Genomic DNA, 60,948 nt, shown 5'->3' on the forward strand with positions numbered 1-60,948 from the left:
ACCAGTAGACATTTAGACATTATTCTAAACAGTAGGGGTAACGGGTAGACATTTCCCAGGCCAGCAGTGCCAACTTCACAGCAGTGGTGCTGCCACAGGAGCCCCAGTCCTTTCCCTTCACACAGCAGCACAAGGCTCATTCTGGTGATGGAAGGAGTAGTGGGTGGTCCTGCACCCCCACCTCTTCCTCAGGCCCCAGATACTGCCAGGGTGAACCTTGGAAATAGAGGATCCAACACCTGCTGAGAGGGCAGCTCATTCCCAATAGTCCCTCAGTAGCCCAGCATTACTATAGGAATAATGGAGCAGCCCTTTGTCCTTTTTTATCCCCTTTCACGTCTGTCCAGTTCTGTGTTTACCATTTCAGATGGAATTTAGTTTTGTCTCTTGTCCCTCAGACATCTGTGCCCAGGGAAAGGCAGGAATTGGCCAGCTTGCATCACTACAGCTCAGCCAGAGCCTGGTCTGAGCCAGTCCCTGCCCACTTCTCCTCCTTGTCCTTTGCAGACCAGCTGCAAACCCGAATCCAGCATGCAGATGGGGTGGATAACAGAGGGGTCTGAGTCTCAGTGTGCTCAAAACCCAGCCTGATGTGATGGTGTAGGCACAGTCACTCACAAGCCTGGAGCCAGGGACCTCCAAGACTGCAGAACACACCCCCAGGGGAGAGAGGTTGCTTGGAAAAGCTCTTTTCTTGCTGCTCAGCCCTGCTCTGCCCTTCTTGTAGGGCATCATTCCCCTTCCAACAGCAGAGACAGGTCCTGGGGCAGAGCCACCAGAGCAGCATGCTTCTACAGCTTGCACAGGAGACTGGCAGATACCTGCAACCACAGTCCCCAGCACTCCTCACACACCACCGGGAGCTCTGACATTAAAAAATCTCTTGTTTGTGGAAATGTAACTGCCTAGAGGGGAAAGATGCCACTGAAGCATTGTGAGGAGTAGCCGGTCAATAAAGCACTGTATGTTAGCAGGAGTGTAGGATGTGTTCGTACATTGATAAGCTCAATATTATCACTGTGCAGAGGCGCTGGACTGGGCAGGTTCTTGTTGTTATTTTTTCCTCTGACTGCTTTTCAGGCCCACTGGGATAAACGACGAAGGCCACCACTTAGATCTGTTTAGAAACACGTGTACCTACAAGAAGTGAAGGCAGTTGCTGTAAGAAGGTCACGCTGTCAGACAGCAGCCAGCAACTGTGCCTGCAGAACAGCCATCCGGCTCTCTGCAGACAGCAGAGCAGTGGCAGCAAAGCGAGGTCACTACGGCTTGCTCCCTAACCAACAGCAAAAAAGCCAGAGACTGAGGCAAGAAGACCAGAGGAGGCAGAAAGGGAAACGTTTCATTTCCCCATCCCCACCCCCATGTAATCCCACGAAGCCTAGAATCAATTTGTCCTGACTTCCACAAGCGTGGAAGGAGAATCAGAAATCCTATATCAATTTATTACAGCCCTGAAAGGGAAGAAATCAAGCAGATGGTAAAGAAACAGCATTTTTTTCTTCCTTTCACTAGCCCTAGAGTTATTGGGACATGCATACAAGGAAGCCTCCAGAGACCCCCCAGTCCTGCAGTTGACTTCCCCACTGAGCAGATTGCTTAGTTGCATTTACACTGCCTGACCCAGTTTTCATCTCCCTGTTTGAAGAGACAACAAAATCATACAGAAAACCAAGCGCAGCCCAGATGCATTCAGAAAGTCTTTGGACTGAGAACTACGATAAAAGGAAACTTGCAGAAAAGAGACTTCACTTTGCCCAGTATATAAAAGGGACTGGTATCGTATTGACTTTACCAGCGACTTAATCTCCCCCTGCCTTCCTCCCTACGCCACATCTTAACCTCACTAACTAGACTACAGCCACACGTGCCTGTTCTAGAGCTACTGTAACATCGTGCTTGGTGTAGGTCAAGGCAAGCTTTGTGTGAGGGAACGTGGTTTGCACTTCTGGTTGGGAAGGATGCTTAACCTGGAGATGTTCACCTGCAAGAACCCCAAAGCTGTCTGCCAAAAGGTGGAGTCGCCCAAAAGCTAAGGTCACTGACTTCAGTATTGGAAACCTGGGAATACCACCTCTTCACATATATCACAACCTTTGCTGTGACCAAAGATCCAGTCCCCAGGCCTCACATCATACTTTGTTTCTGATCTGATCATGGGAGGGGCTGCTCCCGGAGTTCTGCCTAATGAATGTCATAATACAGCCTTACGATTAATTTTTCATCCAAATGAGAATTAATGGACTTGGGCTTCAAATGAGGAACATTTTCCAGTTCTCTCAGGAGGAGAGCTCTGCTTCCCATGTGTGTGTGTGTGCACACGTGTGCACATGTGCTACCACAGGCATGTGACAGACCAAATCTTGCCTATTTGCAACTGAAGCATATTCATAGCTGGCAGTTTCCCACTCTGATAAATTCTCTCCCTCTATCTTGTGTGTGTTAACAAAACATGTCATAGTGTCTTATTTTCCCTTGAATTTTTTAAAAGTGAGAGCTGTAGAGTAATTTAATGTCCCTATTTACCACATTTTTATTGAATACAGGAATCAATAACAAACTACTGGTCAATAAAGAGCTGTTTATTGAAGACAAAAGCTTCTTGTAGGTGCTATAAAGGAAAAAATAGAGGAATAATTAATAAGTGTTTGACAGTGGCCACCGGGCTGTAACTAATAAGGGGAATGTATCATCTGTTAGGAGAAAGTTTTCATTTCACAGCTGCCTGGAAGACCTGGGGACATTTTTCTGGCTGCCTGCAAGAGCAGGGCATAGGTGGTTACCTCCTCAGATGGATGTTTTAGCCAAGCAAAGAAAACTCCTTTGCATATCTTAGAAATTGGTTATTGCTTGTGCAGAATTGCTGTCTCCAGTGAGTCAAGAAGTCAGTTTTATATTCCTACAGAGAAGGATTGAGATCCTTATGCCCTCGTCATCGTATGGCTGCACCTGTTGCTTCAGTGGTGTTTGGATCTGCCTCACTGGCACAGATCTTCTGGTCTTTACTGTGCAGCTAGAAAGCAGATGCTAACTGCAGCCCATGCTTCAGTGGTGTTAGTACCACCCAGCAGAGCAGGCTGACATAAGCCCAGCCCAATTTATTACAGGAGGGATTTTATTCTGCCCACACTGAGCTGGAGAAGACCCTGGTCACTCCCATCAAGCTGGCTTCAGCTCATGGGAATACAGCAAAAGGGAGAGGAAGAAAAATATCACAACAGGTACACGGCAAAATACTGCAGAGCTATATTTTTCAGGTGCCCCTCAGGTGCCTCAGCTGTTAGATTTTACTGCCCCATCAGCGAAGACAAGGATATCGATATTATCTATACATCCATCCTGATGAACTGCTAACCACTACAAAAGCACCTTGAGGGAGAAGGCATTTGAAATGCCCAAGAAATGAAATTTAGAACAGAAAAAAAGACAGAGCCATAAAGAAATGAGGTGGTTGCCTGTATGGGGTACGTGTCTGCAGAATACCAGCCTTCAAGTTGCTGCTTGCTGCTGCTGCTGTTTTTACAGAAGTGAGAGTGAACAAAGAACTGAGCTGTTCAGGTAGAAGAAATAATTAAGCCTGTAATCAGTTATATGTCTCCAGATGGAGGCTCATTAGTTTTTCAGGCAACATGCATTAAAATTCTGACAAGTTCATAGCAAAGTCCAAACAATTCATACACCTCCCTAGCATGTCTCTGGCCTGTAAGGTTCTCTTTTAACCCTCACAGTTGTAATGTGTTAGTTAAAGGTAATGGGAAGAATGCTCCAGCATTGAACCCAATCCATACACGGTGGTGATGTCAAGGCATCAGGATGTAAACCGGCTGGCATTTGGTAAATTTAGGGTTTAATCTATATGTAAATTTCCTGAACATACTTAGGTAAAAAATAATTCACAAAAATTTACGTTTACAATGTTGAGTGTGATTCTTTATGTCTTTAACTAATGTTCTCAGATCTGTAATGTGGTATTTCAGAGCACAGAGCTGACAGGTTGTTTGAACAGGATCAGGACTGAACATTTCCTCTTCTAAAACAACAAATACCTGAGAGATGTTGGTACATGAGTAACAGGCAGTAGTAAGACACAGAAGACATCTACTGAGTAAGACTCCTGTTAGTTAGGCATCTCCTGAACTGATGCAGGAAAAATATAAGGACAGCACTGACATCTAGCTTAACTTTTAAATGATGTGGCCTGCTGAACCTTTCAGTGTGCCTGCCCCATCCCCAGCTGGTGATTAATACTAGGTGGACAGTCCACTGCATCCCATATGTTACATGTGAAGGCTGGGTCATTTGGTAATAATTGTTCCACATACTGGGACTGACTCCCAAGGTGCTGTTGAGCAATGAATTAAAATCACTAAACATTTCCCAGCTGCTGCTAAACACTGTGTGGACTACACATATTAGAGTTGGAATTTTAATATCACATGACAGGTTGTAAGCAGTGGTTGAGTAAATTCTCCTTGAGTTGGCACAAAATTGCTTGGGTTTTGTTGGACTTTTGTTGTTTGGGTTCATCCCTCTCTAGGTGTGGGTTCTTCAAGTAGACACAGTTGATGTGTGTCCATCTGAAGTCTCTAGGCCAACCCAAGCCATGAAATGGTTCAACTTGTTAGATGCACACCTTTGCAGACAGATGAGGGACCAGTTCTCTGTGCAGTAAACACTTCCCAGCCTCCGAGGGGTCACCCAGCACCCAGCTAACTGCTGAGGTTTCCCACCCTGCCCTAGTGGAAGGAGTTGGGCAGCAGATCCTAATTCCCATATGTCTCTGTGTATGTTTCCCACCTACAGGTGGTAGGATTTTCCCCAAAGTCTGACGTTGCTTTCATATTCAGATGTTTCTGTATGTGGGGAAGGGACATACCTGTGCAGCACGTGCTGTGTGCACCACCCCAAACCCAGGATCCACTCCACACACACACGCATGAGTTGAGACCTCCAGAAGATTTGGCGAGGCCAAATAAACAAAAGCTATTTGTATCATAGACATCATTTTAAGGCCAGAAAAGGGTTTTAAACAAGGACATACATAGGTCACTACCTCCCCTAGTTCCTCCCACACAGAGAACAATAACCCTCTCAGACAGTCGGCTCTGACTGAAAGACTTCAAGCAACGGAGATTCATCATTCCATTAACTCTCACAATTTCTCATTTCCATGACAGCAAAACAGCAGTTTTCATGCAAGCCGAGAAACAGGCATGTTGAAAAGAAATGCTCATACATACAGAAGGAATGAATCACGAATGCTTGCACTTAGTACCCATTTAAATTTCTCACACTAATGTGCAGGTTATAAACAAGAGACCTAACAATTCTGAGATTTTTACCTAGATGCACGAATCTTCTCTTTAATATTAAAACCTCTATAACACATAAAATTCAAAAACATATATTTTTGCATATAACCAAGCCATTTGCATTCAGATGGTTTAATTGTCTAGTGCAGTAGGAGCCACATTTGCTAGCTGTATGTAATTTTCAGACTATTTTATTCTTATTATGTTTGTATAAAGACTGAAAGAAATGGATTATATGCACTTTAATGTCTTTGTCTTAAAAAGTAGGAATATTTACATGCAATATCTGATAAAAAAATTTACCAGTTGGTAGCACTGAATTGGGAAAATTTAAACATAATTTCAAGATAAAATATACAAAGAGTATATGTACTTAAGACCAAACCTGTTGCAAGCACAATCAATAAAAATATTCATTAAAAACCTTGGCTGTTCAGAGTTAATCGTTTTCTTAGAAGGCTCTCAAACACCTTACGGGGAAGACAATACACAATGAAGACATTTAATTAACCTTAACTCTGACCCCCATAGCAAGAGCTTACACGTATCTCGCAATCATTATTTCTTTCGTACCTGCTATGTACCTGTGGGAGCACACTTTCTCATCACAAGGATCTTTCAGTGCTTTTCTAAATTTCTCTAAATCAAGCATAAGGGACACTTAATGAAATCACATAAGGAAGCAGAGGGAATGGGATAAGATTAAAGATAAACATAGATGGAGATCATCTCCTCTGCCAGGGTGGGAAAATCTTCAAGATATGAGAAGATAATCTGTAGTAATGCAAATATAGCTGTTCCTCTGCCCTGGATGTACTGCAACAGATCAATGAACAGAAGGGAAGAGTTACGGGGAGAGAAAACCTTTATTTTACACACAAGAAATTACATGATTCTGGGAATGAGTAAGGCTGCCAGGCCACGTTCTTGCCTTGATTCCCTCTTTGTAATAAATAATAATCAGGGCTTTCCCATGGACACCCAAAAAGCAAGCTCTACTGAGGTAAGATGAAGGAAGGAAGAGACTAGCTCAAGCTCCTTCTTGGAAAACTTCCCAGATTTATGTTAAAACTCCTTGTAATCTCTCCCCTACTGACACCATATCTGTGATGAGAACCTCAGACTGAGGGTTGTTAGAGATTTATTCACTAAAAGCTTTTCAACTCACCTTCCAAATGCACAGCAAATTCACATGAGTGTCAAGAACTCCTGAAAAAAATACCACTTGGAAGAAAGCAAAGGCTGAAGATTTTAAGAGGTGAATGAGAAATGGCTCATTTACGCTCAGAATATCTCAATGTTCATGGGAGTCTATGAGAACACATGGGTTTAATGGAAAGGGAGAGGCACCCCACACTTCAGAGAAATTCCTGATATGGAAGGGGATGTAGCAAAAATGTCATCCCCTTGTCCTCACAAAGGAATACTCACAAAGGAAGACAGAGAGCTCTTAAAAAGGCAGATCTGCTGAAGACATGGGCTGACATGCAATAAGACTTCAGCTGTACTGAAGGAGCAAAAATACACTGTTGAAAGGAGTATTTGGAAGCTTTTTGGAGGAGAACTATCTCCCCCATGCCATAACAAAATAGCCTTCCTAAGACACCGCAGTTATGGGAAATAGTGCCATAAAAGGAATGCAGATCATTTAGGAGAGTCAAATTTGGTGTAATATGGATTACTTTCCCTTGACTTACAAAGGCAGCATACATTTACTGTACTAGACAGTAACTGAGAAACTGGCCCAACCCTTGAGTCAATGAAGAGGCTGCCACTGACTTCATTTGACTATAAATCCTGTCCCAAGAAAGATAGGTGAAATGTATGTACTTTCTACTACCAATGAATTATGGAACGGACGAGAGCTATTTTTCAGCCATGTCCACGTTGTTTGAATTCAGCCAAAACTGCAGTTCGTGACTGAAGGCAATCACCTCTGCAACACAGCTTCTGCGGAGGCAAGACATGGATCTTTTAAACAGCAGAGTACAGCAGCACTTTAGAGATGAGAGCAGCTCAAGAGCTCATTCATTGGCAAAGAGCATGTGCCATTATCTCTTTGACATACACATACCCCAGCCCATGATAGCCCAAAAACGTATGAACATATTTTAACATCTAGAAATCTCAGAACAAACATGAGTGCTTGGATAACCTTTGCCAGGCTGCCAAGGACCTGGAATTCAGCCTCAGCAGAGATGATGTGGTTCCTTCAATCACAAGCCCCTTGCCCTGTAAGATGCTAAGACAAAGTCAGCTCAACCCTGTTTCATTTATGAGAGCTGATGTGATAATAGGCCAAGGCCTTACAACCTGAGGGCAGTGGCCCTTTGCATCCATATATGAAGCAAAACAGCTGAACTCATTACTTGCTGGAGCGGACAGCATCTGTTCTATCATGTCATCGTGCAGACTGTCAAAATAAATGACTTGGAAAGATCAATACTGGTAAAAAAAAAAAATACCAGGGGAAAGGCAGACAGATGGCTTAGATAGGAAAAGTTGAACTCTTCATCAAGGCTCTGGTTTATGCTCATAGTTTGGTTGTTTCCTTAGACCTGACTTTTCAAAGACCTGCAGACTTGACTGCATAGAGAGTGCAGGTGAGCTTAGAAAACATGAAGAAATAGCCCAGACCTTGTCTGTGAGAGCCCTAATATTGCTTCTGTTGTTTCACTGGCAGAAACCGAGCCCTACATTTAGCTCCATTACCCAGGCTTTGACTGTGCTCACTAAGAGTAAGTCTGTTGGCACATCACAGCAGTCAGTCTGGTTTCTTTCTTGTAATCACAGACAAGAGGGCCAGGCAACAACCTTGGCCTGATTCACCTCCTCTTCAACACCCATCCAGGTATCCTGGCTGTGAGACCCAACCCAGTGTCTCCAAAGACTTTTTTATTGAACTGCAGAAGCATCTATGTGTCAGCAGATACAAATGGCTTTCTGATAAACACCCTCTCCCTACCCTTTGAAATCCATACACTGCTGAAAAGCTCGTCACTGATCTCACTCCCCTATTGAATACTATTGGAAAAGAGTAGGAGACATTTTGCTCTTGCAGCTTTTGCATTGAGCTCAACTACTAGTTCAATGCTACCACGAACTTTCACCTTCTTGCATCCAATATTTTGCCACCCAAAGCAGGAAAATCATGAGGAAGAAAAAAAAAAAGGATGTCATCATAGAAGAAAATTAGCATCCAGCAGCCCAATAACCCCTTCACTGCAGCCCATGCAGGGTGTTATAATTAAAGCCATAAAATATTCAGAATTGATTTTTGCATTTGGAAGATATGCTTACAACATAACTGATGATGGCTGCTGCTGTGAACCTGGGAGAAGAATTCTCCCCCAAAAAGCTGTTCTTGCTAGAAAACCTGCAGGCCTCATCCTGCCTCTGCCAGGGGGGAGGAAGGCCAGATAACCCAGGCAGCAAATACATCCTGTCCCTACCCAGCCCCAGTCCACGTCCTAGACAGTCACAGCTCAACACTTCAAGATCAGAGCCAGGCTCTTCTCCCGCAGAACCTCCTTGAGTGCATTTACACACAGATGTGCACCCAGGCCTGGTGGCATGCCCTGTAGCTGCAGGAACCAGCCCCTGCTGACCTGACCTGCCATAAATGAACCCAACAGCAAAGCAAGCGGCACCCACAGACCAGCAGATCAGTGAACAGTGCCCAAAATTCACAGAGCTCACAGACTAAGTCCTGGCTCCCAGGAGGCTGATGATTTACTCATGCACCTCATGGAACCATGAACTTTGCCAGCTCCTCCCGATAGTAAATATCAACACCACTTTGAACCTACTGTCTGTGATTTCTCTTAGACAGAAAGGCTGCCCTGACCTGGGATTTTGCTTTGGTGGTCTTTTTTCTGTTTGATAAGTGTGAAAACCTTCTCCAGTCTGTCACATTCCCTTTAAAAGCAGCACAATTTCCTAATTTAGAAAGTTTAATAAGAAGCGTGAGAAGTCAAGATGAAAAACCTTTTAAGCAGAGTTAATTTGCAATAATATTTTAAGCCCTACAATAAGCAGAAAGCATCCAGTCTTCCTCACGAAGTGGTAGCTACACTTTTATTGCATTTTTTCTCCTCCGTGTTCCCCCCCTGCTCCAGCCACCGCAGTAGCAGTTGTGCAAGTTGTCACCACCGTGCTGCAGGGCAGGGGGATGAAGCCAGTGTTTTCCTTGCAGAGCCACAGCAGGTACTTACTCGTGTGCACTGGCCTGCTTATGCAGAGAAGGGAGGGAGCTACACCAGCCGGCTGTGCTCCAGTCATAAAGAAAAGGCAATCTCTTTAGAAACGTTTTGGTGGGAGATCTCCGGGCTGATGCCTCCTGCCAAGTCTCCATCCGCCTCAGCACAGGAAGGATGGCAAGAAGCCCTACAGCCAGGACCAGCTCTGCTTCCCTAAGCCTGCTGCAGAGCAGCAAGTATCTGAGCCTATTTCAGGGAACAAAACCCATTACCAAAACCCTGGACATAAGTGTCAGCAGCTGCAAGAGTTTACTTTAAAAACCAGCAGTTCCTCCCACTACATTTCATGGTGAGAAGCAGGAATTCTTTTCCATGTGTAGCAAAGAGGGCAAATACAGCCCGAGGCCCACCCTGCAGCCAGCTGTGAGTTAGAACAAAGCTATTACCATAATTCAGCTAACATTTGCTACTTGTCCTTTCCAAAAAAAATCACCATCTTGTAGAGAACTTCAGATGAGTCCCCTCGATTTACAGCTAAAGTCATTAGGAGCTGCAAGAAATAATAATGACCTAAGAAATGTCTTGCTCCTGAACGCCAAAAACAATCTGAATAAAAAATTCATTGATCAATATTCTCCCATCATTTCTCACCAATTAAGCCTGTAAGTTAGTGTACCTGAAAAGATACGCCACAGCAAAGACTTTATGGGCTTAGCCTTGGCCGTTCACCTGTGAAAAATAAAATCTGCTTAATTTTTATGTGATAATAATTATGTAACTTATTTTTGGAAGTAAATAATTCTGCAAGGATGAGATGCACTACACAGAAGAGTGGGCTGGGCCCGTGTTTTGCCTGCTGATAAAGGCCAATTCTGCTGTCCCTTTGAATGCCTGCAGCACCAGCATTAACCTCTGCAAACATCTTGAGAGAGAAATGAAAAGAGACCTCCCAGCAAAGCTAAATTCCTCTGCCAGCTGACATTTGTTTCCTTTTATCTATACATTTGTCTAATTAAGAAGATATAGTGCTGTTTTAATTTTCATATAAACTCTTAACTTCAATGGGTATGCATTCTGCAAACCAAACAAGGATTTATTAAGATAATAAAGCAAGCACTTCATAAAAATTTAAATGCCTGCTACGAGCGTCTTTTTTTTGTGGAATTAAGAGGCCAAGGAAATCTCTTAAACTAGGGGAGGCATCTGCAGTAGTCGAACAGCCTTAGCAAACTCATGCCCAAGCACATGCATGAAGTCCCTGAGTGCAGGGGCAGCTTTCTATATCTTAGGCCATCCTCTGCCCACAACACTGAGACTTCAGCAGGATTGTAGCTGTGTGCCAGCCTTGCACCTTTTCAGGCTCAGGGGTGCACTGGTTCAAATTAATTGATTCATTTACAAGGACCTCGGCGCGGGGGGAAGCATATTAGTTTCCTTTGCTTGTGCTGCATCGTCTGTTTATAACAACGTAGTTAATCAAAGAAAGAGGAGATGAAGATCTTTTTTTGCCAGTGTGGCAGGAAAGACTGTGAAGCTTTAATTGACCCCTCGAGAGACAAAGTGAAAAGCTTGTAGAATGAGCTGAATTTTTAACACAAGGGCACATTTGCCTTTCAGTTCTGCTCTGGAGAGTAAAAGAAAGGGTTGTGCTCCCTGGTCCCAGCTGTCCCGGGTGTGGCTGCTGTGCCACCTCCTCACATGAACCCTTTCAGAAGCAGTGCAGGTATTAATACTTCAGAGTAATAGCTCACAGTAATCCCTTAAACCCCGTAATTGAAAAAAATGGTCACTGCTGACTAATGATTTTAGAGGCTGGGGTTTAATGGACTGAGTTCTGCATAAGATACATGGGGATTTTTAAGTGGTTGGTAGCTCTGCCCGACTTGTCTGGGCCATGCACAAAGGTGTTCCTGAAGGCTATGTGACCTGGGGCAACCAGAAAAATCTAGCCTAAGACCAAGACTGCAAGGGACCAAGGATACTGTCCCAGTTGCCACATCCTACCTCCACTCCCCACTTTGCAGCCAGTAGTGGATTTTACGTAGATTTAGCAGGCTCCGCAATGAAGAAAGCTCCCAGCTGGCTGGATGAGGAAGGACAGCATCCCTTGTGACTGAATGAAAATGTTCATTTTGGCTTTCTGTTGAAAGAAGGCTCATCTATTGAAGGAGGTTTCATAAAAGTACTTTCAAGCCCCTGCATTAGTCATGAGATGCCAGCATCCATACACAGCCTTTAGAAAGGTGGAGAAGGTGGAAAATATTCCCAGAAATACTCAAGCATGACCAAACACTCGTCTAGTGGCAAGGTTTGCTCAGGATAACTAGGATTTGTTTCTAATTCTGCACTGTGGGCTCTGTGTCCCCTTCCTCTCCTCCCTCCCTGTAAACCTGAAGCACAGAGGCAGTGGTTTCCTTAGCGGACCTGGCAGCCAGAAGGTTGCTGTGGGTCCCAGCCAACAACCAGTGCCTTAGCATGTGGTGTTTCCTGGAGCTGAGAAGCCTACTGCTCGTGAACACTCTGATGATTAATTCCTCCAGCCAAAACAAAGCATACGATCTGCTCGCAACCTGTGGTCACTCCCCAGATGTGGACACGTCTGTGGTAGCAATGAAGAAAAGCTTTTCAGGTAGGGGTGATCGCTTTGGTTACAGCAACTAAAAGCTATTACTTCTGCCAACAAAACTCATTTTGCCCTTGTTATACCGCTGCAGCTCCAACAATGGTGTCATAAATAACAAACATACCCAACCGTGTGGCAAGAAAATCTAAGCAACACTTTATCTGCTACTCATTTATCTTAAAATATTCTAGTCAGATTTCCTCTCTAGTGTAGCAAACATTATGTTTTCCTTCTACTTCTCAAACAACTGTGACATTCTCAACCACAGTGCAAGAAAGTTCTCTGCAAGCCCCCAGCATTATGCAGCCCCATCAGTAGCTTTGATTATTTAGTTGGCACATCTCCAGCTTGCCTGCGTGGCTCTAAGACTGTCAGTCCTGCGCACTGATTCATATTCCTACCAGTTAATACAGTTCAAGTGCCAAAGGCAAGCCAAAGGGCGAAGCCAAAAATAGGTAGTAGCATCAGCTGGGAAAAGTAACTGATTCACATAATGTCAGAGACCCCAAGATGACCTTTTGAGCCAGTATTTAATAGAAGGCATTGAAAATGAAGATTTCGTGCCTAAGGCCATATTGATAGCATCATGGAAACTACCATAAGCCAGCACTGTTCTTCTGCGAGTTGTTTTTTTAATGATTGCTAATCTTGTTTAAGACAAGAAAAACTGCAGTTTACTTGACTGTTCTGGGTCTACAGGGAGGTTTCATTTCATTCTCCCTTTCCTTCCTCTGAAGCACCAGATGCCAGACAAGATTAGACAGCAGTTTGAACTAGAATGAAGAAAAAAATAATCAAAAAACATTTGCATGACCTCAAAAACGCTCCTGGAACCAGACGTCCAGATCCTGGTCCTCATTTGAACCAGCTTTATATTCCATCAGTGTAACAATGCAGAGGAAGTTGACAGAAAGTTGTCAAAGATAACTTTTATGCCCTACATAGAAAGTTTTTGGGACAAATAACCAATGGTCCATGGATCATTTGTTAGTGAGCAAGGCAGAAACATATTTTCATTCTTTTCTGAAAATGCCCAGTTTTGACTTCCTTATCTTGTATGGAGGGGAAAGCTATCCCTGTTTTCTACTCATTTTGTGGGAATTGGTTTCTTTGGAAGTCTTTCCTCTGACTTTCCAAATCAAACTGTCATCTAGAAATCCTTCACCACCATACCAAAATGCAAAACTGAGTATTATTGCTGAAGGAAGCAAAAGCTCAACAAAAAAGGTACTTATCCCTTATAAGGGGATACCCCAGGGCATCCCACAGGAGTTATCCCTATCACCACTGGATGAATAGAGATTTTTACTGGTCCACAAAGCCCAGATCATACATATTCATGCCAAACATGTAGAGCTCTTGTCAAAAAGGCTTTAGCCAAACACAAGGCAGGATGTAGGTTACTCTTGAATCAATAGCTCCTGGTATGGTGATCTACAAAATGTCATAGCAACCAGTCCTGCAATGGGCTGAACTTCCTCTGAGGTAACATTTCTGAGGGGAAGTTATGCCAACAACTCAAACCACATCTTGGGATGCAGCCCAGAGCACGGAACCAGCCCCAGGAACTGCTGGCACCCTCCTCTTCAAGCTGCCAACTTCCTGGGTTAAGCTATATGAAGAAAAAAAGAAAAAAAAAATGCGGTGAAAAACCAGGAGGAAATTGGACTGAAAATGTTCTTTCCACTGGAGTTAAGCAGTATGTGAAAGCTGGAGCATTATGCTCAGGAGACAGCCACTGAGAAGCCAGGTTCTCTGCCTCCTGTGGGTTGCTGAGAGGGGATTAGCCCCAGAAATGACCTTCTGCCCTGCTGTCAGTCTTGCCAGCACCTTTAAAGAATAACTGCCTGTGCTGTGACCTTCACAGCACACCAGCTTGTTATACGAGACACATCTAGCCTAAACCATGTTCTCCCAGCACACCAAGAGTCTTGAGGGACCAGCACTCAAGAGATCCCCAGGCACAGGGAGAATAGCTGGGTGGGGAAACAGAAAGAATTTCTGGTACGTTTTTTACCAGTAGGGTTGAGTACAAAACCTGAACCTCTATTTTTCCAGTTGTGAAGATATCTGGAGATACCTGTGTCCTGTGTTCTTAGAAACACTTGTGTTCAAAAGATCTGAATGCTGGAGTGTCGCGGCCTGGACTGGAAATGCTTGTGCTGTAACTCACACAGTACAGAGTGGCAATGATGTAGCCTCAATCAGGGGATCCCAGATGTTCTCCAGCCACAGAGCATCACACCACGAGGCACAGTGTTGTGACTCCCACCATGACTTCGAGGAGTGCCCTGGGACTGCACTGCCCTACAGCATACAGCACCAACAGCCAGTAGATAAGATTTTCTCAAACTGTTGCACCCTGTGCTTTCTCCTTCATAAAGTCCACCCTTCACACTGTAATCAGCATCCAGATACCCCTCCTCTCCTTGGGACTCACATTGCCACCTCTTCACCCACACATCCATGCGCTTCTTGTGCTCTGCTGGGGATGAGGAGAAAGGGCAGGGGATCGTATGCCCCTTCAGGAAAGGCTGATTAGATTATTTCAGCCTGCTCCCCTTAAAAATGTATAGTTATGGACCAACAAATAGTACACCCAGGAGTGACATTCCCCACATAAACGATTACTTAAGGATTAGTCACGCAGCTGTACCCAGAGCATATGGCTGGCTTTACAGGAAGGATTGTTGTAGCATAGATGAATACAGATGACCAAAGCTGCCAGGACAGGGGCCCATCCTTCCACTTCAGCTGGCTAAAAAGTTTGTTTCAGGAGCTCTGTAGGGCTGTATTTGGTGCCTCCTAAAAGCTCCTGCAGCACGGCAGTTGGCAATCATGAAAGGCAGGAAATCCTTTGCAAAAACAAAGGAGAGGAGAACACAAAAAAGTGTCTGATTTCCTGATAAATCTTGATCACTGCAACAAAAGGTCCTCCCCCTCCAGCTGGCAGTTTCTGAAGGACAGTAGAAAGACAGGAACTTTCCACAGCATTTTTGACTGCAATATTCATACGGGAACCCCAGGAGTTTTTTTGCGCAGCCTGAGCACACAGCCACAGTGCAAACTCCCCTGCACAGGGCCCGTCCTTTCCAGCAAGCTGAGCCCAGCCAGTTTGTGTTCACCTTCAAACCCAGGAGCAGTACTTGCTTTGGGAAAGCTGCTCTGTGCAGTGCCCTAATCCAAAGTTTAGCCCTGGTAAGGGTGGAAAACATGCCCCAGGTGACTTCACCAGGATTTCAAATCAGTTGTCCTTTACATTAATAATTGTGGCTTTCAGCAGAGTGGCGTCCAGCTTGTAGGACTGTAGGATGTAACAGATGCGCTTTGGTTGCTCTAGTTTTTTCCAATTGCTAGTTTATCACCCTCGTAATTCTGTGAAGAAATATCCATAGGGAATATATATATTTTTGGGGGGTGGGGAGGGTGGCTGGACATGCCACACTCACCCCCTATGCTGTGGTACCAGCGCATGTACAGGCACATGAAGTCCCCCATGAAACGAGACCAGCCTCCTGCTCTCACCGGAAAACACACATCATCACTCCCTATCCATGTTTTCACGCCTGCGAAATCATGAACAAGACAATTACAGAGCAAGCCTTGTAGCAGCAAGCCTTAATTATCAAGGCACCTCTACCTTCATAATTTCAAATACTTGTCAGCAGGAAAAAAAAAAAAAAAAAAAAAAGGAAAATGTCGAGCAAACCACAGATGCACAGACAGACATGATTATTACATGATTATTATCTTCCCAACACCACCACCATGTTTTCCTCCTTTAGCCATGGCTCTTCTCCAGGCTCACTGGAAGCCAGCTTGCTTGCTGCCTCCTCGCCAAGCCTGTGGCTCTCTGTGTGCCTTGTGTCTCCTCTCCCCACTCTCCAGCTCAGTCAGCATCCCACAGCTGCTCAGAGGGGGCCCTTTGGTGGCAGGACACAGCCACGACCAGGCTCAGGCCCCAGCTGCCCATGGCCCTCCAGGGGCACAGTAAATGGCGGAGTTGGGACCAAGGCAAAAATATTGAGTGAAAGCAGTCCAAGGCTCAGCCAGAAATGCTCGCTCTAGGGATGGAAATCTGCAGCATGGAGAGGAGCAGGGGAGGAATAGGGTTAAGAAAAAATCCTGGTGCAGCTCTGCTCACCAGGAGCTCCTGTTGAAGCCACGTGGGGTGCCCCAGGAGGGGCTGTCGGTGCTGCTGCCCCGTGGCCTAGGCCCTCTCCTGCTCCTCAGGGAAAGGATCAGCAGGGCACGGCCCAAAGGCCAAGCACTGGCTGTACTCTGTTTTTTAAGGTTGGTGGATGGTTTTGTGTCAGCAGAGCCAGAGCTTTTATGAACAAGAAATGTTATTTCTTCCCAGGCTCCAGGAAATGAACCAAGAATCCTTTCCTGGGCACGGAGAGCAGGCATAGAGCCACACAACCCAGCTCCCACCCAGTTACAGGGAAAAGATGCAGAACAGGGAAAGGATGGATCATCTCATGGCAGTGGACAGAGGACAGACCAAAAGCTGTTTTCTGATGACTGCAGTTCAGCAGCTAGCACCCAATAAAATGAATTCAAATTCCTTTCTCACAAATCACCTACGGCTTGCTCCCACTCTGTGGATGGAAATAATGAAATGTCCTTGAGAAATTGAAATCCAGCCACTGTGTACATTTCAAGTGCCCCAAACTGCTAGATTGAAGATGTGGCTGATTCACCATCTCTAATGACCTCCCAAACCTAGGAAAAGGACAGATCAGAGAAGGTTTTTTCTAGGCTCCCCTGGACTCAGGGGAAACCATAGCAGCTCTGCTAAATGAAAAATAATATAATGCAGGTCCCAGTCCTCTATTCATGATCATTTAGCCAGGTGTGATGCTGTCAATAGCAGTGGCTATGCATTACTTTAACACAGGTGTAATTTAGCAAAGGGTCATGTCTGCTTTTTTCCCCTAAAGAGCCCTCACAAAAAGCAATCTGTCAGACCTTCCTATTCAGATCATTCCCAAGTTATGTTCTGCAATACAGTCATAGAGAAAAATGTAGAGTGCTTTCAGTTTAAAGTGAGATGATAAAAGAATATGCGATAGCCAGCAAGAAATTTCAAGGGGGGAGAGCAGTCCTTCCAACTCCTCTTGGGGTCTGACATTACAACTCCTCAGGCAAGTAACCTAATAACTTACTTCATTCATTCCTTTTAGTGGGAGGTAAACCCAAGTCCTAACTATTGCAGATCTCATGCCTGGCTTGGGGTCTCAGTTTTTCTAGCTCTAATGAGTAGGTATTTGCCATCTGAGAAGCTCATTTTTAGTAGAAGGGCAGCTAATGGGCATAGGTGGCCTTCTGAACAAGTGTCTCAGTCTGCTGCAGAATGCAGACATCTGTGTACAAGTGGGTTTCTTTGCAGGGCACCCTCTCACAGCTTTTGGTGCTGCCAGGAAACTTTCAGGGACCTTAACATGTTTTTCAGGTTCTGCACAACACGTTGCACAAAGCCACGAACTCTTTTCTGCATCCTACTCTGCGACAAGCAAACCATTTGATCCATACCCTTTCAGAGCCACCAGAAGGCTCCTATTAGCTTGGCTGAGTTTGAGTTAGGCCTAGAGGCAATTTCCTGAAGAATCAGCTATTTTTTGCCAGGGTCCAGCACATAAGGAGGTGAGGTAAACATTTGAGCTGGTAGGACTGAAGATGTACAAAGGGTAGAGGGATGTCCATAGCACTTACTGCCAGGCATCTTTGAGGAATTCCTCTCTTTTGCCCCACTGGAAGTGAAGGCAGCCAAGGACTCCCACCTCTCCAGCACAGACAGATGAATTAGTGCTTAGATTTGTGCCATTGGTAATATTCACGCACAGTTTGACAGGTTTGGAAATGAGAAGAATAAAATTCAACCCTGCCCAGTTTTGGCAGAGTGGCAGGGGGATACTCACCCTGTTCAGATTAACAGAGCTGTGAGCACATCAGGACATCCAGGCTATGTACAACCCATGGCAGGCAAAATTAGTGGGTGGTGCACAATATTAATTCTGCTCCTTATCCATGTGCACCAGGATGCTGTCTTTAATTAAATTAACATAAGCTCTCTCTTTGACATTCTGATTTAATATTATAGGCTTGGGGGTTTATCCCATTAAATGTGCAAAATGTGAATGCATCTCAGACTCATTTTTTCATTTGTTTCTCTGTAACCCACACAGTTTCAATTGTCTTAATGATCTAGTTTGCCTTTGCCAGCTGGGACGTATGCAGTGTTTGGTTCTTAAAAGGGGAGAACAAATCACTACAGTGGCTCCTCTACTGCAGGGCTGTGGGGAGCATCCCACTGAGATGGACAGCATGATGGCTGTCATCTTCCCAAAAGTCACCCTGAGCCTGGGGGACCATGCTAACTGAAGAGCAATTTATGCTGGGCTCCAATTCAATCCCTGCCCCATTCACCAGGGCAGAGCTTGTGTGGGTCCTTTGACCATTCCTGAGCAGATGAGGAGGGCTCTCTGGAAAGGCTGTTCTCCCTGGGCTGTTTTCTTTCTTTTAAAAGCACTTTTCGTGTTGTCAAGTGGTGTGAAAGTGTCATGGAGAGCCTTATTCAATACACAATGTACAGAGCAGGGAGGGGTCATGCTTTCTCACTCATAGAGGGAGACTCCCTTGCACACAAAGTCTCCAGGTGACACTGACCTGTTTTGTTAAACCTCATGACCAGTTCCCTGCCCACCATAACCGTGGGTCTCCTTCCTGGCCAGCTTTCTGCCACCAGGCAGCTGAGTCCCAGCCCCAAACCCATCCCAAACCCTTCATCAATACCAGCACTTTCAGCGCAAATGGTGCTCGCTCTCCATACACAAAAGGCTTGCTGCAAGGTAGTGAATACAAGGATTTTCCCCACTTGTTCTTTTTTCTGCCTGCTTGTCAGAAGCTGAGGAACCAGACTACAGTTTTGCAACACGTGGTCTGTGTGCTTGCATCCAGTCTTCGCATTTGCATGTTCCTGCCTGAATTAATCACTTAAATTAATGCTTGCTGATTTTCTCACGTCAATAAATGCACTGAATGCAAAACAATATCATCCTTACAGTGACTATTTCTAGCTCTACAGCTACAGATTAAAACAAAATTTGCTGATGTTTCAGAACCAGCAAAATCAGGCATCTGCAGTACAACTCTGATGCTAAGCAGACTGTTACTAATGATGGGATGGCTTGTATTAAACATTACATGGTTATTAAAACTACTTTTAAATGCTTGACCACAGCAGCATAAAGCTCACTTGCTTTGCTCTTTAAAGGTAATGGGAACCTGCTGTACTGCAGGGTCATTATCAGGTTGGTTGTGCTGCTGGTGCTTTTCTGGCACCAGCGGGTGTCTTCTCTTGATTCAGCATCTGAATCTTTTTTGGATTTTTACAATTATTCCACCTTAATCTGGGAACCCATCTTCTTCTTCTCCTGCTGTAGGTCTAACTGGACCCAGATCCGTCAGCCTACAGAGAGAGGGCAGGAGACAGCAGGCCAGGTTGATGAGAGTAGGGGTACTCCTGCACAAAACCATTCCCTGGGGACAGCCCCACTCTGACAGTGCCACATCTCCTGCTGGAGCATTGGCTTGGCCTGATCTCCATCGCTCTGTCTATACCATGGTCAGTGAGCTGGCCGGGCACCGTGCAGCCCCCTCCGAGCCAGAAGCAGAGTGTGCTGTGCTGACAGTGACTAAAATGCGACCCACGTGATTTTATAGCTTGGTCTGGTAGGGTTCAAGGTTTATTTTTACTAAGAGCTGACAGCTAAAGCAACATCAGCTGCCATGCACAAGTCCTGTCACCCACCCCCAGCTCAGGGCCCAGGCATGCAGGGTCACTCACAGAACCCAAACCCGGTTAAGAGAAGATAACCAGTGCTCTGAGAGCAAGAGGCAGCACACAAAACATCGTCTCTGATGATATTTAGCCATTAAAAACTGAGTCCTACCGAGCTGCCTTGTAGCTACACTGAGGCTTTAATATAAAGTGTGTTTGCAGCTTTTGGCGGAAAGACCCTGTGAGGAGGGGCGAGGGAGGGGGTCTCTCTGTCAGGCCGCTCCCTTTAGCAAAACCAACAGCGCTTTCAGGGGAGCATTTTGTAGGAGAGGTTATGTTTTAGCCTGGGCTTCGCAGGAAGTAGCTATCCCAAAACAAGGGCAGTCTGGCCTACTGCTTCCTGCCCAGTGCTGGGGCTCCAATTTCTCTCCACCGACCTCAAATCAAACAGCACGGACCAGAACACACACCTCGTGCATCTTTGCTGCTGCTCGTGTTTCTCAGAAACTGCACGATCACAGAGTCAGGATTTTTTTTTTTTAGCAAAATGTTTGACTTCAGTTTTGGTTTAGGGTTTCAGCCAGGTTTCATCAGGTTTATGCCCAAAAATATTCTAATGCCCTTTCAAAACTTGTCAGAATGCCTTATCCAACCATTTCTAACTGGAAAATTTGCAAATCTTTTTTTTTCTTAAGAAATTAATCCAATTGGCTATGTTTAATTAGAGTTGTCAGTATATTCACATCCTCTGAAAACAAAATGTTTGATGGATGTCATTTTTTCATCCCAATATTTTCCCAGGCTTCTTGCTAGTAAAACTGTTCATGGCTTTTATCATCTCATCCCAGAGAAGAGTTACCCTACAAAATATTTTCAAAAAGCAGGAAAAAAAAAAGCCTGTTTTTCCCTCATTTTGACCAACTGAAATTGCAGCGATCGCAGCAGCACTGTGCTCGCATGCCTCTCACAGGAGCTCAGGCTCCTGAAAGAGCAAGGGAATGCTAACTCCAGGGTTGACTTTACTTAATTAAACTGAAGGAATATTTTAGCAAATGACAAGGATTCTTCCCAGACCCCACCCTGATCAAGCTGTGCGTCGAAACATGCAATTTGGTGATTTTTTTTTTTTTTAAGCAAAATTACTGTCAGGCTTTGTGACCCAGCAGGAAGACAGGCTATTAACAAGTCAGATATTTATAGTGCGGATGTCAATAATTCGGACTATTTAATCACCGCTTACTTCGATTTGTCCACAGCTCAGGCAAAGGAGCAGGCTGTGCCAAGGGCAATGGAAGTGCACGGAGCTGGTCTCAGGTCTGGGATCTGGCTGTGGGTCACTGGAGCAAGCATCCATGGCAAATTTCCTATATGCATGTGTCCCAGCCTCCATGTTAGGCAATTGAGTCATGTACTTAATAAGCCTTATAATTAGATAATTACCTAACGGTGAGTTTCTGATGATCCATCCCAGCACAGACGCTAGTCTAAAAGGTGCTCAGAGGCAGATCTCTCCGGCACACCTCCCAGCACAGCTGTTCAATGACAAAATGGCCCCCAGATGTTTTTGCAGGACCCAGGTGCCTTCCAGCTGTGCCCTGCTGCTGTAATGGGAGGAGACAACGCGTTCAGGCTCCCACAGCTCACAGCACAGCCCTGCACCCCTAAGTTCCTTCGGGGGACTTCTCCCCACCTGCAGCACACAAAGGACTCCTGGATTACAAAAGCAGGGCAAAAATTCAGTAGTATTTTGCCAAACTCCTCTTCTAGCCTTCAGCAATCTGCAGTTTAACAGTCTAGAGGGATTTTTTTTTTCCCCCAGATTTGCCCTTCAGCTAGTTTTTGAATCTCTTTAAGCAGCCAGCACCCACAACCGCAGCAGAGGTCAGCTCTGCCTTGTGGGAAGCCCTCAAGACCTTCCCCTCTTTTGAGCATCCACCTGGAAAACATCATTAAGCATCTCCAATTTCTTGCATAAGAAGCACATAATGGACCCAACCTCTAATCAAGCCATGCTGGGTTATCCATCCTCCAGCCACGGCTGGATCCTGTACATCTGCTAATGCTCAGCAATGTGTGGTCTTAAAGGAGCTGTGGGTGAGGATGGGAAAGATTTGCTTTTTCTGACTAATGGCATGGCATATATTTTGCTTGCAAAAGGCCTCTCAGATATGAAGTTTCACAAATCTTATGGAAGGGTCTTTTCTGAGTGCCCAGAGATGGTGCACAAGCTAATCCTGTAGCACTGAGATGATAAAAGCACACCCTGAAGAAATGAATAATTGACGGCCAGCCCTAAATATTAATAGCATACAAGGGGGAGAAGACACTTTCCTCAACTTTGCACTTACCAAGCTGCCTGTTTGGATTTGAGCAGAGATATTCTCACAACCGCTCCAAGCTCCTTAAAGCCCCTCCTAGAAGTCTTTGGAGCTCCAAGCTAATGCTACCTTCGCCTGAAATCCCCCAGCTCATTTTCTATTCAAACCTCAAGAGGAACACGGCAGTGTTTATCAGAAGACATGATCCAAATGCAAATGGACACGGAGGACTCTTGCTGAGTCCCCTGTCACACACACAGCAGCATCTGCATGGGAGAGAGGATGCACAGAGCCAAGGGACTGGGTGCAGTGAGCTGGGACGCCTGGCCAGGGCTGCTTGACACGATGCTGGGGTGGTGTACGGGTTACTGAAGGCCCCAGTAGACCCCCTCCAGCTGGCTAATGCTCATTTTGGGAGTGTTTTACAACATGCTGCCCCAGCAGGGAACATATCCCAGCCTGATTTTTAAGCAGGAGCAGACCAGTGCAGCTCTGTGAGCTGCAGAGGCAGGGACAGGTTTTGTGCTCACCCCCATACACTGCCCCAGCGATGCTGCAGGAAAGAGCACGTAGCTGAGTGCCCACACGGGAGCATGCCTTCAGCCTCTGCAGTCTGTGATGCCAGAGCTGGAGCAAGCCACTGGCAGGTATCTGACAAATGATGAAGGATGCGATTGGATTTTTTTTTTCTCCAAACTAATCTGAGAGTGGAAGTGGGGCTCTGCAGACAGTGCATTGCGGGAGCGAGGCAACAAAACTCCCCTGCAGCATTCACCAACCCCAGGCCAGTACAAAAATAAGCAATGTATTAATTTAAAAGAGAGAGACAGAGAAAGAAATATTCTCTATTCTTTCGTATGACTTAGGCTGCTCTCTGCTGGCTCTGTGTGCTCTGCACATGTTCGTGGTCAGGATCACCAGCAGCATTATCAACAGTAACACTCACCCCCAGATCAAGCCCTGGGAGGGGAGACACAGAGTCCCCTCCTTATCTGCTACTGCTTTCATAGAGGAATTTAGACCTCTGTCTTTATAGTTTTCTGACCTAAGTTTCTGCACCCTGCTATCACCTCTCAATCCACATTTTACACCTTGCTAACCCAAACGGCCTGGTGCGACATTCCAACTGATTTCTAGGTTATCCCAGTAAAATCTGGAAAGGGCCTTAATGAGACAACACTCCCAATGTTAGGGAGCTAAAATACCCAAATAAAAAAACTTTCCTCTACACTTACTTGTGTTAAAGCATCTCTGTGAGGCTCCGTGACTTCTAGAGCTGACTTCTTTGCTAGTAGCAGTGTAGCAGCGCCTCTGGTGAGGAAACACAGGGTTGGGAGCAAAGTGCATTTGAACAGCAGGCCACATTTGGCTTGGTCAGCCTCAGGAAGCAGAAAAACAGTCATTTGCAGCCAGCACTGTTTTTGGGGATGGTTTTGAACTTTTTAGTGATGGGGGTGTGCCAGGTGCTGAGAAGCACTGCCCCAAGGGAACCCTGTGGGAGCTGCAGCCAGCCCAGCCCCAGCCAGGTGCACCAAATTTCTATGAACTGAGCCCAAACGTGCTCCCCCTCTGCCTAATGTTTTGCAGGTGTTTGACCATTTACATCAGATCAGCTTCAGCTTTTGAGGACTCAGTGGGGTTTGCTCAGCCTCCGTTTCCCTGTGTCAGCAAGCAGAAATGGTCTCAGCACTGGAGGGGTGACTCAAGTCCCTGTCCTCCAGCCAAGCCTACCACAAAGGGCTGTGGCTGGAGAGCTGTCACTTCCCCAGTGGACATGCCAGCCTCCAGCCAGCAAAACGTGATGGTTAAATGCCACCTCTGACCGTGGTTTTGCTGATGGCTCATCGCACAAGTTCCTCCTGGAGGAAGGACAAGAAGGAGCTTGTGGGCAGCGATCGAGGTACAGCTGCTCTTCAGCAGCTCATTTGGAAGCCCAGCCAAGGAGAAAGAGCAATTTGAGTAAATGAACAAATAGGTCTAAAATGGCCTCAAATAGCTTTTGGCTGTAAATTAGGAGACACCTAACAGAGCAATGTTCTTGAGTCACTTTGCACAAGGCACAAGCAGAGGAGAGAGCCCCCCATGCCTGCTGTTTACAACAGAGCCAGGTGAGCTCATGAAGGAGCTGCCCCAAATCCCTTCCTCCTCATGGAGCAATGCAGAGAAACCTTAAGAAACAAGTTTTTTATGGGGTCAGGCAGCATTATGTTCCTGTTTCTTTCCTATGCTAATCCTTATCAGACGGCTGATGCTTCACTGCGTCGCAGAAGCAACCATGTCCATGGGCATCCGCCACATCCCAAATTTAGAACACTTTTTAACAAGCTAGGAGAAGCAAAATAAACAGCACTTGATCTGCGAAGCTTCCCATTCTTGACAGCGTCCCCAGAGGTGGTGGAAAGCCGAGGAGATAGCTCCTTTCTTTAATTGGTACATTAAAATTCTTCCAAGCCGCTACACAACTGTTAATAGGCAACTTAATTAAGTACTAACCCAGTTCATATTTCCACCCTCCAGAGGCTGTTGTTTCTTTTTTTTTTTTTTCTTTTTTTCTTATTACAGCCAAAGCCATAGGGAGTTTTGTCCTTATCATGTAAAACAAGCTGAGGGCACTGACACCAGACAATTTATTTAACTCCTGATCTCAAGACACCTCTGCCAGATGCCCAGGCCAGCACTTTCTTCCCTAAAAAGAAGACTTGGAGAAATGATCTGTCTCCTTTTGCCACTCTACAGCAAGGGGTCCTGCTGTCCCCGTTTGAGCAGAAAACCTTCAAAGCAGATTAATTACTTCCCACAAGGCAGAAAAAAAAAAAAAAAAAGGGAGCAGACCCAGGACTCTGGGAACAAGGTGCGAATTGCTACAAGTCAGCAAAAATAAATGGCGAAAATCCTCAGCAGCAGCAGCAGTCGATTCACCCCTGCTGGGTGCCAAAAGGAGCCGCTGCCAGGCAGTGACAGCTCCTCTCCAGACATCGGGTGTGAGCACACAGGCGTGTTTTAGGCAGTCGTGTGACGTGTTTTAGGCAGTTGTGTGACTGAGTAGCCTCCTGCAGCCTTGCAAGAGCACCCCTCAAATGCAGAGAAGGGGCAAAGGAAAGAAGGTGCCATCTCCTGGTCCCGAGAACTTCAATACCTGGCTGCTCCAACCACCTGGCTCTTGTTGCTATCTGCTGAAGGGATCACAGGAGGGAGTCCCAACATCATTGTAGGGCAACTAATTCCCTGCGTGCAGCTTAAATGTCAGGCTGGTTTGATGGGGCTGCCAAGGAGGTCCTCAGCAATGGTGTTCTCAGTTTTCCTCTTCCTTCTAAGGCCAGGCTGGGGTAAATCAAAACCTGCTTCAACGGCTGCCGTGTAAAGTGATGGGTTTAATAGTCATGTGAACAAATAGTGGGGTTTCCATTACAGGTGAAATATGAGCCATTAAAAAAAAAAAGGAAAAAGAAAGAAAGAAAATGGGATTTCACTGCTGCCAGGCACACTTATGGTAATACCCACAGACAGAGGAAGGAGATGTGACTGCAGAGAAACCAACCAGTCTGCTAGGTTAGGGAGTGAAGGAGCATTTGTTGCTCGAGATGAATGAATATGAATCCTTCTGCTCAAGGAGAAATGGTCTGTTTGTCTCAGAAGCCTTGTACACCAGCAGGCACATTGCCAATGCGTGCGTCATGATTCGTGATTGAATGGTGAAGCTGATGGGGATTTTCCTCCCTGAAAAATAGGGTCTGTCTCCTGCTGTACCATTTTTATTCCAAGGGAAACAAAGGGTTTGATTGCCCCTAAACACAGTTGTAGTGCTAGAAATCTCCAGCTATACTAACGTTACCAAACAGCTGGGCAAGGGACAGTGAGGGAAGTGCTCTGGCAACACAAGTCAAGGCGGCCATATAGACACCAAATATTTTGCTGATGTACTGTCCCATGGGTAGAGACACAATCAGGAGGCCATGGTGACAAACTGCCCCGTTAGATCCTGGGTTGAATGGAAGGATTAAGCCAGACAGGTTGCCCCAGCAAGCACCCCTTTGACCGGGACTGCATGAGGAGCAGAAATGTGCCTCGTTGCATCATCCAAAAAGGGGAGACACCCAATGGGTTAAAAAACTGCAAAACCATATGCGTTAAAAACAGACCACTAAGCATATTGTTGAAAATGCCCATTCCTCCCCACACTGAAAAAAAAAAACAAACATAAAAAATAACAACAAAATGAAATAAAATGGTAATTTTCATGAGAAGCATAATCTTACAGTCATTTCTGTGGATGGCACATACAAAAAGAAAACCTAAACCCGACAGAAACTTGCTTTCCTTTCCTTTTTTTTTTTCCTTTTGCCAGCAGAAATGAAGACAGAGACCACCCAGGAAATGCAGACACTGAAGAAATAAATCAAAACCTGGGGAAAAAAAAAAAAAAGCCAAGTTTAATTTTCTGAGAAAGAAGTAAGGATCTCCTCAAAGATCTCCTCATTGGGACCAAGGCACTTCAGCAAACTCCCTGCAACAAAAGCCCACAGGGTCAAAGTGGCATGGGGGGATCTGCTGGGGCTCCCCAGGCTGGTCCCTAGAGGAGCTAAATCCAGATTGCCCCATCTCTGTCCCTGTGCGCTGGAGGGATTTTGGGATGGGAAAGCACCAGGAATTTCTGGGACGTGGGTGGGAACCACCCCACTTGGTGTATGACTGTGAAGAGGGAATCCAAGTGGGAAAAAGCCTAGTTGGGCACTGCCAGGTTTGAATAGCCCCAAGTGCTGTTGGTGTCACGTCTCCCCTCCCCGCTGAAGTGCCTGAGCCAAACACGGCGACTGCAGGTTTGAGACTCAGGACTAGAGCTTCCTCAGCTGCTCTGCTTCACTGTTTGGTAGAAGTCATCCTCTTCTGCATTCCCTTGGGAAACATTTGCCCTGAAGTTTGAGCGAGGAGAAACCTACCCTTAGTCTTTGGTCTTTGCCCAGACATCCGGGTGCTGTTGGGAACACACACAGCCAGCAGCTCGGACCCCTCCCAGGTTTACGCTGACCACCAAAGCTACCTGCATGAACTTCCACCACCACCCTGGAAGGCAGCTGCCTGCCCACACGGCAGCTCACACAGCCTGGCGAGGCTGCAGCACTCAGCATTGCTGCATGCAATGATTTTACAAGGAAATTCCCCTTTTGTCACAGTACAACCTGCTCAGATCCACCGCTCGGTCTTTGATCCTGTAGCACAGTCAGTACCAGCAGCTGTAATTTGGGCAAAAACATTTCTTCCACAGGTGCAATCTGTTTTAGTTGATAGCACATACTCCTGAGACACTGGGGACTGCTTGATGTGTGAGCAGGGTTTCCCACAGACCCAGCTGAAATGACAGCTAATACTTGCATACTTGCAGGTGGTGGTGGGAAACTGCATGGATATTTAAATACAGACACACAGCTGCAGAGGCTGCAGCATCAAAAACTTTTAAACCACTTACTACACTTTTATTTTTACACTTTCTTGGATAGCATAGCAAGGAGGTGAGGGAACGTTATTTCCTGGAATGTTTCTCTTCCTTTCTCTTCCAAGTTTTGTTTGGCTACATGGTACTGCTTCCAATTTCTACATCTCTTGAGGGATGCACCAATTTCATGCTATTTAACAGAGATTAACATTTCCCTCTTGGAATTACAATAATTATTTTTTTTTAAAAGAATTATCTAAACATTTCCATTTGCACAGACCATTTCCTTAAAGTGTCAGGAATGTGAGTTACTATTACCCAACTGTCCCTTTTATATTTAATACCGAGTTTTAGTTTGATTGAAACACTGTAGAACGTTTCTTTTAGTAGGTATACTCTTACAAAACCATTTGGCCTTAAGGACAGTGCTCCGATGGGGCTGCATACAGTGACTTTCCAGAAGCCAGATGAGAAGACTGCAGAGCAGAGCATTCTCCCTCCCAGCTGAAGGGAGGGAAGAGCCCAAACCTGCATTTGCCTTGCAGTAGTTCTCTTAACCACTAGATGTCTTTGTGCACTGCCTAGCACTCCAGAGCACTGCTCCTGGTGTCCAGGGCCTGGCTGATTTCGTATGAAAGTTGCAAAGAGGCCTTCTTTTGTCCACTGCATTTTTTATTTTTATTTTTAACTTAATAATTGCCTTGTATCCAGAAGAGCTGTAATTCTACAATACTGCCTACACATCCTGCACTGCCACAGGTTATACAAGTACTCCGTGAATAACAACAGACAGTAGTGGTCTGGGTGCTCCACAGGCACAACCCTCTGCCAAGTGTCACTACATCCCTTCTACGATCAGTCACAAAGCATAGACACAACTGATGGCTCCCACCAGGCCTTTCCATAACACCTTCTCATCTCCTAGCACAAGGCAGCTCTATGCACATATATGCAGCTCTGTTTCTTCACTGACCAAGCAGGACGCACACAAATGTGGAATGATCTGGTCCTTGCCCTCTGTCCAACCAATAAGCTGTCCAACCCGATATATCACTGATTACAAGAGAAGCCAGACAGAGAAAATAACGTGTTGGATACTTTTATTCAGTAATCAGTCCTGCTGTTTGGGTAGCATCCCAGCAACTGGAACCCAAGTATGTAAAAATACTGAGTTTTCATAGTGAAAAACCACACCATATAAAATATTCCAGTATTGTCTCTTAGAACCATTATTTCAAGAAGACCCCTGTTTCAAAGGCAACATGCTTATTTATTTTGTTTGCTTTCTATTCTCAACCTCCCCCCTGCTCAAAAAATGTTGAGACAGTAACCCTCCTTACCCCCACGCTACCTGCCAACTCAGGGGAGGAGGAAGACACTAAATGAAATCCCCCTTCTGATTTCCCAAGGTTTATCAACAAAATTTCTCCCAGTGGTGTCAGGGGCCAAGAAGACGTAGATTACAGTGACACCATGCAGTCCTGATGTTCCCTGTATCAAAGACAACCGTGGTGCTACTGAACTCTGATCAGAGGCTCTGTCTCCCGGATGAGCCATTGAAGAGCTTCAAGCCGACCTTGCCTCTCCAGCTCTGCTCCAATTACCTCCCGGCACTTCTGATGATAGTCATTCACCCAGTTCAACTAAAGAAAGCGAAAGATATGACAGTCAGCATGAATGCAGAATAGCTGCTGCCTTTAGAAGGTATGTATAGCCAGAGACATTAGTAGGCCACTTTGAGATGGGCTGTTAAGCTAGGATAGGATCTTGTCCCACAGGCAGACCTCTAATATATGTAAGTGACTTAAATTCGATAAATTTGATGAGGGTAGGAACTGAAGCAATTAGTCCTGAGTTTTCAGAGGAACTAAGGTTCAGTTCAACTGATAAGTATTTAAAGTCTCTGCAAATCACTGCCTCCAGCAAGTCAGAATAGCTACCATGGCACAGTCTACTAAATAGCTTTGCAAATTTGTAACTGAACAATGCAGTGATGAGATACGAGTAGCCTATTGATCTCAACAGGTAACCTTAAGGTAGATAGATCTTGGTATCGTTCCGTCCTCTTCAGAAAGAGAAAATGCAAATTGGATTACCATTCAGAAAACTAGGATAGACTGAAGAAAAATGGACAATATGATAGAAAACCAGGATGAAACATGCCAAGGTGAAGGTAGAGGGAAACCTAAACAGAAAGCTGTGGTGGTAAAGCTATTTAGGAAATGAACGCTGCTGAGCAAGTATCCTATCTGCTCAGAGTCCATATGCGCTGATAAATGTTGCATGGCTAAATGGGACCGACCATGCGGAGACACAAATAGCACCATGGGACAGTCATCAGTGTAAGTCTCTGGGGAGACAGCACAGGAGTCTGACAGAAGCAAACGAAGGCAAGAGTAGGAAAGACTATATGTAACAGCAAATACCATAGCAAAGGAACTACCAAAATAACATCACTAGAGTGTCCTTGCTGCCCTTGTCATAGAATGATTTAGATGGGAAGGACCTCTAGAGAGCTCATCTACTCTGTTCTCCCTCTCAAAATTGGATCATTTAAAATTTAGTCAGATTCCTCAGGACTGTTCTCTGAATCTACCAAGTAGAGCAGAGGTGAGTGGTTCTTGTAAACAGAAAAGGTTCTAGCATAAAAAAAGGCAGTGGAAACTTACTGTTTCACTTACCTCTTTTTGTGTCAGCAAACTAACATCAATCATTTTTGTCTGGATTGGAACCAGGGTTAAGGGTTCAAAAGTCAGGCTCCCTCTGTTTTTGAAATTGTACTGCAACAGAAACACAAATGGGGTTGCAAATTCTTAGGAACAGCTCTAGCAAGATCATACTCTCACGTTAACACCGGACAGTAAAAAATAAAAACAGCCTTGTAGCATTCAGATGAGAAGGTAGCAACTTAACAGTATTTTTTTCCTCATATATCAAGCAGAGAATCTCAATATAAACCACTGTCATTTCTTTCAGTGGTCACTTCATAAAGGCTATGTCCCAGGTCACAATTGCACAGAACTAGCCATACGGTCATTGCCAGTTCAGCATTTCCAAAAGTGTAACCCAGACAGACCTGCAATTACAACGTCAAAATCTGCCTGTAGCTTTGGTTCTGCTGCCAAAGGGGACTCTCTATCAGAGATAAAAACCCTGACCTTAGAAGATCAACCAGCAATGATTCCAAGGGGCTGCATTAAAGATAATTCTGGTCTTTGACACCCAGACAGAAAACATTTTAAAAGAACTCTCACATACACATTTCAGCCTATGGAAACTGCAGAAGCAGAACAGTCTTCTGTGTCCCCATTGATAGGGGAGACTTAAAATCAGTCTTCACCAAAGTAGGGTTTTGGAGAGCAGCAGACTTGAGTAGGATTCAACTACCTGCAGCATGATCCCACCTCAAGTTCCAGTACTCTAAGTTTTAAACCACAGACTCATAAAGAAAGGGGCATCTTCAGTAGGTCACTCACCTTGGTTTCAGCAGGAATCACAAGGACAACATTTTCTATTCGGATCCCAAAGGACCCATCTTCATAATACCCAGGCTCTGCAGAAACAGACAATAATTAACTAAGACACACAGATACACTGTGCAAATACTTATTCCCTATGGCCAAACTTCCCCTTCATTGCTTTAGTTTGCTGAGGTCGCTAAACAATCTTGACATCAGGCACCCAGAGAAGCAAACAGATTTCTGACTCCTTAATCTGCACAGAAGCCCCGAGCAAGGTGACAGCAGAAGTTCTCAAAGAGAGGAGAAACCAGACAGCCCTCAAGCTCAGAGAGTCTCCTTCCAAGTCAAGAGAGAACACCAAGAACATGTTCCAAGTACCAGAATCTCCAAAAATCTTCATCTCTTTATGAAAGGCAGGTAGGAAACCTCTCCCCTGAAGTCATTTTACGAGGGTGTTCCCTGACTCCCTGAAAGAACTTAACAGCCCTGAAGGAATACAAGTGTCTCAGCAAAACCCAGCAGGTTGTTAATTTACTACAGGGAAAGTAAGGCATGTAATGATATAAACAGCTGGCTCAAACAGCCCATAGCAAAGACAGAAGTATTTCCTGGTGTCCACCTAGTTGTGTAGCCAGCTCTTCCACTGCAGAAGGTGAAGGCCGCCTGACAGGGCTGAGATGGTCAGCAGCACAGCTCTGCTGAGGTTTGTCCTGTACAGAGAAGGAAGCAGGCCTGCAGAACCCAACTTGCTTTATTGTGACAGCTAAAATCACAGGGTCTTTACCCAGAGAGTTTAAACGACAATTTAAACTGAGAAGGCAGGGCCAGAGCTTATGATCCCATCCTCCCTTTCTACCACTGTCAGATTTATCCCCTCTGCATCTTAAGAGCTTGGTCCCTCCCCCTAAAATCCAGACAGAATCACCACTGTTAAATACCATCAGAGACGATCATGCCAGCCTCCAAAGGTTCATCTGCAAAGGTTTTGTAGCTAATGCCGCAAGGACCCTCGTGTACGTTTAGGAAAGAGCCAACACCATGTCCTGTTCCATGCAGGTAGTCCAAACCACAGTCCCACAAGGCAGAGCGGGCAAAGGAATCTAGAAGGTGACCTGTAGGCAACACAGGGAAATAAAAATTGATCGAGTCAGACTTCCTCAGAGACTGATAGTCACACTGAGGGCTCAAAACTGGAAAGTGTGCAAAGAAAAATAAGAAAATTTTAAAGGAACAAAAGAAAAGTCACTGGTTTGTTGGAAGTTACAGGGCACACAGTCTGCCATTCAAGCCCATTCTTTTCTAAAAAGCCCCTCTCCTTCCAGGTTGCACAGCCTTTCAGTTTTGCTGCTTGCTCCACGGGGGTTTTCAGGAAAGAACCTGGTGTTTAAGTAGTGCATAGAGAATTCAGTATCTTTCTTAAAAGGTAGCTGTGCTAAGATAACTCAAAGTAGAAGACGTGATAATTGCAATTGGTGAACAAATCAGACAGCCTTCTTGCCTGGATGCCCAGTCATTTCAGGCTGTTTCCATCAGTGTAGAGGATTTCTATGGCCTGCATACAGATACCAAAGTCCACACGTGCAAGTTCTAATACCGTCCAATTTCAGTTGGAGTGTCTCATGCCACTACCCAGCTGCTTTTCTTTCGCATACCCAAGAACACAAACTGGAAGTAATCCTACAGAAAGGCACCTTGGTATCAGATTTAGGACCAGGGAGAAAACAGCTTGCAACATTCACCAGCAGTGAATGTAGATTACAGCTTCTCCTGCACAAAATTAAAAGTTCCTCTGTGTGTCATTTTCCCATGCTGCTCACTGATAAAAGATTCCGCATTAATTGGAAGACAATTAGCCAGTTCTTTTGAAGCTGGAAAGTGACCTATCCCTTTGATAAGGCTGTAAGTAAAACATACTGAAGACAACCTCAGAGCACAAACAAGCCACAGGCGTATTACAGTGCCAGTGACTGATTAAAGTCGCCATCACCCTAGAACCATCACACTCTGAACACCCTTCAGACTTCTCCCTCAAAATGTTTGGTGCTGGTTGCTGCTGAAAAAGGGAGAAAATCAGTAATCCAGAATCCAAAATGTTGGTGGTGTAACTGTCCGTGTCTGTTTCCAACACATCTGCCTAACATATGTGGACCTGTCGCTCATAACGCTGCTCTCAGACCACAGAATGGTTCTTCAGAGGTCACCACGGCCATGGTCAAGCACTCCAACTCACCAACCTACCTTTGGTTCCATTCGGGAAGATGGCTGCACTCACAGCTATGTGTCCCTTCAGGACATAGGTGAAGCATTCCTGCCAAAGAAACACGTACCATAAATAAGCAGGGAGAGACAAAACATCATCCTTCCCAGGAACAGAAGAGACTGCATCTTGTAGCAAACTGCAGAGGATCTAGAAAGACCTACTCATGCTTTCCTGTGACAGGCAACGCCAAAGCAAAGCAGAGCAGAAAGTTTAAATTGCTCTGAAGATCATTCTCAGTTAATATGCAGAACGTGTCACAATCTCAGGCTGCAGGTTTAGCAGCAGGATTCATCTGACCTACATGACTCATTTTCTTTGTGGCTATAGTTTTACTTCCTAAGCACGCCCTACAGCATATTTTCATCACTGAGCAAACTATAATGATGAAATGAGTGTTAATTAAAGAAACAATTTAAAATAAACAAAATTACATCGCTGAATTTCCAACATGGACCTTCTCAGAGCAGTCAGACTGGATTTTAACACAGTACACTAGACACAAACCACTACTGCAGCCCTGCATTGGATACTGAGCTTTATGCTAAATGAAACTCCTACAACTCCCATGTTGGGCAGCCAGTAATGGGCATCCACAGCCCACTGATTTTATTATCTCTCAGAGAAGACATGTCATTTAGTAGATAAGAGGTGTGCATTTTATGATAAAGAAGTGTCATTCTCTAAATTATTGATGTTTGATGAAAACCTGTGGTCTGACAGTCTCCTTTTCAAATCAGCAAACTGCTATCACTTTTATTAGTAAAGAAATGATACCCAATAGATCCCTCTGACTATGTATCAATAAGGCACATCGCTATATTTAAGCATCTCTAATAAGGGTCAGACTGAAAAACACTGAGATGCCAGCTTACCTTTTCATAGGCTGATGGTGTGCCAAAATGCATTGTCCTGGTCACATCTGTTGTACCATCTCTTCCAGAAGCAAAGAAAGATACAGCAAGGGATGTGGGGGGAAGAAAGATCAAAGTGAAAACGCACAGAAAACTCAATCAGACTGCAGAAAAGCAGACTAATCATTGGGTAAAGTTATCCACTGTGCTACACAAAACTGATGCTATAGAAGTTCCCAATCTCAAAAATTCCTGAACACACACACATCCCTCATGTAACAATAACAATTTACAATTCAAAATGTTATCTTTCATCCATAAGGATCCCAAAGCTCTTTTCAAATTATAATCTAGACTGCTCATAAACATCAAGTTAATTTGAGGTTCAGCAGCTGGTACCTGCCCATTGAGAACAGGACAGAGAAGGCCAAATTTATTCTATCTGTATGAAAGATGACTCATTAGCAGCTTAAAAATATATATTTATGCACAAATTACAGCTACCAGCTGAGGAGAAGCAAGTGCAAGTAGGTTTTGTGTCCTTTTCATCCTCAGGATGCTTTGTGCTACAAATTATCTATCATTTGGATATGGGTTAGTCTGAGACATCAGAAAACGGCTCGAAGTTCTTTATGCAAATATTATTTTGAGCCTGTTGTGAAAAACACAAAGGGTCTTGAAATAATAGGTTTCCTCTGAAGCACTCACTGCTGTGCCAGCACTCTTCCCCAGCACACACTGGTCATGGCCACAAAAGAACTTCCCAGCAGTGACAAGCTGAGCATCCCTGTGACAATGCTACTGTAAGTGCCATTGAGGTCCAGCTTGCATGTTATTCAAACGGCTGCTTTTCACAGAGGCACTAAGGAAATCATTAATTAGGCCATTGGGGGGGGGAGGAAGGGAGAGGGATCTCATTGTAAAAATCTTATCAAAAGATGTCTACATGGTTCATTTTCAAGGCTCTTCCTGACTGACAAAATAAAAAGGCTTAGCTCCAAAGACAAAGCTCATCTCAAAGGAGCAGCCAGGCCTATCTTGCATCTCTCTGAACAAACTACTTCTCATCTATTTGCACTGGTTAAAAACACCCCTTCTTTCATTTTCCAGGGGGTCAGAGCTACACAATAAACAGCTGCAGAGACTGAGGCTGCTGCCAAAAAAAAAAAAAGCAGAGAGTGAGTCAGCCATGATGCCTTCCCAAAAACACAAGTGAGACCAAGTGGCTACTGGGATATGAAACCCTGCCCCTGAGTCTCTTTCTGGAAAGAGAAAGAATCCCACAAGGCAATGCTGTCCCACTCCTTTGCTCCATCTTGTCCTGACTTCAGCCAAATTATTACCTTCTGCCCACATCCTTACTCAGCTTTGTAGGCAGCCTTAGGCTGAACTGGGAAGCCAGGCCTGCTGCCTATTCCCTGCAACTCTAACGTAAATATGCCAGTGAGCAGAGCTGCAACAGACAGAAATGCGTGCCACCAGCTGAAGCATATCCACCATCACACTGTCAATGGGATTCTAGGGAACAGCACTTTTGGATCTCATCCCCTGCCCCAGGCCAGGCCAGTCATCAGCCCTAGTCTGCTGCCTGGAGCCTAGCTCGGCGCCTTCTGACAGGGATCAGTCACACAGTGACTGTGGGGTTATGAGTATAGCCAAGAACATCAATCTCCTCCCATAGGGATACAACAAGCAGGCTTTCTGTGAAATGGCACTGCAGTCAAAACCACGCTGTGCCACATTTGCCAGAGCAACTACGAGCTGACCCAGCAGGGAGGTCACTAGGAGCAGAAAATGTAGCGGTTCGGCCCCATCCATCCCACTCACTTGTATTGTGCTCCCGAGTCCAGGAGGTAGATCTCGTTCACAGACAGCGTCCTGTTGGTCTCAGGAACTGGCCTGTTAGGTTAAAGACAAATGTTTTTGTTCCACCGCTTTAAGGTCTCCAGCCCACATCTGCAGTCCAGAAGCCATATCAAGTGCAAGCTTGGATGCGTCAGCTCTGATTTGTGGCAGTGATAGAAATCCAACACATGCTCAAGCAGGGTTCATACTGAGGAATGTATTTTCTACAGTACATGGCACTAAAGTACAAAGAATAGCTTTGTTGCTTCCAGGAAAACCCTCAGCATCTGTTCCTGGACACACTGCAGAAAAGCTTGCACTTCATATTTGTCCTTCCCAGACTTCTACCCCCAAATAGCCCTTTTCTATGGCCCCTGGGCAGTTCAGCATCATAATACGTGCGTGCTGCCAGCGGGAAGAGATCTTTGTTTAGTATGTGTAGGAGCTCTGGTGGAATAAAGCAAGATGGCAATCAACAACAACTGCATCTCCCTGGAGTGAGATCATGCTCTGCTGTGATTCCACAAAAAGCTAGACAACTCATTCCAACCAAGCTTGCTGAAGGATGAAAGAAGCAGCCACGTTTCTCTTACTTGTAGTGAATGATGGCTCCATTTGGACCTGTGCTTGATATAGTAGCAAAACTCAATTCAACAAAGTCTTTCTGTTGGCTGAAAGAAAAGATTGTGATCAGTACAGCACAAGCAAGAAGAGCACACCAGGTACACGGTGTGCCCCATCCTCAATTTCACTTCATCTTAGCCTTCCCCTTAGCCTTGAAAGCCACCTGGGCAAGGAACACTTGGATAGAAGAATTGTACAGATCCAAATCCTGTTGAGCCAACCGTGGGAAAGCCTGCTTTCCACCTCCACCCTTTTCTTATGAAAAAGTTCACCACCCAGACCACCCCAAAAAGAGATGTCCTGAACTATTTGTTACTTATTGACTTATAGACATTTCTGGAGGTCCTGTTACATACAGACTGGACTATCTCCCAATACAAACGGTGCTCATTCTCCACCAGAAGAGGAAATTTAACTCCTCCATGAACTCCTCTGTGGTAAGAAAGCAACCACCTCATATATAAGGGTCCTAACCTGCAACATTCCTCTTTGTTGTCTTAGGAGGAAAGTCGGACCCAGTGGGCTGGGACTTGTACCTCCCCCAAGAGACACAATTCTTCCCCAACTCTTTCAGATGTTCAAATAAATGCTGGAGTTATGGTTTGTCCTCAGGTAAAATATATCTGTGAGTGAGCAGGACTTCTACAGAATAAAATAAATACAAAGGATAAAAACACCACCAAGAAAACACCCTCACGGGGGGTGGGGTTAGCATTTTACCTGCGAAACTCCTCTGCTTTGTCTGCAGCAGTTATTTCTGTCACTGTTCCCTTCGGAACCTAGCGGACAAAGATGCAGGTTGAATTAGTACACCAACTAGCAAAGAGAATGCTATATCCCTGAACAATCCCTCTGAGCATTATGAAACCCAGTCTTGAAGTGGCCTGTTTCCAGGTTTTCTGTCCTCATTCCTTCAGTAATGAGGAACACAAACCCAACAGTATTGTGCAGGGCGTGCAAGAAGCAGGAAGCAAGAGCTGGTCAGAGCAGGATTGCTGAACCTCGCCTAGGGAACAGCTGGTGCAGTATCTACTTTGCTGAGATATGCACAGAGTAATATCTCACAACGCAACATCTCCTCACATACACATTACAGTAAGTGTAAGCAGTTCTCTCCACTTCAACAGCCCATGCTGTTAGCAGAAATTTTATGCCTTTAATCTAGAGACAGAAGCAGTTGAAGGAAAAAACAAAGCATGGATGTTCCATTTTATTTTAGGCGTTTAGTAAATCAAAACCTGCAACCCAGGGGGACTGAATCAGCTGGTCCTGGACTGGACAGGAAAAGAGAGAGTCTCATAACCCCTGAGGCAAGTTTCTTGAGTTACCCAGACATGTAAAAAGGCACCTTTTGGAAGTCAAAGCATTTCCATAGGTGAATTCAATGGACTTAGACATGCAGTAGCACACAAGCAGCACAGCTTAGTAAGTGACTGTGCAACACCTGACATTCTGCACCTTCACTATGTACTTCTAAACCAGAGCCAACATGAGTAATTTCACTTTATCCCAGTTTTACTGTACATGGGCATGACCAGACCTCTTCATTCATAAACACCAAGCCTGTTCATTCTGCCAGAAAAATATTTTTTTACTTTATGATTTGCACTAACAAATCAGCACAAGACAGTATTAACACTACGTTAAGTCTGTTCACGTCATTCCTCACCTGCTCTGGCTTTGGCCTGTGTAAAATAAATGGGAATGCATTTTCAAAAAAGTCTTTGGCCTTGGATGGAAGTATCATTGAACACACACAAAAAAAGAGAAAACTCATGTATTTCCTCATTTATATCAAAGGGGCTATCAGGAATATTAAGAAGTTCATGCTAACGACGAGTTTTACTTAATAAAATTTCCAACTTAAAAAACTAATATCCTACCTCCTTCTCCAGCCAGTTAAAGAGCTCACACAGGGCAACAGCATCTTTAACCTATGTTAAAATAGGCAAGAAAAAGGAATTGTGAAGAAGAAAATAAGTTTCAGTACAAACACTGTTTTTGATGCAAAGCAATTCAACCTGCAAGTTTCAGAAATACAAACTAAGCGGTAACCTGGTGTGTTCAGCGTCTGCATCCTACAATTACTGCAAGCATCGGAAATGTACCACGACAATTAAATAAGCATTAATACAGGTTTTCTGCTGTGACATATCTTACTCTGAAGAATTACTGAGTATTCAGTAAACACTAGCTATATCCCACACATGATTTTCAGGTCTCTTTTACACACAAGATCTTGCATTTCAGCTCATGGGAGGTAGCCACGCAACACATTTGGCCATGAACATGGAAACAGGATCTTCTCTGCACAGTACAAATATTTTTACTTCCTTTTAACTGACAGGGTAATAAAGCATTGAAGTAGGAAGTAGCAGATCCCAAGAAACTAGCAGCAAATAAGGGACAAGCCCGGAACTGCCAGTGCTGCTTCAACTAGCACATTTCTCCTGTTGTAAAACCTGTTCCTTGGAACTTAACAGGAAATAAACAACAGAAAATTTCAGCCCTACCATGAACCTGTTTCACAGGCAACTTCTTTGCTTGAAAATGTGAAACATCCTGGGAAATCAGACTCATTTCCACAGTGTCGTGATGAAGACATGAAAATGGAGTGCTTTGAGGACACAAGCTGCTTTTGAGTATCTTGGCCTGTGTCTTCCACCATGTGTTGAAGAATTTCTCTATGTTCTTTAAGCCGTGTTTATTCAAGAGATAATAATTTTAAGATTCCAGTGAGAGCAGCAACAGAATTTGCAAAGGGGACAGAAGATCCTTTTGAGGGTTCGTATTCTAAATAGCACTTCTCAAGCCTACGTGGTCTTCCAACAGAGCAAGGTTGGATCCTCACATGATTAGAATGTTGTTCTTCACTCCAAGGGAACGCTAAACAAGCAAAAGGCTGCTTCAACAGCAGCAGTCATCCAACAGGAAACATTTTTAACCTAATGTCCAAATTAATATTTGCTTTTTAAACCACAATGCTAAAACAAAAAGGAAAATTCAATTTATTAAATGTGCAAGGAGGCTCTCAAGGCTTCACTTACGTGTGCTCTTCTCATGCCTTCTGTTTCCGACGCGTTCTTCACAGCTTTTGCAATGCAGATGGGGGTATATGGGGTGAGGTATTGGTAAGCCTGCAGCAGAAGGACAGGGATTACTTGTGGATTAGTCAAACTACGTAATCCTACAGGTTTAATAACTCAGCCTGGCCACAATTCATACTTTGGCAGTCTCCCTCAACCTTCAGCACTGTGAGATGCTGGTTGCCAGTAGTCAGATAAGTGTACTGGGAAATAAAAAGGAGAAACAGTCCCTGACTGCAGGAAGAACAGCCGTCAAGGAAACCCAGGGAACTGAAGGGTCAACAGTATGTCACAAAGCAGGGTCAAGACTGAATATTCTAAATATCGTATCAATATCTGAGCTAGGGGACTCCTGCTGGTTCTGTTCACTAAAGGCTCAGAGACAGCTAATGAGAACACCAATTCCGGGGACTCAGGCAGAACTCAAGCTGTGCAAACAGACCTAAAAAGTCACCTTGACTTGTTACCTGACTGCTAATCTCAGGCAGCAGCGAGCAAAGGGTATCCAGCCCAGGTACCAAGCACTGGAATTGAACCTGGAGGACTCCTTAAGGGTCTGGCTCCTCCAGCACCGAGCACCACCACCTTTAATGATCAGTGCTGACGAATACTTCAACAGCCCAAGAAACATGAAAATAAACAGTTTTACATGCTGTCCAATTCTGAAAGGAGCTTACATCAGCAGTTTGAGACAAAGCTTTCCCATGCATTAAGAACTGGGAAGGAATCAGTTACCACTGTGCTTTCCCTAAATATCAGCTGTCCTTATAAGCTAGCAGGAACACTTGGCTGGTTCTCAGCACATCCTCAGAAATTCACAGAGGTGACTTGTCCAAGCTGCATGACAGGATAGAAGGAACAAGAACAAGATCTTTTGCCCCCCAGTTCTCTGCTCTATCCATTATATACTGGGAGATGAGACGAGCAGCTACATAAGTAGGTAGACGATCACTATCTTCCTGTTCTCAGCACACCAGCACAGAGAGAAGCATGACTCAAACTTGTGGGAAAGGACTGCTGGACCCTCAGCAAAGACAGATTTCACACAAATCCTACAGGCTTATGGTCTCCAAATTCTTAACAACAACAACAAGAGGATTTCATTACTTTAAGCAGAAACTAAAGCACAGAAGAAGCCACAGGAAAGTTCCCTCGGAGCCAGGACAAAACTTTTTAACAGTCAGACTGTATTAGATCGGCTTGTCTTTTACAGACACTGTCAGGTTCTATTACTCTCCTGTGAAAAGCATATTTACATGCAGTTGTAGGCAAATCTATAAAGGGTTTGCAGATCTGTGTTTAATAACAAACTGGAGTTTTGCCAATGTCAATATTTGTCTTTGATGGAGACAGGCAGTAGATGGACTTCCAGGACTGGCATTCTTCAAACACCCCAGGCCAGTTGTTCAGCTGATGTGAAGCGGTACAGAGATATTGAAAAACACCCAGCATGAAAACTGGGAAACCTGTGGCTCTGCCAGGGACTTTTTAAATGGTCTTCAATCAAGAAATTTCAGTTGTTGCCCTTCTGCCTTCTACTGCACAGAGCTCCTTGAGGCAGGGACTCTCCCTGTGCATGTAGCACTGTAATGACTCAGTATTAGACCAAACTTCCATTGCTAAAGGCGAAATATCATCACTACAACTCATTAAATTCCTTTATCTAGGCCAGACCTACTATACTTGTCCATAGGGACGTTTACTTGCCCTGCATAAAGCAGCCACAGCCACTTACCCAAACCAGGGTCAGTCATTGACTCCAACTACAGAACAACCAGGGGGTTGCTGCTCTGAAGGCAGAAGAGGAACAACCTTACCCTGGATACGCCACTGACTCTATGCCTCCTGTTACACTGATCAGAAGTCAGTGGGCAGAACGTCAGCATTTTGCATTCAGGTGCCATTTGCAAGTGGATTGATGGTGGCAGAACATTTAACCCTAAGCAGGGGCAAAAGAGTGCCTGTCTTGCTCATGCATGTGCCTTGTGGTGTTTTTGTTTGTTTTAATTTTTACTTTTTTTTTCTTTTACTAAAATAAAGATAAACTACACGCTTCCCCCAAGTCAGTGCAAAAGCACCAAGAGCCACATACCATTTTAAAGGGATGTGCTGGTAGTAACAAAACTTGCCAGACTGTTTTGGTTTTATCATCTGTCCTGACGTACTAAGCACAATGAAGGTACCAAATTATGGATGGCTCCTGCTATCCATTAGAGAGTTTAAAGAGAGTTTAAAGTTGGAGAAGTTTACCCAGAGATTTTTGTTCTGGCTGTATGGATCCCTGCTCCGGGAATTTTGTCTTTTGGGAGACACAAAGCTGAGTCCACTCTTAAAATTCGTGTATACAAAAAAGGCTTTCAGGCCCCATGAGTTAGCTGTTGCCGCATGCAGGGCCGTATCACACACGCACCTGCAGCACATCCAGGCCATACATGAAACAAGAAAACTGCCTGATGGAGGCCGAAAGCTGGTGGTAGACGAATAACAGGCTTGCAGCCAAGAATTTTTTTACAATTTAGTTCTTCCTTCAGTGACCCCTTAATCTCAGCCCTGTGATTTGGAGGTAGCAAGCCTGGACTGTTAAGGAACTCAGCACAAACAGACCGTGTTCAGTGTGTCTGGTCTTCGAAAGCAACATCTGGAAAACATCCACTGGAAAACAGCTGGTTCCCTGCCATACTGCTGTGCTGTGTGTTCACTCTCAGCATCTTTTGTGTACTAGGTGTCTCTGCAAACTGCATGATGTTCCAGAGAGAATGTGATCTCTGCTAAACAAGAGATGTACACAAGATACATGGAAGCTGCCTTATCTGTCTGTAGTTGATGCTGTGTCCTTCTCTGAGTATCTCCTTTCATGGCTACCACAGTATCAGGTGCAAAGCGGGGCTCCCAGTCATGTTCAAGTACAAGGGTACAAAACAGCACATAGATCTGTGCAAAAATCGTTCTGATGCTACAACTATCCCTCGGCAGATGCAATCACTGCCTGGACAACCAGTGCCTGCAAGTTACTCGTCTCCTCACAAGGTTCCCTGCTGCAACAACCATCTCCCTGTTCCTCCGGTCTTCAGTGAGGCATCATACATTGCCTCATATCCTCAAGGCACTGCAATAAAAGAGGAACCATCTTCAGACGCTCAGATCAAGCCTAGTGCCCCCTTCCTGAAAGTCCAGCCCAACTTCCCTGCTTAATTTCTGAGAGTATTTCCAGCTCTAACTGCTGGGCTGTGCAAAGCTGGTGCTCCAGTCATGGGCATGGTGACCCGAGCTCACCCTGCTCCCTCTCTCCCTCCCCTCTCTCACTATACTTGCCTTATCTTAAGCTGACAATTCTTTGGGTAAATCAGCTTAGTGACTTGGAAGGGCAGCTCCATCGAGAGCAACCCCAGGATTAAACAATGCCTCGATACCTCAGTACGGCTGGATCCCTTCCGCTCCAGCTCGTGGCATGCTTTGTGGAAGGGAAGCTGAGGCAGCTGCCCTCATTAACACCATTTCTGACCACGCTGAACAAAGAGAAGAAAAGCCTTTTTCCTTGCCAGAGCCACAAACCTTGGGAACAGCCTCAGTCAGAGCGTAACTGGCTTTGTCACTGAGCCATACTTTCTCCTTGGGTGAGAGGCTTGCACCAACAGCCTGCAGCTCCGTCAGGATGGATCCGTAGGGCATCACCTGGATCTTAAACTCTGGCTCCAGGGTGGAGTCAAGCTGTAAGTGCTCCCTCACGGCTGGGTCCGTCATCCGGTCACCATCAATAAAGAGCCTGAGAAAGAAATAGAACAGAGCAGTTTGGATAGGACCCAGTCCTACATTCGTTGGAGTAAGGTACAGAAGGAGAAGCCACGCTGTTCTGGTGTTCAGGGAGAAAGGAGTTTGTCAATTACACTTTATACTTTGCTCTATACTGTTTTATCCACCAGCCTTCACACAGCTTAAATCCCACTTTGAAATTATGAGGTACCATCCTGCTGAGAAGGAAGGAGTTGATGGTGTTTTTGTTTGCACGACACCTTCACAATGGCTGCAATCCAGTCACTGTGCTTCAAGCAAGAGAGAGTACCAGAAGCACACCATGGCCATTCCCTCATTTTTAAGAATAACGTCTTGAAAAGGAAAATACACTGTCAAGTACCACATTGCCCTCTCTTGCACTGATTGAGAAAGTTCAGCTCACCCTTCATATGCAACTTGTACTCACTCAGCCAGGTTTTACCCCAGACGCATCTAACCAGCAGCTTGGAGATGCCTCTAAGACTCTTGTGCTTGCTGAAGCTCATTTTATGCAGCGGCAGCAGGAAAGTAGCCTTCTGTCCTAAATCAGCCCTGAAACTTTACTGCATGGTCCCTGAAGTTTTGAGGTTAACTCATCAATGACTCATTAGAGGGAGGTTTTCTGATGCCCAGGTCAGCACTGGCTCTTACCCACATCTCACCCCGGGCTCCAACAGCCCTTCATGTTATCTCAGGGGTCAGTTGTCCTGCCCAGTGCAACCCAGCAAGTCAGCTGAGGTGCTGAGGAGCACAGCAGAGCTCTTGGCTGCCTCTCTAGCTCAGGGGAGGAAAGCAATTAATGGCAGAGGCAAATGTGCTCAGAAGAGACATTAAAGCATCTGAGCGTTAAGTGTTTTTAAAAGACAAATGCTTTGCTGGGTCAGATCTCCCACAGGAAAATGCATCTTTGGGGACAGAAGAGGGGAATATAAGCACCTGATTGTGTTCATTCCTATGACGGCGTACGCAAAAAACACAGGATTGTACTCAACATCAGAGCCTCGGAGGTTGAAAAGCCCTGGAAAATAAGAACGCCAAGAATCACAGTCCTGGTTCATCTTCTGTAACATTAAATAAAACTAAAAATAATCTCAGCAAAATACAGTCAAGCAATGAGTCGTCAGGGGTGCAGGCCACGGGTCCAGCTCCCACCCAGCTGTTCCACATCCTGCTGCCTTTCTGGCAATCCTAATTTTTGCCAGGAGATGGCACCAGAACCGCAGCTTAAACACTGCCATCGAGCAAGGAAATTAGGGTTTAACTTCTAAAGGACAGCTGGCTTGGTAGAAAGCAGGTACAGGCAAAAAAGATTTGGACATAATAAAAAATGGTCTTTGCTCTTTCTAGTCTGTGCAGTACAATAAAAGCAAACTTCTCAGCAACCAGAAGAGTTCAAAGTTACAAGAGGATACATCATTTAATTACAAACTTTTTTTTTTTTTAATAATTGAGGGAGAAGGGAAACAATAAGCAAGACCAAAATGCTCCTTTTTTGGCCTCTCCTTTGTGTGCCTCCAACACCTCAGATTCAAGCTGCACAGTCTTAATTCCCCTTTCCCCCCCCCCCAAAGATTTAATTCCTCACAACTCCAGGCAAAGTCAAGAGTGGAAGTAAATGTTCAGCATCTCCAAACTCATGATTTTAGGGTCAAATAAAAACCCCAGGATATCCAATTAGCTGAAATTAGTTACTCAAGGCAGTAACGCCAGCCAGCAGGACAGCTGGAAAAAGAACCAGCATGTCCTAAATCACAACCAAGACTGCATTCATCGAACTGTGCAAATTCTGCCACGAAAGTCAAACTAGAGTTTGATTCTCCCCAGGGGAGGAATAGGTCACTTGAAAGCAGGAAAGAGCCACAAAGAACTCTTTACTGCATGGGTACAAACCTCCTCGCTCAGACGATTCCCAATGCAGTAAGGAGGTCTCCTTTGTGGCCCTCTCCTCCTGTCCCCAGAAACTCGTCTGAAGTTTAATACAGGAAATTGAATTAAATAGAATTAAAGCGACCTTCCCATTCCTCCCCCGGTTTAGGATAGGAAATCAGCCAGGTACCTGGCAAAAAGTTTCTCTCATGACCTCCTCTGGTCTGTCTTTAAACCCTTGATTCATAACCTAGCTTGGCTTTGCTGAAGACATTTAATTTGAAACCACCTCAGGGCACCAATTTATCATTAATTTAATTGGAGATGCGCCTGAAAAGGTGAGACAATCTCTGCTCACACAGGCCTCCCCAGGGAGGAGTCATATTCACCGCTCCCTGAAGTATTTCTTTCATGAAGCAAACCCTGTGCTCAGTGCCCCAGATCCAGGAGAGCCCACAGGCCTCCACAAGCTGGCTTCTCCCGGCGCCAAAGACTCTGTGCCTGCAGTGCTGGAGCTAGGAGCATGCCATTTTCCTTTCTGCTTTGTCAGATCAGACATGAGGTACATGCATTAAGCAGCACACACCCCGCCAGCGCTACGTTCCCACTGCACCAGTCTGTGGGCTGGGATGCACAAAGGATATACAAAACTAGCAGGAGTCCCAGAGGAACCACTGCTGTTTCTGGCTGTGCTCCCTTTTTACACACTGGGCTGGCAGCCAGGGTGTGCAGACCTAGTTACCCCGGGGCCCCAAGCAAGGGGGAGACCCTCTAACAGGACCCTTGGACCCTGGGTTGAAAGAATCTGGGAACAACAGCTGAGCCCTGACATGTTTGTTTTAATCAAAGCACTCGCCAAACAGTGGAGAGGTAAAGACTGACATAAAACCTTGTGACAATTCGGAGGATGACTGAACGCCACACACCCCACCCTTGCCTTATGTACACAAAGCCACATGCTGCACTGCTTTGGTTATAGCTCATCCTCTGCAGCAGATAACAGCCTCCATCTTCACACAGGGTGAAGCAGCATCAGGATACTTTAGAACCAGAAGATCTCACGGCTCATTTTTACCCCTCTGGAAACCACCTCAAGCTTTATATATAACTTCCCTTTACCTTCTCCTGCACTGTTTTAAAAAGGTGGTTATTTGCTGCCTTTCCTAGGCCAGAAGTGTATCCAGGAGCTGTGCTGGTGTAAAAAGACAATGTGCAGAAATGCAGGCTGGCTGTTTGTGATCTGGTTTCTCAACTGCAGCTGATACAAGTTAATCGACATCTAACAAACACGGTGGCTGTCGTGAGTGCCTCTCACCCTGGCAGGGTTCTTCCTTTTGAAAGCAGGGAGGATGTTTATTTTTTAGGACGAACTGAAAAGGGAAATGCAAAGACTTACATGCTACTTCATCCAAGGCCGTTACCACAAACCACAGGACTTTCCTCTCAGCCATTTTTGAACGGAGGGCTACAATTTTGTCTCTCCAGCTGACCCCTGCAAAACACAATACGAAAGGCTACAGTCACCAGCTTTACTGGGGATGATGGTGGAAACACAAATTAACTGGATTTTGGAGGTACTCAAAGCACTGTTTCGTTTGTGGTCCTCAGTCCCGCCCAGTAACCGACACAAACCTTCCCAGACAAGCTGCTCTCTCCAGACATCCATGAATTTGTTTCTAAACTATCCAGCCTCTAGCAAAGTTACGTCAAGTTTCAAGAACAAAAGAGGTCGTTAGCTGAGGTCTGACCAACTTCTCAACCTAGTCACAGCGGATCACATTGGGCTCCAGTGGTGTTTTTCTCACTGTCTTGTAAGGGAGATAGGGCAGTATAAACAGTCCCTGTCTACTGGGTGTAAAACTTCTCACCTGTGTAATTCAAATCCAGCGTGATGAGAGGCTTGCAGGGGCGCTGAGGACAGTCTGTCCAGATTGTATCGATCAGGTTTTCTTTGATAGGTACAAGATCGTGGCCAGCACTTCTCAAGACTTTGGACATCCTCTTCCATTGGTCTAACACAAGGAAGAGTCAAGAGCGATAGTTTCAAAGAACACATACTGACTGAACAACAGTCCCATTCACTGGGGGGAGAAATGGAATTCTGAGTCTCCTCCTTTCTTTACAGCCTCTCCTTCCCATAAAAAAAAAAAAAAAAGCAAAAGCTATTGCAAACTTAATTCGACAAACACAGCCACAGCAGGGCAGCAGCAGATACAGAACCTTGTGGCCCAGGAGCCTCAAGCTTCTGCTGGGAGACAGAAGTCACAGGAAGAAGCCACCCCAGAGACCACCATAAGGATGTCCTCTACCCCATATGGATCATGCCAGATCTAAGCTAAACAAGAGATGGGGACTCATGGGACTGCCATGAGTCTTATCTTTTGCTCACATGCATCAAAGGAAAGGTCTCCCCTTGCCACCAAGGACCTTTGGATTGGGCCCCACGTTCTGAAGGATGAGTAGATGAATACTCGTTCACCTCTCCAGAAGTGTGCTTCCTACAGAGACAGCCACAGAGACGCTGAGACCTCCACACAGAAAGGGTGTGAGTTTTGCCTAGGTGTTCTGGCTCATATGCTGGCCAAAGCATTCAGCAACTCTGGGCTGAAGTGCCTTTTGTCTGTGCTGTGGCTTGTCAAAGGAGGTGGACTGTGACTCTACTTTTCACACAAGGTCACTGCAAGTCCAGAGTAGTTGCCACCTCTTGCATTTTGGAGTCAATAAGCTGCTGTGAAGCTCTCACGACACATGCCTAAAACCGCAATCCAACCTGTTTTGCATAATGGTTTAACTCCCCACCACTCTATCTGGACCAAAGTACAGCAACATTTAGCTGCACATCATCAGACAACAGCTTAGCCAGGGAAGCAAAGAAACAAAAACTAGCTGCCCAGCCCAGAGTTAGAAAATAAAGTAAAACCAACCAGCTGGAATAATGAAAGGGTCCACTCCCACCTTCGAGCCTTCTGGGAGGACACTCACCAGCCAATCCTCCTGAGTTGGTGTATCTTTCAGACCTCCATGGATTAAAAAAGTAAATAAAATATAGTAAGAAAAGGTTCATGGAAGCAGTCATACCAAAACATTACTACACTTCCCAAAATACCAAGTCCAAGCTGATGCATCAGACATCATCTACTACTGCATGTCCAGACCCACGGGAAAGAAGAGCCACAGGATCCCTGGGCCCTAAAGCAGGAGTAGCAATGTACCTGATACGTCCCTAAACTCCTGCATGATGGGGTATCCCTACTGCCCAAGCTGTACCATGGGCAAAGCAGCTTGTGCTTGTTTGTTTTTCAGAGGAGCAGTAGCCCAGCCTCCTGCCTACCCATTTTCATGAGAGTCCAGTTGTTATCCATTTGATTTGCTGCTTGCAGGAAGTAACGCCCGTCTGTCCACATGGCTGCGTGCTGTTCCGTTATGATGGCAGTACCTAGGCAGGAGGGCAGAAAGATGTGCTTATTTAGAGGTTACTTAGAGTCGGTCTCCACCTGATTGTTGTCACACTACCACATACTGTGCATCCCCAGGCTTCTTACAGGGAGGAAGCCTGAGCTCAGGCCACCCACAAGAAGCAGGTGTTACTAGGCTGGCCTAAGTGAGGATCACTCTCTGTTGCGTCCCCTTTCCTAAATGTTACAGCTGCAGCAGAGATGGCTGAGCAGGAACTATGAGCATAAACCTCTGCTGACTGCAGGATCTGTCCTGTTCTGCTGACCCCAGATGGAGGGATGTAAACAGATAGTTAAGACAGTGACATTTCAGCAAGGTACCCTCACTGCCTTGCCCATTCAAAAAAAAAATAACAGAAAAATAACCAGAAAAGTCTTTTGAGTCTCTGCATCTTGACTATACTCTCCCTCACCTACTACATTCAGGAACTGAAGTCCAGATTAACAGAGCTTCCAAAAGGGAATTGTTTTCTACCAAACTCCTCCATACACGCACACAAAACCCCTTTTAAGCTGCTTCAACCTGAAAAGATGGAAAGCAAAAGTGCATTCCATCAGGAAACACAAGGTGAGTGAACCCTGAATGAAACTTTACTGATTAACCAAATGCTAGGCTGAGAACACAGACCTTCCAGGTACGTAATGAGGGTCCAAAATAGACAGGAAGATTAAGAAAAAGCAACGTGGAAGGCATGACACCAATACAGGATTCAAATTATCCGTTAGCATCAGGCTGCAGCCCTGAGTTTACCACCTTCCACGCGGGGGTCCCAGAGTAGTTCACAGGAACTGATGAATGGACCCTCCAAACACATATGTAGCAGGATTTATTAAACCAATTTACAACTGAGGGGAAAAAAAAAGACCTAAGTAGACTAAAGTGACTTTCCAACAATCACACAGCAGAGATACATTGCTTAGGGCACAGCTAGCGTAAAAAATAGGTCTCTTGACACAGAGCTATCCTACAGCCAAGAAAACATCCTGTCTCAGCAAGATAAGCAAACTTTTCCACAGAGTTCAGTTTCCAAATGCTGTGATTCTGGCCCTGGCTCTCCCTAAACAGAAGGGCTAGCTGAAGTCCACCTCTACTATTTACCCAAACAGGCGTTGTAAAATTCTATTCTGGCTCCACATCAAAAGAAACGAGCGTAGGTTACAAGAACCACATTAAAGAGTTAACAGGATTTTACTTTATGGACGGTTCATTCACAGGTCAAACATGTTCTGAAAAGTTGTTATTGCGCTGATATTACATAATTCCAGTGGGCAGCCAAGACAGAATTCTGCAGAGTCTGGGATGGGAAGAGAACAGTCCAAACAAGCTGGATAGTTGTTTTCCATCCTGCCTCCATGCCATGAATGAGAACATTTTTTTACGGGGGAGTTCTGGATGTTAGCAAGAACCCAAGTTCTGGAAAATTACCTGCAGAGCCATCAAATCCAGAGATGAACGCCCGCCTGCAGTCACAGGGTGCAATGTACTCGCTCTGGAAAACAAAAGAGGCAGCAATTATTTATAGCAGCAGGCGAAAAAAAGTCAGCTGATGACAAATACTTTGATAAGCTGCTTCTCCTAAAGGATGCCATGGAGAGAGAGAAATGAGTTAAACAAGCCTCGGCTCTCCTTCCCCGGAACATTTAATCATCTGTGATTATACTGTATTTACATCCAACTGGTTTGGGAGTTCTTTTAGTGTTTTATTTTCAAGCTGCAACACTTTGCTCTCACAACTGTCTGTAAACACTGAAGTGCTTCAGAGTTTGCAGATGTTTATTTCACACTCAGTCTCCCCTTTAGGCAACAAACAAACGCCGTCTTTGAAGCTGCTATGTGAAAGGAAGAGAAATCAGAAGTGCCCCTTGATCTTGGAGACCAGAGTAACCAGTGCATAAAATCTGCAAAATTCACCATCTCCAGTGAAGTCTCCACACTGAGATTCATGAGGATTCCTTGAAGACTTTGTCTTCCACAATGACATTGAAGACAAGTATTGAGATGGTAAAACTGCAAAATCTTTAAGCCTTTATGAACTTTCATAAGGTGCTGATCCTCTCACTTCTTCCTTGCCTACTCAAACCCCAACTTCAACAGAAACTATGGTTTTTCCATTGAGTGAGTGAATCAAAAACTACTCATCTGTCCTTGTCCCAAACCTATCATAACCTATTAGTGGGCGCTTCTGTCAGCAACACTACAGAGCCTGAGAAGGCACGGATACCTGACAGTCACGGGGCTGCCAAAATTAAAAGAATAACCATACCTGGAAATGGCCCACACATCATTCTTTTATCAGATCCCATTCTGGCAAGTTCAAAGCTCGGAAGTGCTGAGCAGGCCTGTTCGTAACTAGCACAACTCAGCAGAACAGTGTAATCCAGGCTGACAGCAGCAACGCTCAAATGGCAAACCCCCCTGAGATCTGTACCTTAGAAATGGTCTGAAACCAAAGAGGGTTCCTGTGCCCATAAAGCTTCTCTCCCCCCAGCTGTGATGTGGCAAGAGAAACGCTTTGGGAAATAAGCTGAGAAACCACAGCCTGATTCTCAGGTGGCTTCAGTTCCTGCTGTGATAGGTACTGCATTTCCCTCTCTCTGGTCACGTCTATTTTTAAATCACTTGCTCATCAGAAAATCCTCCCTTCAAATCTGCTCTTCTTCACTGTTCTCCTGAAGGGACAGGGTTCGAAGGGACAGAAACAAGCAAGCAGCACAAATTGCAGCGGCTCCCTGTTACCCAGGACCAACACAGTTCATTTCTGCTTCTAACCATTCCACGGTCAAAAACCCTCCAGAAAAAGCTATGTCTTCCCCTCCCCTGAGAGGTCCTGGGCAGCAGCTACCAACCATTTCCCACTGACCTGATGAAACCAAGCCTTGGAAGAGCAAAACCCATGGCCCAAAAGAAGATCTGGCTGAATAAGTTTTTGATCTTGATTGCCAGGGAAGATCCCCGGGATTGCTCCCAAGAACTCCTCTACTTTATCTACCCACTAATCGGCAGAAACAGTGCCACGAGCCCCCTGCAGAAGAACAACAGAAGCATCAGCAGGCAGAGAAGACTTCTGGGGAGCATCCATCCCCCACAGGTGCCTACCTCACAGCAGCAGGACCAAGCACGAAGGCAGAGCAGAGCAGCACAGGGCTGGAGAAGGATCCTTCATTTCAAGACTTCCCACCAACTACCCGCCCTGATGACCACTACAGCTCCCCCTCCCCTCCACTTTCTCAACTCACAGCTGGGGCACCACATCCGAGGGTCCAGTGCCTGAAGGAGATGCTGGAAACTTCCCACTGTGGATTGCATCACTGACTGTGATAACACAGCAGAAGAACATTACAGGCTGGTTTGCTGCTTGTGCAGGCAATTTCACATTCATGTGAACGAGTCAAGGCTGAGCTAGCTGCAATAACAGCCCAGAACATCATTAACAGCCCAGAACAGTGAAACGGATCAGTGTAATTTAAAAAAAAAAGATTAAACTTTTTTTTTTTTTAAACCTTGTAGACTATCGATTTTAGATCTGGTAAAAGCTGAGCTAAGCTAACAAAGACCTTGACTGAATGGGAAATACCTCGTGCTGTCCCATTCACAGACAAATCCAAAGAATGCTTTAAGTGCTCCCAATGAGGCAGATGGGCTTTAAAAGGGTCTGTGAGGGACCTGGAGGGGAAGAGGGTTCATTCATCTGTCAGCCTGAATTCCTGCACTCCCACCTGTTCTGTTCCATGCAGCAACCCCCGCTGTGCAGAGACGAGCCCGTACTTTGCACAAGCTAAAATTACAAGGGGAACACCTGTGTACGCCACACAAAGCGCAGGCCACAGCACAGTCAGAGCAAGGTATTTCCCTGGGGCCTGCCTCGCAGCTCCGATGGCCTTCAACCTGCCCCTTTCTCAGGCTCTTCGTGGCTGCTCTCCACACCTGTCAGTCCCAGGCATGCAGATAAAACTGGGGGCTGCATCACAGAAACCCTCAACCAGCCAAGAAGACCCCAGAAAATCAGTGGTGTTCATCAGTAGTTGCATGACTGAGTTCTTAACATCTTAAAACTTATTTTGCCCAGGGCATTCGAATGTCAACCAAGAGCAGCAAGGAGAAGAGCAGCTCGCTGCCCGCAGAGCTACCGCACCGATGCCGCTGAAGAACAAACACCGCTGTGTGCTTGGAGGGAGGTCAACATTCGCTGCCAAAAACCTAACCACAGAGTAAGATCCGGAACAGGTCAGCACAACCTGTGCACAAGCCATCTCCTCTCTTGCTTTTATAGCTCTGCTGATTCCTCAGCTCACAACGCGTGTGCCAGAGGAGGCAGCCCCAAGCAGAAGATGACATCTCCGCCAACCCAAACACAGGGCCCTGAGCTGGGCAGGTCCTGCCTTCGTGTGGAAGATCGGCCAGATCTGACCAAATTTGTTTGCACTGAGCCAAGAGCTGAGGTGGAAGCCAGCCCCAGCAAAGCTGTGACTCAAACCCAAGTTCCAATACAAATATCATTCCCTCCCACTACGGGGAAGGCGCCTCCGATCTCTGGATAACCCCACGTGGGCAGACTCCACATTCACTGTGAACTGGATGACAACATAAAAATGGATCCTGCGCTTCCCACTGCAACACCCCAAAAGCTGAGACAAGCATTTGTCACGCAGACACAAAGGGATTGGGTGCCTCAGTCCCAAACGGCTGGCATTTCATCCTTTCATGTTCCTTTGGTAACTCAAGCCACGGACATGCCCAGGACTCCTAAAAGGCAGCAGGGCTCCTTGTATGGACTTCGGCCCACTTCTGGCTGGGGCTGCTCTCCTTTCTCACCACCCTTTGGACCAGCCAGGTCCCCAGGGAAACAGTTTCTTCTGACTTCTTATCACCAGCATCAAAACATTCAAAAATCAAAGCAGCTGACACTCAGGGCTGGCTACAAACGCCACAGATGCAAGGTATTAAAAGCCTTGATAAGCCAGAGTCAGAGCCAGCTGCGTGAGAGCAGCTCTTCAAGTCTTTCACCTCCTGACACAACTAAGCATGGAAAGCAGAGGACAGAACTGGTAGGAAGACTCCAGGCAGTATTATAACCTAAGCCTTTTGGCCTTGACAGAAAAAAAAAAAAAAAAAAAAAAACAATTTTCAAAGCACCAGAGCCCAGAGCTCAAATCTTCCCAGTGATGTTACCAAGAAAAGTCAGGCAGAAGTTGCAGCATCAGGGCCTGATAGCACAGGTTCAGCTCGGGGGTTTCTTTGCAACCAAAAAGGCCGTGTTTCCCCCACTCTAACACCAGGGTCAACACTACAGGAGGGAAAACCCTCCTTGTTGATCAGTTCTCTGGCATGGATCCCACGACAGCCACTTGGGCATCACTGACCCACGGCCTTCTGAGTCACAGAGGGAGCTGCCTGAGAGCAAACTGACTGCAGGCCTGTCAAGTTCCTATCTGCACACAGGAAGCAAAGCCTCGCTTGGAATGTAGGAAAGCTGCAAAGCTCAGCTCATCACAAGTCACCTGGCTCAGTGAGGCTGTTCTGGGCTCAACGGGTTTCCACCTATGCCTAAAACTGCAGCAATTCCCAAACCTCATGGACAAAATCCTGCGCTAGCTAGTCAGGAAGCACCAAAATCAGCAGCTTTTGGTAATCCTTTCCATTTAGATGGATTCTCTCCACAAAGAAACCTGACCAACTTGCCTGGCAGGAAATAGCAACATGGGGTTCTCTGCTTAACTGCACTCTGTCAAGGAAAAGAGAGCACCAGAAAAACCCAGAAGTCCGGAGGGTCACATTCTTCAATTCACATGACAGCATTTAACATCTAGTGAAATGAAACCGGAGTTATATATGGACAGGGGCAGCTCGAGGCAGGAATGCAGCAGACAATGGCAGCTGCAGAAAACGCCTTCCCCCTACCTGCCCAAGTTTGGATCTCCAAAAGAGGAAACATGATGCTGCACATCGCTCCCAGGGCACAGACAAGCCCAGACCCAACGCGCCCCGGTGCCAAGTCGAGGGCAAAGGTTCCGATTCAGTTGCATTTTGCTCTCTTGCACCCTGGGGTAAAAGAGCTTTGGGCGTGAGCCAGGAAAGCTTCAGGTCTTTTGTTTCCTGAAAATGGCTGAGGAGGGAAAACGCCTTAGCAGCTCTGAGGCCTCCCAACAGAGCAAGCAGAAGAGCAAACTAGCCAAGGAACAGACTGGAAAGGAAAAAAGGCAGGTCAGAAATTTAAAATCAAAGTCACGGACTGCAGAAGCAGCACACAACAGAGCTGCCACTATGAGTTACACCCCTCAGCCCAGCCGCTCCTGTTTTTAGTGCCCACAACTGGCTGATGCAGAGCAGCCTCCGAAGGGACAGGTCACTGTGGCATCCTCCTTCCCCACCTCTCCAAAGCCCCTCTGCATCTAGGAGCTTTAGCACAAGGCAGCAAATTCCAGCAAGAACTGGATCTAGCACAGGGAAAGCCCTGCAGCCACCAGGCTTAAGAGCACATTTCAGTTGGGAGGCGCTAATGGAGAAACTAAAGCCCATATAATGCCTTTTCCTCCCCCCGTAAATCCATCCTTTCCAACAGCCAGGATGGGGACAGCAAGTGCTCTGGCAAGCTCCCTTTTCTCCCTGGAAACAATCTGATGAGACGTTGCTGGTGGAACATCCACACTGATTTGTTGCAAGAACATAAAAACCTTCGTCTCCTGAACAGCCTCCAGAAACTTTTTCCAGCATGATGTTTCTCAGGTTACTCAGGCTTTTATGCTAGAATCATTAAAGTGAGTGGATGAGGGATGATTTCAGTTATCCCTGGCTTGTAGTTTTTATTGGGAAGTATAATTGTTCCCGTAATCCATCTATCCATACCTGGTGGGCATCTCCAGAGGGCACTATGTAGGCTTGGACAGGTTCCTGGACATACTTGGGACTCTTCATCACCTGCCGCAGCTGTTTCAGCAGCTCTGTTGTAATTTTTGGACTCATCTTCCCACCTGCAACTGGAACAAAGCACAAAAACTTCAGAGGTCCTCCAGCCAACCCTGGCCTCTCACACACAGCTGGAGGCTGCCACCACTGGAAACTCCCTTTGAGGACAATTGTACCAGTGTCACCTTCTGCTGTGTTGTCATTTCACTTAAGAAGAAAAAGGACCATAAAATCCAACCTGTTCTGTGCTGTTCAGGCCCTTTATTACCTGGTAAAGGACGGGCACGCCAAGTGGAGACACACACAAGCTGAACACACACACACACCATCGCTTCTTGGCACCTGGAAGCAAAGCAGCTCAGACATGCCCAACAGCCTGAGGAACCCCATGACAGCCAACAACGGTCTTGGCACATAACACTGAAGGTTCCAAGTCCCCGCAGATCAGTCACGCACACAGAAACAAACTGTCTTTTCAGTCTGGAGGCAGAAATATTGTGGCTAATGCTCTGCATGAACACACAGTGCAGGGAGAGCAAGCTGTGCATTTTGGAGACTCAGACCAGTTAAAGCAATTTTTAGAAGTTCCACTACAGCCCAGGATTTCGTACTGAATTGGGGACCAGATTAACTCAGACAAAAGAATTCTATTCCCACAGACATACACAAGGATTTCAGGGGGTGTACTCACCTCTGGGCTGCACGTCAGCTCACGCAGCAAGAACTGACTGTAACAGGAGGCACAGCCCGTCGAGCTCTCACAGGTGACTGCCAGGGGACAAGGGTGGCTTAAAGGAACCTTCCCTAAAGACCTTTGGCAAACACTCTGCTGATCTCAGCTGGGGTAAAGGAGGCAGGAGTGGGGCACAGCACAGGTGGAGAGGAAAACAAGGGCACAGGCCAAGTACACTCCCTTGCCCTGGTTCTGCAATGGATGCACCTCAAGTATTGCAATACACAGCAGCCTCTCAACCCGCTTCCCAAAAAACATCAGCAGCTGGAGCCCTGTGCAGGGACACAGAAGGCCACGTTGCTGGGAAGCCAGAGTGAAGGTTGATGTGCCTCACTCTGCAGCTCAATGCAGAGGTTGTGTAAGCAGTGCGGGAGGCCTGGCCTGAAAGCCTGTGAGAAATCAAGTGATGCCTTCAGAGTTTCTCTCTGTCTTTTCTTCACTTACCTCTCCAAACTGTGCCCATAATCCCCCCTTCCCAGTCCTCTACCTACTCCTTTCACACTTCCAGGTACAGACTGGGATGCTGTAACCTCAGTGCCATCACTCCCAGCACAGGGCGGGCAGGCTGTGCTGCCCAAACACCACACTGTGCAGTATTTTATTCTGACCAGTTCATTTCACAGCTCATTGCACAGCTATGTCCACAAACACAGAATAGATGGCAGAAGCAAACAGCAGGCAAGTCTCAAACATTTTTTTTTTACCTATACGTGCTCTTATTCTAACTACACCTCAGTAACTACCAGAGGCCCCAAGAAACATTACAGTCTTGGGCCAAAAGACAGCAAAGCACAGCCCTGTGGTGCTTGTCATCTAAACGGGGAGGCAGAAAGACTGCCTCCATTTCATAGGAACGCAGTGTGATCTGACAAGGCCATGCAGCAACACTGTGACTGAGCCAAGAACTGCACTAAGACCCGCTGCTTTCAGGTGGGAGACTCTCTGCCCGAGACCATCACTCATACTCCTCGCCACAAGAAGCTCAGAGCACACCAGATTCACATGTGACAAGCTGCTTACTGGTACGCTGCGTTTTAAAACCCAGCTCACAAGAAGCACAGGATGCTCAAAAGGCACCACACACACCACCACCAAACTGACAGCCTGACCCAGCGCCTTCACTGGGATTAGATTACAACCCAGATTTATTTGTAGGACAAATTTCATATTTTTTCCACAGCGAGTACAAACGACGCTGAACTTCATTATACCGTGATTGTTTCTGTCAGTCCTTTATAACGAGCTGCTGATTTATTTACAGAGAGAAAAAACACAGAAGAGGGAGAACAACATTGCGACCAGCCAGTAGATTCACTTGTTTATTTTAAATAACCTCACGAGGCCACAGCTTCCTTTCTCAACCTGTGCTTCGCCTCCAGGAGCCTGACAGCCTCATTCCAACAGGCAGGAACGCCGAGGCTTCCCTTTTAATTAACCCCCTTGCTGACGAGGCCGGGATCTCTCAGCAAGCGAGCGGTGCGGTGCCGCTGTCCTCACCTCTCAGCTCAGCCGGGCTCTTTCCTGCCAGCCCTTTCCGTGCTCACAGCCCGGCGGCGCTCAGGCCGCGGCTATAACGCGGTATCGCCCAGCACCACGGCCCCACCGCTGCCTCAGGCCCCGCTTCCCAGCCCCGCCGCCCCCCGGCTCCCGGGGCCGCCGCTCACCCAGCGCCGTCTCCCACACCGCCCGGCACGGCCCGGCCCCGGCAGCCGGCGGGGGACCGGGGCCCAGGGGCCGGGGCCACCTGGAGCCGCCGCCGCCGCCGCCTCCCCCAGCCCCTGAGGCCCGGCCGCGGCCGCGCAGCCCCCGCCCGCCCTCACCTGCCGCCCGGGCCCGCCGCTGATGACGTCGCGGGCGACGTCACGGGGGCGCGGGGCGGAGTGTTCGCCTCACGGCGAGTGACGTCACGGCGCGTGACGTCAGCGGGCCGCCTCGCTCGCTGCCCTCAGCCTCTCCCCCCCTTGTCCCAGTGTCCCCCCCCCCCCCTTCTGCCTCCCCGCCATGGTCCCAGCGCGGGGCCGGGCCCTGAGGAGGCCCCCTGGAGGTTAAAATAAAAGAAATGAGGAAATTCACACAGAAATGTTAAAATACGTGACACGCAGGAATGTTAAAATACACGAAACCACCGCTTCCAGAGCCTCAGTGCTTGGCGTTGCTGACCAAAACGCCGCCCACCTCCCTCTTCCCTCTGTTCTTGCTCTTCCCAGCTGAGGGCTCGGCTCCGTGAGCTGCCCCCGGTGCCGCAGGGCCGTGTGGTGGCAGCTTCAGTTCCCAACCATGGCTTCCAGCAGTACTGGGCTGGCTGAATGTTAACGCTCACTGATTGCCTTCCCCGAGCAGAGCAGGCTGAGGGGAGGCCTCGTGGCGGCCTGCAGCTCCCTCACAGGGAGCGGAGGGGCAGGCGCTGAGCTCTGCTCTCTGGGGACAGCGATAGGACCCAAGGGGACAGCATGGAGCTGGGACAGGGGAGGGTCAGGCTGGGGGTTAGGGACAGGTTCTACACCCAGAGGGTGGCTGGGCACTGGGACAGGCTCCCCAGGGCAGTGGGCATGGCCCTGTGCCCGTCAGAGGTCAAGAAGCGTTTGGACACGCTCTCAGACACAGGGTCTGATTTTGGGGTGGTTCTGTGTGAAGCCAGGGGTTGGACTTGGTGACCCTTGTGGGTCCCTCCCAACTCAGGTACTCTGTGATTCTGTGATGGGTATTCTCGTAGGAACCTCATTCCATAAAATGACCATCTTGTAAAAACAGATGTGTAGGGGCCCAGAAGTACTTCACAGACATCTCGTTACACTGCAGCAGGCAGCACCAAGGCTGTTCTACAGGTGGAGAACAAAAAAAAAAAAAAAAATCTGAAAAAAAAAAACACCCACAAGGCAGAAATGAGACCTAAACCCTTGAGTTCCCATTGCCAGGGCCTCTACTTCTCCCAGCAGACCTGTAGGGCCGCCAGGCTCCATGGTTCGTGCCCCTGCTTTCCCCATCCTGGAGAAGATGTCCAGAGATCTCCTCTTCGCCCATGCAAGCAGGGAAAAACCCTGGACGTTCATCATCCCAGTGCCACCAGTGGCCTGACCCCACAGCACCAGTGTCCAGCCTGTGAATGAGCACTGGGGGGCTCCAGGGTGCGCTGGGGACTGGTGCTGAGGAGCAGCCCTGGGGGATGTGGGTGGATCCCAGGCTGAAGGAGCCAACAGAGGACTGCGGCTAAAGGCTTTGCCCAGGTGTGCACGGGAGGCAGCACTATTTATTTCGTTTGAATAATACATGTCCTGTAAGTTAAATAAGAGAAAGTGGAATGAGCTTTCCAGTTAAGCCCAAGTGTTTGATGCTTATTTCCTGGGCATTTGGGGTCTCTGGGAAGCTTCTAATGAACGTGCCAATGTAGATAATGTAAAATACTTTAATAATTCATTTATCAGGCAGTGCTGTGTATGATATGAAATCTGAAATGATTAAAGGGATGAAACTGTCCTTTCTAAGCAGCTGTTTGATCTCAGCTAAAATGGTGCAAGTTCTGTCGCAAAGGTGTTTTATCAAAGTGGTTCAAAATACCTTGCTTTTTATTAAATTGTTCTAAAAGGGCTATTTTTTATGTTCTTACAATGCTATATTCCATCAGATTACAAAAGAGAGGGGAGAGGGAAGACGGCCTAGCAAGTAGCAACCAAAATTGCCTGAGACCAACCTCGCCATATGACAGAGCCATTAACTCTGTTGTAATCTTGATCCATATCAAGAGATCAAGGCTGGGAAATAAGCCATAAAAGAACTCCCATTACCTTATCATCCCTCCCATACCCATGATACCTTTATTATAGCTGCAGCTTTCATTTCTTTCACCTTCTCCTGTTGGGCACAGCTGAAACTGTGACTCCTGTTTTGCAATCTAGTCTTTTGAGATGACCCTTGGCCCCGAGGGAGCCCAGAGCTTTATAATGGCACCGTTGGCTGTTGGTGGGACCAGGGAGGTGGAGGTGGCCCCAGGTAGCTCTCTGCAGACTGCTGGTCCCATGCAGGGTGCTGTGGAGAGGCAGCAATAGGAAAGGGGGATTTGTTGCATGAGGCTGAACACCTGCAGCGGGGGAACAGTTCAGTTCACACCACAAGCTGGCTTTCAGAGAGCAGCATCCCACTGGTGGTCTGGTTCATCTCCTGTGCTGAAACATGAGGGTGCACGTGTGGGAAACACCACAACTGTCCAGCAGCCCCTTTTCTCTTGGCAGTGCTGCAGCATCCCGTCCTGGGCAATAACCAAGCCTCCCAGACTCATGCTGCTGCCCTGTGCCTGCCATGCACACTGTCCTGCTCGCAGCGCCACAGCAGCTTCATGGTCCAGCCTCTGCCTGGCTGGGCGAGGACACGTCCTCTCAGCCTGCAGGCATGCCTGGGAGAGAGCACATATTTTGAGAAGGATTTTCTTCCT

The 60,948-nt window shown here is 46.2% G+C and overlaps 1 protein-coding gene and 1 long non-coding RNA gene across 5 annotated transcripts; both read right to left on the minus strand.

The window, feature by feature from the left end:
• Window positions 1-17,537: 17,537 nt before the first annotated feature.
• LOC137859543 (uncharacterized) lies at window positions 17,538-23,730 on the minus strand. Its single transcript, XR_011098368.1, has 3 exons — window positions 23,471-23,730; window positions 21,358-21,518; window positions 17,538-19,117 (listed from the first exon to the last, which is right to left on the minus strand). It is a non-coding gene; the product is annotated as an uncharacterized lncRNA (long non-coding RNA).
• A 5,019-nt stretch (window positions 23,731-28,749) lies between these two features.
• On the minus strand, window positions 28,750-58,469 carry XPNPEP1 (X-prolyl aminopeptidase 1). Of its 4 annotated transcripts, none has more exons than XM_068688489.1 (20): window positions 58,343-58,469; window positions 55,730-55,860; window positions 50,312-50,375; window positions 48,762-48,866; window positions 48,355-48,447; window positions 47,299-47,442; window positions 46,827-46,922; window positions 44,501-44,582; window positions 43,346-43,556; window positions 39,755-39,844; window positions 38,591-38,641; window positions 37,428-37,486; window positions 36,677-36,754; window positions 36,066-36,137; window positions 34,260-34,320; window positions 33,366-33,435; window positions 32,066-32,239; window positions 31,143-31,219; window positions 30,348-30,446; window positions 28,750-29,309 (listed from the first exon to the last, which is right to left on the minus strand). In XM_068688489.1, exons 2-20 carry the CDS (start codon window positions 55,844-55,846, stop codon window positions 29,181-29,183), a joined length of 1,872 nt encoding a protein of 623 aa, XP_068544590.1. In that variant the 5' UTR covers window positions 55,847-55,860; window positions 58,343-58,469; the 3' UTR covers window positions 28,750-29,180. The 4 variants fall into 4 exon arrangements, with proteins under 4 accessions (XP_068544590.1, XP_068544593.1, XP_068544589.1 ...); XM_068688492.1 differs by lacking the exon at window positions 58,343-58,469 and adding an exon at window positions 58,187-58,326; XM_068688488.1 differs by lacking the exon at window positions 58,343-58,469 and adding an exon at window positions 58,020-58,177.
• Between the last annotated feature and the right edge of the window lie 2,479 nt (window positions 58,470-60,948).

Source organism: Anas acuta, chromosome 7, assembly GCF_963932015.1.
Source record: "Anas acuta chromosome 7, bAnaAcu1.1, whole genome shotgun sequence".
Classification (NCBI taxonomy): Eukaryota; Metazoa; Chordata; class Aves; order Anseriformes; family Anatidae; genus Anas; species Anas acuta.

Bases quoted from the DNA above. Each gene is read 5' to 3' on its own strand.
- XPNPEP1 (XM_068688489.1), bottom strand. From the start codon at position 55,846: ATGAGTCCAAAAATTACAACAGAGCTGCTGAAACAGCTGCGGCAGGTG. The intron at 48,448-48,761 runs GTAGGCAGGAGG...TAATCCATGGAG, and splicing joins CTGGACTCTCATGAAAATGG to GTCTGAAAGATACACCAACT. The intron at 44,583-46,826 runs GTAAGTCTTTGC...CTTATTTTCCAG, and splicing joins GGCCTTGGATGAAGTAGCAT to GGCTTTTCAACCTCCGAGGC.